Consider the following 72,089-nt stretch of genomic DNA (forward strand, 5'->3'; position numbering starts at 1 on the left):
TTGCAAGAGTTCCAAAAATTTTTAAAAAGTGACATAAATCATGCAGATGAACAAGTTCTAAGTGGTTCAACATGTAATTGGATTAATTCAACATAAGTTCAGCATTAGTTCAACATATGTCAAACTTATTTACAAAAATGTTTTTGGTGATATGAGGCATTCATTGCCACCTCTTTATAGTTTATATTTTATAGACACAAACGTCTACCGCATGTGATTGCCTTAATTGCTAAATTGAAAAACACAAACTAAATGAAAAACACCCTTTAGGACTACAGACACACAATATAAACCTTAAAGATTTATATTGTTGTGTGTCTTTAGTTTAAGAGCAAATCTTTTAAGTCTGAAAATTTTAAAATTTTAACTTATTGTCAACCTAAAAAAAATCTTCATCTCTTAATTAGGGGTTCCAACCATTGCTGCACCATTGGAGCAAGACGCCTAAACTTGAATGATTCGGTCAAGTCGGAACTGAGCAAATTGTATTTTAAACAGTTTAAAATTATAGACAATAAAAATTATAGTTTAAACTTTATGCTTTATTATATCAAACTACCGGTTTGAAAAAGGATTGTATTCAGCATCTTATACTATATCTGAATCTGATTTTATTTAGCTTTGTGTTTTTAAAGATGTCGTTCCGCCAATGGAACTCCATCTCCTTCTTGGAATTGTTATTCATCATTTCAAAAAACATTCAGACTTGTGATCTGCCGCTAAAAAATCGCTTACTTATTTGCGCATTCAACTTCAACTATTTTGTAGTAAACACTTATTGAAATGATATTTAAATAGATATACTAATGATTAACTTAAAAAAAAATGATTGTCATACGCTTTTAAAAAACATGGTCATTTTGCAACAACTGGCTGAACAAGATTGTATCTACAAAGTCTTTGGTTTTATTGAGTCAAAAAGACATTAAAAAAAATGTTTTTTTCATGTTTTGGAATTATACTAGAGAAAATTACTTTAAGGCCAAAGTTAAGAAATTAAAAACATCTTTTCTGCTTATGCTAATATTGGTTACATTAAAGACCAATGCTGTCTCCTATTAGTAGGAAAAAGCATGTTGTTTTTTTTTGAAAATTTTGAAGAATTTGCATTAAAGCATCAATTTTCACTTGGAATCTTTAGTGAATAAGACATGTGACTAGACCGATAGGTCTTTATGGGGGCATTTATAACATAAGTTAATAAAAAAATAAAGAAAATCCTGCAACAGAAACATTGCCATCAAAATTTACAATTCGAAGACCAATGGTCTTGTCGTCGACTACCTCTAAGAAATGTCCGTGTTAAATTTTATAAAATATTTACAAGATAAAAAATAAGTTAACGAAGTAAGAAATTTAAAATATTCCGTTACAAACACAAAATACATTCTTAACATATTACAGTTGTTAATGATACATATATAACTTTTATTATTTAATGGTTAAATAAAGGGTAAAAAGGAAGATCACTAAAATAAATATCAAAAGTATATTGTTACATATTCGATTGTAAAAATGAGTTCTTTAAACTTTCGTTTAAAAGAAAAGTAGTTATTTTGATGAATAAAATCCTCAGTAAAACTTTGTAAAACTATTTAATCCATAAGAATAGTCCGCGATAATCTATACAAAATTTAAAAAGATTTGTTTGAAAAATGGGCTGCTTAATAAAATAATCATTGCGTAAAATGTATTTATTTTTATATTTTGATAAATACAAATTATGGAAAGAAATAGGGAACGAACTGGTTTTACATTTAAACATAAAACAAAGAATATTAAAAATGTTAAGCTCATATATATTAAAAACTTTCATTTCAAATAATAGAGGCTTGTCATGAGTTTGACGGTCTTTAAAATATATGAGACGTTCTAAATGCTTCTGCTGACAATAAAGAGGTTTAAGTTTATTTTTCTTTGTTATACCCCAAGCAATGTTTGCGTAGTTTATGTGACAATGAATAAATGAGTGATATAATTGTACTAAAGTATGTTTATTTAAAATATTTCTTGCTTTGTAGAATATTCTTATACTTTTTGAAATTTTACATGATCAGTTTTTAATTTTCCATGCAAGATTTTCATCTATACAAACACCAAGAAAGTTGGTTACTGTTACTTGTTTAGTTTGTATATTGTTAATAACAAGATGAGGCATGTTAATTGGCAGTTTATGTTTTTTGATAAGAGAATGGAAAAGAATCCATTTAGTTTTATTAATGTTAAGAGATAATTTTTTAGTCTTAAACCAGTCAAGTATTTTGATTAACTCGATGTTCACGCAATGAAATATAGTAGGAATGCTTTTGTGTGACATGAATAAATTAGTGTCATCAGCAAACATAATTGTTATTAAATCCGTAGCTTTGTATAGATCATTATTATAAATAAGGAAAAGAAGAGGTCCTAATATGGATCGTTAAGGAACTCCTCATGTAATATTTAACAAATTGTTTACGATTAGTTAAATAACTTTTTAACAACTTTAAAACATTGTCTGTTATATTATAATATTTTAATTTTTTAGCAAGAATTTTATGAATAAATGTAATAATTTAGAATGTAATGTAATGTAAATTTAGAATTATTGATGTAAATTTAGAATTTAGAACAATGTAAATTTAGAACAATGTAAATTTAGAATTATTAAATGAGTCTGATATACTTCTTGTAAGCTCAATAATAGCATGCTCTGTTGAATTATTTTTTTAAATCCATATTGCATCTTATATAACAGTTTGTTTAATAAAAGGTGATTGTATATATTCTGTTGTACAAAATTCTTCCTAAAACTTTTTCTCCTTCTCTAAATATAAGAATAATTTTTGCTATTTTTAAATCACCTGGAAAAACTTCCTGATTAATAGAGCATTTAAAAATTTGGAAAATTATATCTTTAAAAGCGTCAAAACAGTTTATAATAACATATACATTGACATCATCTGAACCAACTGATTTATTTCTACAAATCCTAAATAACTTGGTTTTTAAGTCTGTTCATTTCGGAAAGAGCAAATGTCAGTCAAATGAAAAATAACTTGGTTTTTAAGTCTGTTCATTTCGGAAAGAGCATATGTCAGTCAAATGAAAAATAACTTGGTTTTTAAGTCTGTTCATTTCGGAAAGAGCATATGTCAGTCAAATGAAAAACTCCTCAAAATATGTAAAGTAATTTTTTTTTTAAATTTCAATACAACTTTGTGTTAGTTAGTAATAAGTATATTTGGTGTTTTTTTGAAAACCATAAAAACTTTTTATGAAAATGTATTTTCTTATTTCCTAAAAGTTGCTTTTTTTGACTTAAGACGTTTCTGAAATGACCCGTTCAATTAATGTTATATATTTTTATTATCGTTTATTTGAATCTGTTTATGCGTATTTGTATTATGAGTAATTATAGCGTTTATTTGAATTTGTTTTAAAACGTTCAAAAAAAAATCACTATTCTGAAAAATTAAAGATAAAACTCACAAAAAATATGGATTATTATTAGAGGTAATGAGAAAATAAAAATCTAGATAAAAATTCTCTACCGGAAAATCTTAAAATTATTAATAATAAAATTGCAAATAAATCATTTATAACAGAAGCACTTAGTAACGTTTTTATTAATGTAGGATCAAACTAAGCATCTGAAATGGGGCCATCTCATAAGTACTTTCATTCATACCTTACACGTTATACCTTACAGTTTAAACATAATGAAACTGTTATACCAGATCATGAGCTTCCAGAAGATGAGTTATTAAATTCTGTCTCTTTACAAAAACTTTATAAAAGTTCAGGTAAAAATAAATCGCCTATACCCAACACGTTTTTTAGTAAACAATTACATTCAGCCTAAAATCTGCTATTCTGCTACTAAATTTTCAATTTTAGTAGTAGGTCCTAATCTATGGAGCAATCTTATGATTAATCTTATCTTAATCTATGGATCACACTTTTGAATACGCTTAATGAGCTAAAAACTTTTAAGCAATTTAAAATTAGACTTGAGCAAATATTTTGATAAATGAATTATACTTCTTAAGCTTTTGATTAGGAGTAATCACGTTTGCTGTATTCAAATTATTTGTTTTATTTATTTTTTATTCAATTTAAAAAAAAGTTTAAACAAGTTTAAAAAAATTAAAACAAATCTTTTATTACACTTTTTAAAAAAAAAGAAAAAAGAAAGTAGTATTAAAATATGATATGTTACGTCATTTGTAACATATTAAATATGCAACATATTTAATTTTTAACTTCTTTTTTTTTTAGCTGATGTTTGCTACTATCTTACAGAACTTAACTCTTATTTATATATATCATATATTTATATACAATATATATTTATAAATTGTATTTACAAATATATATTATGTTTGTAAATACAATTATAATCGGTATATATTATATTTGGTAAATACAACGTATTTACCGAATTTAGGATAACGGCACGCAGGAGAGGGGGGGGGGGGATTGTGTACAAGTCCGCCACCATTTCTATTATTTTTAGAATAAAATTCAATTGAAAATATAACAGGCTTATCCTGCTTCAATAAGTTGTCGAACAAAATGGTTATTCAGGATTTTTAAAATATAAATTTATTATGAGATTTATTTTATCCAAAAACATAGTAGCCATGATAGTTATGCTTCTTAAATGTCTAGAATGTGAAGATATTGTAAATTTACACCAAGTTTTTTAATTAAAGTAAATTAAAAAGTAAGCCTAGGTATTAAACTCAAAACTTGTTGTAATGGTTAGAACTCTAATTCAAAACAAAATGATCTAGCTAAACATAAGTGTGTTCGGCATAAACTTTTTGACATGAACCCTAATGCTTTAGCATTTCGTGAAATGAATAAAAGATTGCCATCTAAAAAAATTCCAAATTGCCAAATTCCCGTCTAAAAAAATAGCTAGAAAAATTACATATAATTGAATTTTTCTATTCTAGCTGTTGGGTACACTATTAAATCAATATTTAAAGTTATTTCTTCTAATAACCTTCCTAAAAAATGTTTGAAGGGAAAAAAAAAACCTTTATGTAAGGACACCAAACAAGTCTCTAAAAGCAGAAAAGAAATGTAACTATTAAATAAAAAATTAAGAAAAAAAATTGTTAATAGTAACAAATAGTTTTTGTAATCAAAACAAAACATTACTCGGTGTGATGTAAAAAAGTAAAGAATTTTAAGCTTAATTTGTTTGTTCTTTTTTTTTTATTTGCACTTTTCTCAAAACCATTTTTGAGCTAGCGACGGAGATATTTTAAAAATTAATCATCAAATTGACTTAAAATACAGGGCCAACGACACCAAGGGGGGGTCAGGGGCCCACTTCTTTTCTAAAGAACTTGTTTTTTTTTTCAATAGAAAATTTTAGATATAGAGAACTTTTTTTAGAAGTTGACGATTGTGCCCCCCACTTTGAAACCCGTGTCGTCGTCCCTGAAATATGGCCCAGTTATTGATTATATCATTATTTACAAAATACACAAGAATAATTTTTACTGCTTTACTCCTACATTAGTTTCTGGTTAATACAAACAGCTTTAAAGACAAAAGTTTTAAAATGGTGGTATTTAAGATAATTATAAAACTGGTTGTAAAACTTGTAATTATAAAAAATTATTCAAGCTATTATTTCCATTTTATTTCTCATGCACAAAATAATTATTTGATAACTAAAGAGAAATTTTCAAGGTGGAGTAAAAGCTAAAAAAAAGGTGAAGTTTAGTTCAAAAACTTAGCAAAATAAAATCCAATATGAATTAGAAAGATTTTTATTTTGACCAGTCGAGTACAATTTTGCGGCCTATAACTGAACCTAGTTTTTAACATTTCTAAATAAAGATGATAACTTCATTATAATTTTATTTACAAAATAAATTTTGTTTTGAGCTGTAGTTCTAATTTTATCCAAGAAATAAGAGCAAAATAACAAACAAGGTAACCTCAACGTTGTTGCAGACTAAATCATCTAACTTTAAAAATGATATGATACAAAATGTCTTTAATTTTAATTTTTCAAGGAAAAACTATTTTTGTATGCAACTTTTATCCTTTACTGGTGATTTAAATTTTAAAAATTTTTGAAAGAGATTTTTTTTATTATTAAGGGACTGCCTATGGTAAAACCCCAAATTGATGTATACACTCATTTGAAGATAAAAAGACAATAATCAGTTAAAAACAAATGAAGCCTCAATAACCCATCTGAGATATATTTATACTTTTTAGTTGATGTTTTTTTGTTGATCAATTTAGTAGGTTCAAGTTTTTGCATCTTACTTTGTGAGCAACCAGAAGATTTTGAGCCTTTCAAATACAACTAGCAGTTAAATGCTTCCCTTTTTTGATTGGGTTAAAAACTATTCTTTTGCCATCATCAAAAAAACAATAGGAAAGCTACTACATTATTTGCAAACTACTATCTAAAGAGTCTTTACATCTTATCTATATCTGAAAAATATTTGATAAAAAAAGTTTAACTAAAAAAAAAAGTATTTAAAGTGATAAGGCAGTAATGCAAAATGATTTTTTGTAGATTAATAACTTTCATGATTTTCTCTTATTTTCTCGCAGAATATTGTTAGCAAAAAATTATTTTATTGCTGAAATTGTATGTATTTATACTGTTTCATTTATCATTTATTACGTATGTAAATTTTAAACACGTTTTAGAGCACTAATGTAACGGGGCTCGGTGATAAGAAAACTTGTCTTCTTCTTGCTCCGGCCAGGATTTTCTATTAATTTAATATCTTTATTTGTAATTTTTAAAACAAGGCAAAATAAATTAATACTTAAAAAATTTTTCACAAAGTATATCAGTAACATTATTTTATTCACTTATATAATGAATAAAAAGGAATAAATATGAGACTATTGGTACCTATAATCAGGTGTCTATGATTTCTCTGTTGGCATCTACGTTGACGTCCTTTAAATAAGGATCATCTTATGGCTTCCACGTTGACGTCCTTTAAATAAGGATGGATAACACTTTTAACCATTCTTTTCTATTATTAAAAATAAAAAAATATTTTACCCTTTATTTCAAGGGTAGGATGTTAATATCACACTTTTAGGATAAGATGTAAATACCAGCACTTTCTATATTGCCAACAAATGCAAAGCTTACAAATAGTATTTTTAAAGTAGAGAAAAATTTCGATTATCATATTTTAAAGATTTTAAGATTTATAAATAGATAAATTTTGAATTTTCAGAAGTTATAAATTATCTTTTTTTTGATAAGGTATTTTTTTTATACTAAAGGTACATATATATATATATATATATATATATATATATATATATATATATATATATATATATATATATATATATATATATATATATATATATATATATATATATATATATATATATATATATATATACACACATAAAGTTAAAATACAATTAACAATACAATAATAAAAGTTATCAAAAAATTACAATTTAATAGTTTAGTCATTTAGTTATAACTGATATTTTTAACTATATAGAATTATCATAGTTTTGTTTAAATGTTATATCTTATTTAATAATAAAAAATATATAATAACTTAGGATGTAATTATAATTGACACTAAAAATTATTAAATTATCGTAATAAAATAGTTAAACAAATCATCAGATTATTTTATTGACTTTTAACTTTATATATTCAACATTTATTCAAGTAAAGCATATGCATAAACTGAAAAATTTTGTTTTGTTGATTTTATCAAAAATCTTTCGCGGAATACTTACACGGATCTTCCGAGGTAGGAGATCATTTGCTCTCTTGTGCGAATATTTTAATTAAATAAAAAACAATTATCTCGTACTTTCATTATAAATTTGTTATTAGCTGATTAATTTAATTAATTAGTTAATTACATTAAGTTACCATCTTTTAAGGAATGATTACTTCATAAACAAATTAGAAAAAATCTTCAATTTATTCATTATTTAAAAGTAATAATTTAGTTTTTGTTTAAACTGACCAAGATTTATAATAATTTTAATTAGTTTTAATCAATAATAAAAACTCAATTTTGATAATAAATTATCTAATCATTATTTTTGCTTTGAAATAGTTTTTAACCATATTAAAGATCGACTTGCTTATACCAAAACTACTTTTATTTCAAATGAAAATTCCTAATATTTATCAATTGAATATTTTTAATATACTTTGTTTTATGTATAAATGTAAAACTAACGCATCTTCTGTTTCCTTTCATAACTTATATACCTTGAAAGAAACTAATAAATATAACTTAAGAAATGATAATCGGCAACCTTTTTCTCTAACTAATTTTGGAAAGTTATGCATCGCATTTCGAGGAGCTTTTCTTTGGAACAAAATAGTTTTGAAAAATTTTGATTTTTCGCATGAATGGAATTACATTTCATTCACAAAAAAACTGAAAGAAATAATTTTATCTTTTGAAGACTTATGTTTATATTTTTAACATTTTATGAAAATATGAAACTTATTATATAATGTAATATATAATAATATCAAATTCACTATTTATGTGTTTATGAAATAAGTACTATTTTATACAAACTTTATATTTATATATAAGAATCAATTATAATTTCTTTACAAATTTATTTATATTCTTACGAAATTTGTGTTTTTCACAAATTATTTCAATGACATTTTCGTTTCATTCTTTATTTAATGTTATTTTAATGCAATTAATATTCACGAGCTGTTCTCGATGATAAGACCTAAAGGTCTTATGCGAGTCTCCGCGTTCTATTTATTATGCTTTTTATTTTTATACTTGTAAATTTTATTATACTTGTTATTGTATAACAATTTTTTAATTGTTACTGTGTAACGATTTTTTAATCTTAACTATATTATTTTAAAAATTTATTTAATATTTAAAAAAAAAAAAAAAAAATATCAGTTATATTTTTTGAAAAATTTTTAAAAAGTTTTATAAAAAAAATTTTAAAATATTTTCAGAATATTTTATTCTTTTTCATTTTTTTCGACCATCTTTGTATATTTTAATTCACGAAACTTGTTTATATTATGTTTATATTATGTTTATATTATGTTTATATTATGTTTATATTATGTTTATATTATGTTTATATTATGTTTATATTATGTTTATATTATGTTTATATTATGTTTATATTATTTTTATATTATGTTTATATTATGTTAACGGCTAAATAAATGAATTAAAAGAAAAAAAAAAAGAAGGAAAATTGAAAATTTAAATAAAATAATGTAAACAATTTTGAAAATGAAAAAATATTCGATAGTTAATGTTTAAAAGTTAATGATTTCCTTGTAAGTAGGCGGGAATACTATTAAGTTTCTGAGTCGACTATTTGTCCTAGTTGTCCTCTGATAGTCGTCCCTTGATATATACGTATGTTTTATGTTATTTGACGTGTTATTTATTAGCCTCTGGTTTTTCAATCATTGAGAAATAATTTTTTACAAACGATTAAACGAATAGATATCTACATTTTCTTTTATAAGGCTCATTTTCAAATTAAATCTGATATCAAATCGATTTCAAGCTAAAATGTTTTCTGCTTTAGACGGTAAAAATAAATTAATTTTATTTGTTCTTTTAAAAAAGATAGCCAAAGATATGTTATGCTTTCTCTCTACGAGCTAGATTTTTGATATGAAAATATTGAGCAAATCAATAGTGATGATTCTATAATAGTGGAAGCGATATTGAAATCAAATATAAAAGTATTGAAAAGATTGTAACAGAGATTGGTCTAATCTTTTTTACATCTGATGCAATCACAAAGTTTTTTCCATGCTTCGAATAAGTATTTTCTAAAATTACTATTCATAACCGAATAAATAATAGGATTTATTACGCAACTTAAACACGCACAAAATATTCCGAACGACATTATTGGAAATCCTTTAAAATTTACATCAAAAGTATACAAAGTTGATCCCAAAGCTACGGGGGTCCAACATATAAAAAAGCCGGATACAAGAATTATTAAAGTTTTTGTAATTTGAACTTGTTTGAAATTCTTTATGATCAAAGTCTTTTCACTTTCTGCTGTTGAAGAATTTTTATATTTAATGCATTTGCTCTCTTTTTTTATGATTGAAGTATAGCTTCTATTTGTCTGATCAAAGACTGACGATACAGGAACTTTTTCCAAAGTTGAGAATTTATCTGTGAATGATGATACAACGCTATTGTCGTTGCTATAGTTACTTCTAGTTTTTTTTTTATGTTTATTTAATGTAAAATATGTGCGCATATATAAGACAATTAAAATATGAAATGGTAACACGTACGCAAATAAACCAATAAAAATGGTATATGATTTTGATTTTTGAACATCAAATGTACAAAAACAACCATCAGGCCTAAATACGCTCCATCCAATAAAAGGTGGAAACGAAATTAGCCCTGAAAATACCCAAACAGCAATGATAATGAAAAATGTTCTTCTTTTTGTGTAGAGTGTCTTTATATCATTTGGTTTAGCTACATTTAAGTACCTATTGATACTGATCATAACAAGAGTCCAAATTGAAGTTAGCATAACTAACAGGTTTAAAAAACCAACAAGTTCACAAACAACATTTCCTAGCAACCATCGTTTTGCAATTGTTGTAACAAAAATAAATGGTATACCATATGCAGAAAACATAAAATCTGTTATTGCAAGGTTTAGAATAAAAAAATTTGTAACCGTTTGTAATTTTGTGTATTTGAATATTGCGATAATTACCAACAAGTTGCCTATTATGCCTAAAAAAAAACATAAAAGCAAGTATAGCGATTTAAGTATGATTATGTACAATGACGTTGTGTACCAATAAACCTGCTGTTGGGACAATGTTGTATGATCATTCATCCTTGCTGGGATTGTACTATTTTCATATGACTCCATTTGAAATCTTTTGATTTTGTGAAGTGAACTAGATTAACGTCACTAAAAAAAAGAAAAAAACAATTATTTGCTTTAAAGAAAATTTGTAATAAGTAAAATATAATTTATAATAATTTATAATAAATAAAGTTTTATAAGTAAATTTTTATTCCATAACAACCCAAAGTCATTTTACAATCTTTAAACTGCATAAATAGTTTAAAATGTTTAGGTTTCTAGTGGCCTAAGTTTTTGACAAAGCAATTGACCAAGTTCAAAAATTTTGAAAATTTAAACAAAAATTAAAAATAGCATATAAGCTAAATTTTTGACCTCTTGTGGTATTTATTTTTATCAAAGAATTTCTTTCTCGAAGCATACACATAAGTCACATAAGAAAGGCGTTTTTAACCTCACTGCTACGTTTACCTCAATTACATACAAAGTTTACATGGTTACATCCAAAGGTTACATGGGTTACACTTTTCCTTTTTTAAAGAGCACATGCATAGATTAAACCTTCATATATAAATATTAGTGTGCCTAAAAACCAGTTTTTAGTCATATGTTTAAGTTAAAGAAGCCACACTCTATTTCGAAAATTCCTGAAATTTTTACATATTATTCCCTAAAGTATTTTGAAAAAAAAAAAGTTATTCAAGCTTTCAAAGTGTTTAAAATGACAGAGGGAAGTTCATTTAACTTTTGAAAACCTAGGTATATTTTCTTATTAAAATGTTTTATTGAACACTGAAAACAGTAATTTTTATGCTCTCTCATTTCTTTCTTTTTTTTTTTCACCGAAAACCCAACAACAGTTATTTAGCCGGCTTTTGTTGCGTAAGAGTGCTCAGTATTTTTAAAAGTATGAAAGCGAGGTTCAGTTCTAGTTGATATTCTAAAAATTTTTGGCGCATAAGCGTATGTAGTTTAAATAAATTTAAAATAAGAAACTTGCCTCTAGTTTTGTTTGGATACCACAGTAATTCGTTTAATAAGATCTTCAGTGATTATCCAGAGTTATGTTTAATACTTGTGTTTTTTGAAATTTATCTAAAGTTTTATTTGTTTCTGATTAAGCGATAAAAGTATTATGATTTCTAAGATTGTGTTATTGATTAAATCATCTAAATACTTTGGTTCATTCATTCAGAAGCTATAAACATATTTGTGTGTATGTATATATATATATATATATATATATATATATATATATATATATATATATATATATATATATATATATATATATATATATATATTTTTTGAACATTTATTATTGCTATATTGCAGCGAGTTTTGATTAAACTATAGTTTTTGAAATCTATTATTTTCATATGTGTAAAATTCAATAGATAAAGATAAGCAAAAATAAAAAAATAAAGAATATACCTGCAAAATTATATAACGCAATGTGACAAAACAGAATTCAATGGAAGTAAAAAAAAGAAATCATACTTTATTCATTATTAATAATTAATTTTATAATTTTATTTTAATAGTTATCTCTACGAGTTTATTACCAAGAACATATTGAAGTTTTTACCGGCTAAATAATCATTGATTTAAATACAAATTAAAGTTTGCTCTCACTCTTAGATGTTTATAACGTTATAAATAAAACATTTCCATAATGAATTATTTAGGTTTTATTGTGACTAAATTTAGTTAACGAAACTTTGATTAAAAATATAGCTGAGCACCTAAGTTACAATTAAATGCTACACAGCTAAATTTAGTAGCTGCATTTCAAATCTAGTAGTTACATTGCAAAGCCACAATCAACGTATTTTTTTAAAACCTACTATAAAAAAAGTTACTTAAAATCAACTTTTACTATTAAGCGTTTTGACAAATTTCTTGTTAATCCAATTTCATATTGGAATGGGGAAAACTTTTTGAAAATTTAGACGCAGATGAATGCTACCAACTTTTTTGTAATATTTACATATTACAGACATGCTGCCAAAATTTCATCCTATTCATTACTTTTAAAAAAACAAAACGCAAATTACCATGATTAACCCGTGAACTGTTATTCTTAATCAAATACAAGAGATAGCTGTGGTTTCTCAACGTTAACAGCAAATAGAAAACCAATTCTCTGGTTAATGAATACAAACAAACTCGAAATCTGGTAAAGAAAGCAACTCGTGGTGCAATCCGTGCCTATAAAATTAATTTATCTAATGACAAGAAAAACTTCTAAAATTTTTTGCTTATATTGATAGCAAACGCTTATATTGATAGCAAACGCACTGTAAGCAACCAGATTGTGTCATTACAATCTATGGCTGGTGAAATTAGCAACAATCAAGTTTTTATTGCCAACACACTAAACAAACAGTTTCAATCTGTCTTTACCATTGAACCTCACAATTAAACTTTACCTCTTTTTACTAAACGAACAGCTGTATCACTTCCTCACATCTTCTCTGATTATGAGTCTGTTCGAAGTCCTATCGTTACTCTTGTTGGTTATAAATCTATAGGTGAAAATCAAATAAGTTCTTACGTACTTAAGGCATGCTCAAGCACAGTAGCAACTCCACTTGCTATGATCTACCAAAAATCAATGGAACAAGGCATGTTACTGAAGGCATGGCTTTTAGCAAATGTGACTCCTTTGTTCAAAGGAGGTTCTAAAATGAATCCAAGTAATTACAAACCCATTTCCATTACTTCTGTGCCATATAAAATAATGGAGAAAATAGTTAAAAATAAGATAATGCAGCATCTACTGTCTCAAAATCTTATATCAAATTGTTAGCATGGTTTCATAAATAAAAAATCTTGTGTTACTAACTTACTTGAGACCATGGATTTTTTGACCTACAATAAATCACGCAAGCTCCAGGTTGACAATGTCTTTCTAGATTTTGCTAAGACGTTTGACAAAGCTCCTCACAATAGACTGCTACAAAAGCTGAAATCCTATAGAATTGAAGGTAAAATTTAGACTGGATTAAAGCGTTTCTTTCAAACTGTACTCAACGTGTCCAACTTGGAAATGTAACATGAGAATGGGAAAAAGCTACAAGTGGCGTTCCTCAAGGCTCAGTTCTTAAGATTTTGGGGAAACACAATAAGACACTCCAGTTACATCAAGAAAAAGTTTTTTGAGACCAAAAACAAAGAACAAGAATGCAAGCACACAATTGGGCCGGAGAACTCAAAATGAGTTTGTTATGAAATCTAAGGAAATAGTGTTTGCTGTTACTGTCGAAGAAATTCACATAGCTATTTATTTTTCCGTTATTGTTAATAGAACTCCGGATGTGTCTCATACGGAACAAATCATTTTTGTTCTTCAATTTGTCCGCCGATCAGACAACTAATGTATAGTAAAAGAACGTTTTCTAAAGGTCAGGAGAAAAAAAGGTCTGGGTTCTGGTATTGCAAAGCTGATTATAGACATTTTAGATCGAAGTCGAATTGACTTAAAAAACTGTTGAAGAAAGGGCTATGATAACTGCGTTAACATGTCCGGTGTATATAAAGGAGTGCAGGTCATCATTCTTGAGAAAGATTCTCAAGCTTTGTACACGCCTTATAGTAGAGCGTATATTCTAAATCTAGCCAGCGTTCATTCTGCAGAATCCTCTACTGTAGTCAAGAACGATTTTGGAAACATTCAATCTTTGTATAAATTTTTTAGATGTTGCCCCACGCGCTAGAAAATTTTGACTGAGGTACCCTTTACAAAACGTCTAAAACAAGGCTGTGCGGTCATTGCCAAAAGACCAAAAGAAATACTGAAGTCATTGCAACTTTTTCAAGTACTTGATTTAGAACATCATCAACTGACTTTAATTCAGACACTTAAAAAATGGATTCAATCATTTGAATTTATTGTATTGACTTCTTTCTGGTTTATAAAGACTCTAACCAATGATCTTGACCGACTATGTTTTTCTTGGACCCGAATCCTCCAAGAAGCAAAACTGGTTTTGTCAATGTTAGCCTCGTTTGGGTTCCAAAAATATTTTTGTTAAGAAGATGACAAGAAAAAGAAAAAAACTTCACAGCGAGTCGATGAACGGAGCCCACTTCCACGAAGACGAATTAAAGGTTTTTGGGGTGAACATATTTAATGTCGCTCTCAACAAGCTACTCCAGCTGATAAGCAGAAGAATGGATACAGTTCAAAAGACAACGGGTATGTTTTTGGTCATTTGGTGGTTTTCATTTCCTTCTAGTGATGAAAATATAGTGATGAAATACTTACTCAGTAGGAAAAATTCTAAGCCTTGGAAAACCTATACGTAAATTATGTAAAAGAAGAGAAGTTAGTCGTAGAAATCCGCAGTTTAGATGTTCTCAAGCAATCAAGTTCATTTGGACAAATGAAATCCTTTTCTTCTATCAAGTTGCTTGAAGGAATCTACCAAAAAGATCTTCAATATTTCCTTCTATCTTGATTTTGGTTCGTAGTCTTAATACAATCCAGTTTCAATAACTGAAGGAGAGCGCTCTTTCAGTAAGCTTGCTCTCATCAAATCCAAATTGCAATCAAGTGTGACTAAAAAAAGCCTTACTAACCTTTATGAACCTTTTGGGTTATTTTGATTGAAAACGACCTCGCCAAGGCTCTATCTTACGAAACGTCATCTCTAGTTTCGCACAGAAGAAAGCCCGCAAAGTGAAACTAGTGTGATCTCACTAGTCTTTATAATTAACATTTTTTTGTTGAAACATATAATTTCAGTCATTTTAATTTGCATATATTGTTTGGTTTCATTATCTATAGCCAAGTTCAAATATCGAGTGTTGTAACGATGTAACGATGCTTAATTCAATATAAACATATTGTTTTTATTAAAATGTAATGCGAAAGTAGAAATAAAAATAATAAACAGTGAAAGTCATGCTTAATTCAATGTAATCCGAAATTTGGGGCACCAACCAAAAATTGACCCAAGCACCACAAAGTTTTTTTGCGGGCTTGAAACACACCTTTGCTTACCTTGATAAAACATTAAATATATTCTTAAGTGTGTCCCTTGTTCTTCCGCACTTTGAATATGCTTTACAAATATAGATGGCATATTTATTTAAAATGATCATAAAAGTTCTGCCCAAAGTGACAAAAAATAAGTTTTCCGAATGCTTCAGGAAAGGATAATAAGTTTGGAAAATATTTCGGATGGTTAGAAAACAGGACAACGTATTAATTGCCACAACATGCTAATTATATTATGAAAAACTAACAAAGGGTAACATTAAAAATTAAAACTAAATTTTTTATAAGTTGTTTACTTTTTTATAATTGAAAAGATGCTGCTGCAACAGTGTATTTAACAATATTTCGCTTAAAAAAACAAGAGGTTTCCAATATGAGCTTTCAAACTTCATTAAGAAAATAGGAGAACAATCATTGTTATGTTAATAAAGACAAAAAATCTTGGAATAGTTTATTGATTCAATTGATCAAAGACTTAATTGACTCTAGTATAAGTTTAAACAATACTCATTCAAATGTAATTGCTAGAATTTGCGAGGAAGTTTTAAACGAAAAGGTAAGGCTGTTAGTAAAGCTGTAGACAATGTCTGGTTAAACAGTCATGATCAGGTTAAGAAAGAATGAAGCAAAAAGATAACAGTCATAGTATTAATGTTTACTTTATAAGACAATGTACCTGAAGTAGTTGCGAACTTTCTGAATTTATCTTCAAAGAAACTGAAAATATTTAGTAAAAAATAAAACTTATTTTCCTCAGAATGACAACTTGCTGATATTATTTTTTCTTCATCCTGGCAACAAAAAAAACCTAACTGTTCATATAAGCAGTGAAATCAACATGAACTTGAAGATAAATCATGATCTTCTGAGTTGTGTGGTGTTATATATTGAAGAAAAAAAGATGTTGTAAGATACAGAACATGGTCAAAATAACCTCTGCTGATGTTATGATTGCGCAGGTTGGATAAGTTTTACAATGCCAAAAAATGTTAAACTGTAAGCAACAATTTTTTTTAAAGAGATATTCTTTGTAGTACTGACGAATCTATTCTAGTATCTTAAAATTGTTTCTTTAAAAAATCGGATCTTTTTAATTCTGTTGTATGTGTTGGTATTAATGACTGACAAGATTACCCAAAAATGAAGGTGTGATCTTGAGGAGACTGCACATTATAAATTCTATTGTACGTATTAGGATTGATTGAGAACTAGGGCATCTAAGGATTGTCATGAATATTTGATTCATTATCATTATTTTCGTTCTCATCATCAATGTGGATCTAAACTCGGTTTTGCAAAGATAATTTTTAACTTTCGTATAGTCACGGTGCGTGAATAAATTTTTTTTATCTAAAATGATTTTTTTATTATTTTATTTTATATTTTTGTTTTATTTTTTTATGATTTTTTTATTTATTTATTCTAGTCATAAACTTTTAAAATTAAACTAATTCACACTTTTTAAATATTGTTTTTGTTTTGCGGGGTATTTCTATTAAGATAAATTTTTAAATAATTTTTTTAAGTCTTTATATTAAACTGGTTGACAAAGGTATTGCCAAATAAGATTTTTTTTAACTTGTTAAGATTTTTTAGTAGGCATCTATTTAATTTTATATGAAATCTCAGAAAATGGTTTAATTTTTATTGTTAAGTAATTTTTTTATCTACCTTATAACGGTAAAATAAGTTTAAGTGTTTATAAGATTTTATAAAAATATAAAAGTTTATAAAATTGAAGTTACCGAATAAAAAAGACACCGTTTAGAAAATAGTTTTGATATTCGCATATTGTTTTCATGTATTAGTTTAACATATATACCCCCATAAGCTAGGTGCTCCTTCCCGCTGGTCACATTACCAATGCTTTTTGCGTAACCCTGGAATACTACTAAGTAGTTGAAGCACTTTGGCCTGACAAATCTTTTAAATTCCTTTAAATCAGTTTTCTGGTTTTATTGCTAAGGTTTGGTTCCGTAAAATCAGAACATTACTGATGAGTCTTAATTAGGACTCATCAGTAATGTTTTTGTTTTTTATTTGTTTTGTTGACCTCTGTAAATACCCTGTGGTTGCTAAGGGTTGATAAACAAATTACAAAAATGTCATTCAGTACACACATATGATAGAAAATTGAATCTCATTTCGTTGCAAATGAAATTACAAATTATTTGTATTTGATATACTATTATTAATAAAGCAATGCACTTTATATTTTATATATACTTTATATATACACTTCATATATACACTTGGTTTTTGGTTTGCGCATTGAACGAGCATGACGTGTTTATTAAGCTACTTACTATTTTCTAAACAAAAATGGAAGTTACGATGAAAAATATAGAAAAACTCATTACGGCCACACTAGAAGAACAAAAAAAAAGTATTCTAAATGAAACTGTAACACTTTTAAAAAATCAAGAAAAAATATTTACTGATATAATGGGTGCGAATTTGAAAATAATAACTTATCGACTTGACAAACTGGAAAACAAATTTAATAAAAACAAAGCAAAGGTTGCAATGATTGAAAAAGATGTTAACGATATAAAGGTAAGTATCAACTTTTAGGAAGAAACCTTTCTAAACAAATTATCACATTCAAACAGTTTGATGGCCAATGAAATAAGCAATTTAAAAAAAACAACAATTGATTTGGAAAATCGTTCACGCCGGAACAACTTAAGGATTGATGGATTACCTAAGCTGCCTAACGAAACTTGGAATGATTGTGGAAATCAATTTAGAGATATATTTAGAAACAAACTGGGAATCTTGGATAACATAACTATTGAAAGAGCTCATCGTGTCGGGAAAATAAAAGATGATAAATCTCCAAGAACAATAACTGTTAAACTATTAGACTTTCAAAATAAAAATAGAGTTTTAACACTAGCGAAAAAACTCAAGGGTACAGAGATATTTATCAACAAAGATTATGGAAATGAAACACTAGAAATACGGAAAAAGCTATGGGAAGAAATTAAAAGATTTCGCAAAGAAGGTAAATACGCTATTATTAAATATGACAAAATATTTGTTAAAGAATTTCGTAAATAAGGAAATCGGCGAGGTGTAAAGCTACAAATTTTTATAATTAAAAAGTTATTAAACTGACATAATGGCTTTCGAATCAGTTGACTTCGAAACCCATTACTCCGATCATTTTAAAGCCACAAATAATATATTACCTCATAACTTTTATCATGCGGATAAAAAAATATTTAAAGAAAAATGTTGTAATACTGAATATTTTGATATTGTTACTTTTAAAACCCAATTTAAATCAAATGAAGATTTTTCGGTCATACACATAAACATAAGAAGTATTAACACAAATATTGACAAATTAAAAAGTTTCCTTTTAGAATTTAATATTTATTCAGCATGACTTGTCTTACTGAAACATGGTGTACTGACAAATTTTCAAAAACAAATTTAAATTTTCATATCGCTAATTACAAAACAATTTCTTTTGAAAGAAAAATACTTGAGAAGAGGAGGAGTTATAGTGTATATTCGGAATGATTTAGAAAAAAAGATTAGAAATGATCTTTCATTTTCTGGTGCAGACTGTGAGGCTCTTACAATTGAAATAATTATTCACAAAAAGCAAAAGATTCTAGTAACTACTTGCAACAGACCACCTGACAGCAATTTTATTAAATTTTCTAACTATTTGAATCAAATTTTTATTAAAACCAACAGCGAAAAAAAAAACTATTTTGTATAGGAGACTTGAACATTGACTGTTTAAAATACAAAGAACACGCCAATACTAAAACCTTCTTTGATAATTTATTTCAGCACGGTATACTCCCATTAATAAACAAACCCACACGAGTCACTTCGACTTCAATTACTGCCATAGATAATATACTAACAAACTCATTTCTAGATGCATCTCAAAAAACAGGAATTTTTCAATAGACATATCAGATCACTCCCGATATTTTATTCACTTGCACAATACTCAACCTCATTAAACAATGCAAAAACTAAAACATATAAAAGACAAAATAACGAGTTTTCTCTTTGCAAATTTAAAGAATCTCTATCAAAAACAAATTGGTTTATTGTTTATGTTCAATGCAACCAAGGGCTTACAAATACTGCCTATAATACATTTATAAACATTTTCCTTGAACAATACAATAAGCATTTTCCACTTACAGAAAAAGAAATAAAAATTAAATATATGAAATGTCCATGGATTACAAAAGGAATAAAAAAATCCTCTGAGAAAAAGCAAAATTTATACAACAAATATTTAAAAAATAGGAATCAAAAAAATCTCATGATCTATAAACAATACAAAAATCTTTTTAAAAAAACTAAAAAAAATCAAAAAAGTTGTAATTCTGCAATCAATTACAAAAACATAGTGATAGTATTAAAAAAACTTGGGATATTATGAACAAAATTATTGGTAAAACTAAATTAAAACCAGAAACTTTACCCTCCAGAATCGAAGTAAATGGATTTGAGTATACAGATAAAGAAACTCCGAAAAATCTCCGAAAAATTTAATAATGTTTTTATTAAGTGGAGTTCGAAGAAGCAATAAAATTACTAAAAAAAAACAAAGCTCCAGGCATTGATGATATTTTTAGCAATGTAGTAATAGGTATCTTACTCTTTATAAAAGATCCTCTTTTTAATATTTTTAACTCATCAATTCGAGCACGAGTTATTCCAGAAAAATTAAAGATAGCGAAAATTTTACCAATATTTAAAACTGCAGACACGGAATCACTAACCAATTACAGACCTATCTCAATTCTTCCAGTATTCTCCAAGCTTCTTGAACGAATAATCTACAATAGACTGTATAAATATTTAACAGAAAACAAAATTTTAAGTGAATATCAGTACGGTTTTCTTACGAATCATTTAACGGAACATGCAATCATAGACCTCATGAACAACATCAGCTCATCTTTTGATAAAGGACAGTTTGTATTGGGAGCCTTTATTGACTTTACAAAAGCTTTCGATACGGTCAACCATAAAATTCTGATTGAAAAAATTAAAAAATATGGTATAAAAAACAAAACTACAAAATGGTTCACCAGTTATTTACATAATAGACAACAATGTGTCATAATTGACGATATTTCTAATTCAAAGCTATTAAAAATAAAATGTGGTGTTCCACAGGAATGAATTCTTGCCCCCTTGTTGTTCCTTATATGCATTAACGACCTTCCTATAGCTACAAATCTTGATTGCATTATGTTTGCAGATGATACAAATCTGTTTTATTCATCTATTTCTATGGATGACCTTTTTGACAAAGTCAACCTTGCCCAGTAAGCACACAAACGTTTATTAAACGTCGAAACAACGTTTAGATTAAGGGTTTAGATTTGGTCGATTATACGTTCAGAATGAAATCCAGATTAACGTTTAGATCAAACCTCCATAAAACGTCGAGATTACAACGTATTTTCGACGTCTATTATAGGGTTAATAAAGGCATATAAAGCGTATATTATACGTATATAAAGCGTTTAGATTTAGTTCAATTAACGTATATAAATTGTTTAGATTTAGTCTAATAAACGTCTAAAACGTGTTTAGATTTAGTCTAATAAATGTATATAAAGCGTTTAGATGTAGTCTAATTGAACGTATATTTAACGTTTAGATTTAGTCAAATAAACGTATGTATATCGTTTAGATTTAAATCTAATTAAATCCAACCTAATATATATATATATATATATATATGAATATATATATATATATATATATATATATATATATATATATATATATATATATATATATATATATATATATATATATATATATATATATATATATACACACACACTTTATATGCTTTTCCCAAATATAAAAATATTTTATATACTTATATATTATTTATAACTTTTTATAATTTACTACTTTTATAATATATATACCCATTATAAACTTATAAAATACGCTATAGTTTGGATTTACCTTACAAATAGCAGAGGGAAGGGGGGGGGGGTCCTTAAACTATATTTGTTTGTTTCAATAACTCTAAAAAATTTATTCGCATTATCCATTATGCCTTCGCACTAGCAATATTACAGTGAAAATTTATAATATCAATTTACGTCTAAAAAAATCCATTTTGCAAGAACGCACCTAAACAAATATTTTTTGTAAATTTAATCTCATTTAGCAAAAAATAAAAGTTTACATTAGTATTAAGTTAAAGATTACTAATAAAATTATTAAACTTATAAAAATGTATTTTGGATCACTGTGTCCTCTGGTTTCTCAAAAATCTTTCTAATATACCGTCCAACGAATGTTCATCAAGCGCCGGTTCTTGTTCATCGTGCGCCAGTTCTTTGTTCATCGGCCTCGGTTCTTGGGCAACATCATCATTCATATTCGTCTCCTGATTGTCTTATTTCGTAACCTGATTTGTAACCGCAAAAAACTATTTTAATTAAAATAATTTTAATGCACATTCATAAAATAAAATTAGAATTACACAGAACAACTTTACATATAGAGGATTTTCTGAATGGAAGTTTCCAAAATTTCCTGTACCATCCATGTTTATTTTTGACAAAAATAAACATGGAAAATTTCGAAAGTCGCGCCATATCATATGCAGTGGCTTTTACCAGCTCTGTTCAACCAAATTTCTTTAGCAAATGTAACTAAATTAAGCTAATATGCATCTAAATTAAAAAAATTAAAAAATTTATTTATTAAACCTTAATTAATGCAAAGATGAATACCTACTGCTACACTATCCAACTAACGCTTACAAAATGAATTTAAACTGTTTATAAAACTTACGAAAAAAGTTCTTGCAGCAGGACTTTCATAACGAGAGACCAGCAACTCATATTTTTTAACTGTGTCAATGTTGCAATCAATAATTTCTAAAACATCTGAGTCCATTAAGTTGTTGGCATTTTGGAAGGTAGATTGTCGCGATAAGAGTTTTTAACTTTTTAGCTTCCGACACTCTTTTATTATTTATTAATCAGTCGTTTTGCTTTCAGTTGTTGCAAGGAAGTGAATCTTGTAAACGCATTTAAATTAATTATTTAGCCAATAAAAAGTAATTTTTTAATAATTTTTTTTATTTCGTTTTAATTATGCCTATTTAAACCGCGTGATATAAGCTGTTATGTGAGTCTTCTGACCAATGGCTATATTGCTATATTATAATATAATAAACGTTTATTAAACGTCGATCAAACGTTTAGAATAACAACTTATATTAGTCAATATTGTAAACGTTTGATTGACGTTTAATAAACGTATAAATTAAAAGATTTAAAGCGTAGATTTTAAATCTATAAATGTTTACGTTTAATTAAGGTCGATTAAAGGTTTACAATATTGACTAATGTAAGTCGATATTCTAAACGTTAAATCGACGTTTAGTAAACGTATATATAAAAAGTTTGAAATATACATTTCAAATCAAGCGTCAATTTTTAGTCAATAATAGGTCGCTAAACGTTTTATCTATTTTTCGACCGATTTCGATTAAATATTGACCAATTCTAAACCATTCTGTGTTTACTGGGTGAGCTTCAACAACTTAAAACATGGTTTTAAATTAAAACAGTGCTAATAAATTATCAATAAACGTACAAAAAACTAAACATTTTTTATTTCATTCAAAGCAACAAAAAAAGGCACTTCCATCAATTCTTCCCTCTCTAATTATCGATTTCAACAATATTGAAAGAACCCTAACAACTAAATTTCTTGGAGTGGTTATAGACAAAAATGTTACATGGACAGCCCTAATAAAGGCCATCAACACTCAAATATCTAAAAATCTTGGTTTACTTTTCAAAGCTAGACCATTTTTATCACAAAAAAACTTCAAAATTCTTTACTTTTCATTTATACATGGTCATCTTACATACGCTAACATGCTTGGGGAAACACACACAAGACAAAATTAATGTCTCTTTATCGACGGCAGAAACATGCTTCTAGAATTATATATTATAAAAACAAACATACACATGCTAAACCTCTATTAAAAGAAATAAAAGCGCTAAACATTTATCAAATCAATATCAAAATAATATAAAATATAAAATGGGATTAGTTTCTTAACGTTTAACAAGAAACTTCTTTTATTCAATTACCAATAAGTTTAATACCAGAGCAAGTGGTAACTTTATCGTACCCCGAAAAAAAAAAAAAAAAAAACTCTTAAAAAATTCTCTACCTTTTATTGCGGCCCCTATTTATACAACAAATCAATTCCGAAATACACCTTAATTAATCTTCCATGACAATATTTTTTCTTTAAAGTCAAAGCTTAAAAATTTTGTTCTTAATATAGATAATTACATAGAATTGTTCTAGTTCACATGATAAATCAAAATTTGAACTAAAACAATCTACAATGTGAGAAAAGTCTGCTTTATATATATATATATTTCTAAAAAACATTAAAAAAACAAATAAAATAAATAAAGCACAAAAAATAAAATAAAATACACACACACAAATCATAATTCAACTAGATAAAAAACAAAATTTTATCACAATGTTTAAAATATTTGTGCATAAGAATAACAATGTTTATGTGTATCTTGCATAATACCCAAGGTTCTCGATAATAAGACTTAATCAGTTTTCTACGAGTTCCCTAAAACAAAATAATTTATCTAAACAATTCCTTCATAATATTTTCAACTAAAGCTTCCTAAATTTATTTACATTTTCAATTGTTTCTTCTTTTTTAACTGAGTATTATTTTTTCTGTTAAATGTATTTTAAGTATATTTTACTTATATTACGATGTGAAAAATTTGTAACTAATATGTCGTTATGAAAATGTAAATAAAAAAAAAAAAAATATTTGTCTCACTTTCAACCTTTTGCAGAGCTCTTGGAATTGCCTTAAAGGAAATAAACTAGTGCGAAAAGCAAATAAACGCGGCGGTGGTGTACTTATTTATATAAAAGAAAACATGTGTTTCATTATTAGGCCTGATATGAGTATCTCTGACGACAATATTGAGGTTTTAACGATAGAAATTACAACCGGTAATTCTAAAAATATACTTTTAAGTTGCTGTTATCGCCCGCCATCTGGTAAAACCGAAAGCTTCGCATCATTTTTGTGTAACGACATTTTAAAAAAAGGTTTAAAGGAAAAAAAGTTTCACTATTTAATAGGTGACGTAAATTTAAACTGATTTGAATACCACACTAATAACAACATAAAAAAATTTTATGATAATTTATTTCAAAACGGCGCGGTTCCATTAATTAGCAGACCAACAAGAGTGACAGCTACGTCAGCTTCTATAATTGATAACATTTTAACTACTAATATTTTCAATAAATTTCTTAAAATTGGTATTATAAAAAATGACATTGTTGACCATTTCCCGATTTTCTTCTCAATAAATATTGTCCCTAAATTACTACCACAACAAAAACAAATTTTTACCAAACGTTTTTTTAATGAAACAAGTTTGAAATCATTTAATGAACAGTTATCCTTAATTAGATGGACAAATATCGACTTTAAAAGTGACGCAAACATAGTCTATGACACATTCTACAAAACCTTTTTTGATATCTACGACGCAAATTTTCCAAAAAAACAAATATGTAAATCTAATAAAAGTTTAAAGTCACCGTGGATAAATAAGGACATAAGGAAGTCTTCTAAAATAAAACAAAAACTGTATGTAAAATACTTAAAAACAAAAACAGATGAAAGCAAAATTTTATACAAAAAATACGCTAAACAATTCGAAAGTCAAAAAAAAAAGCTGCAAAAAAAAAATATTATTTAAATATGTTAGAAAAGCATAAGTTTAATTCAAAACGCACGTGGCAAATTTTAGCAGAAATTACAGGTAATCGCAAATTAAAATCGTGTTCTTTGCCTAAAAGTTTAAAAATTAATGGTAATAATGTTGATGACCCAAAAGAAATAGCTAGTGAGTTAAATAAATTTTTTGTATCTGTTGGCCCAAATTTATCTAAAAACATTCCAGACATGCTAAATCCTATAAATAATTGTGTTTTTCCACTTAAAACAAATTTAAATGCTTTTGAAGTATCATTTTCAGAATTTGAAAGTGCCTTTAAAATGCTAAAATCTAATAAAGCAGTAGGTCCAGACGACATCAGTGGAAACATAGTCATTAGATCATATAACAACATAAAAGATATTTTATTTAAGGTTTTTAAATGTTCAATAAATCAGGGAATTTTTCCTGAACAACTGAAAGTAGCTAAAGTTACTCCTATATTCTAAGGAGGTGAACTAAAAAATGTAAATAATTATCGTCCAATCTCAGTTCTTTCTGTTTTTTCTAAAATATTTGAAAGAATTTTATTTAACAAAATATTTAATCATCTCTCTGCTAATAATATACTTTATAACAATCAGTGTGGTTTTAAAAAGAATAACTCAACTGAACACGCAGTAATTCAACTCACTCGATGCATCAAAAATTCCTTTGAAAAATCACAGTTTAATTTAGGCGTTTTTATAGACTTATCTAAAGCCTTTGATACGATCAATCACGTCATTCTCATAAAAAAACTGAAACAATATGGTATCACCGGTGAAGTCTTGATATTATTAAAAAACTACTTAAAAAATCGTAATCAATTTGTTTACATTGATGAATCTACCCCTTCAAATGTTTTAGAAATAGCCTGTGGAGTTCCACAGGGTTCCATACTTGGACCACTATTATTTCTTATGTATATAAATGATCTATATAGAGCCTCTAACTTAATGACAATAATGTTTGCGGATGATACCAATCTTTTTCTATCCAACAAAAGCATCAATCATTTGTTTCATGATATGAATATTAAACTGAAAAAAATTTCAGACTGGTTCAAATCAAATAAACTTTCGCTAAACATTGAAAAAACCAAATATATTCTTTTTCATCCAGTTTCAAAAAAGCATATTCTACTATGCAAAATGCCTGTGCTTATTCTTGATAACATTCCTATAAAAAGAATCACGTACACAAATTTTTTAGGTATCATTATAGATAAAAATCTTTCGTGGAAGTACCATATCGATAACTTATGCCATAAAATATCCAAAAGTATTGGAATTCTTTATAAATCAAGAAGTATTTTAATGAGACATACTTTAATTAAGTTATATTACTCTTTGATACACTGTCATATTAGTTATGGCAATGTCGCGTGGGGGAGTACCCACAAAAGTAAGTTAAAACCTCTCCATTGTCAACAGAAGCATGTAGCACGTCTTATAAATTTAAAAGATCGTTTTACTCATGCAAAGCCTCTTTTATTTAACATGAACATTCTTAATATTTATGAGGTTAATATTTTCAACGTTCTTTGTTTTATGTTTAAATGTAAAATTAATGTATGTCCTGTTTCTTTTAGTGATTTATATTCATGTAAAGAAAAAAACAAATATATACTCCGAAATAATAATTTTATACGACAACCAAAATGTAAAACAAATACGGGCAAATCCTGCATTCCATTCCGTGGAGCATTTTTATGGAACAAAATAGTCTTAAAAAATTTTGATTTTACTCATGAATGGAGTTATCCAGTATTTAAAAAAAACTAAAAGAAATAATTTTTAAAATTGATGACATATTTCTTTATTTTTGAATGCTTGGTTTTGATGGCTTCATAAGATAGATAGCTTTATATTTTAGTTTTGAATAAATTTGACCACTAACGATATTTATATTTGTGTCAAGTCAAGAGTTTTTATCTTGTAACTTTATTTTATTGTATTTAACGTTCTAGCGGTTCTTGATGACAAGACCTAGTAGTCTTCTGCGAGTCTCCGCGTTCTTTATATTAAAAAAAGTATATATATTTTAGTATTTATATAATATATTTTAACGATTTATTTTAACATGTAACACGAGTTTTATTCAGATTGTAATAAAAAGAACAAAAAAAAAAAAAAAATAAGTTTTTCAAAACATTGTATACTATTGCTCGGCAATTGAGATTTCATAATACAATTTTTTGGAATTCATTTAACTTATTGAAGCTGGCCATTTTTGTCTCAACCATTCACGTAGTATTATGGAAACGTACTATCTATATAGCTTGCTAAATGGTGACCAGCAGAACATAGACACTTTAAATAAATTCTTCTAAATACTATTTAAACTACGTTTTGATGACAAATTTTAATACTGATTACAACTTCAAATGAAATATTAAAGCAACTTCAAATAAACTGATCAGCTTCAAACAGAAGGCAATCAACTCTTTACAGTGTAAATTACAAAAAATTATTTTTTATATTTAAACCTATATTTTAATAGTTATTTCAAATAAAGCATTTTAACTCATACGCTATTAAACATGCAGCGCCATTTTTACGTAAAAATCCACTCACGTAAAATTAGAAGTACTTCCTTTAATCTCACTCCCTTAAAACTATAAAGAAAACAGTTTACAAGTAAATGATCTGTGGCTGCTCTCACTCAAGCTAACTTAATTGACCTGGATCAGCTTTAGTAGCTGAAACTGATCACTATAAGTTGAAAAATCAGCAATCCTTATTTTAACAGAAATATTATCATAACTTATTGTTATTAATATTTGTAAACATTCATTTTCTAAGAGAAACATTTATAAAATTATATTTATAAATTGTTATTATATTTATAAATGGTTATTGTGTTTATAAATTATTATTATACTTATAAATTATTATTTGAAAGCTATTTAAATTATAGATAAAGTTAAGAAAAGAGTCATGGAGCGAATTCACCAACTATATTTACTAATTAGCGATCATCAATTTAACAAAAAATATCTATTTTAAAACAAACATGTCTCATTATCAAATCATCGTCATCATTATCATCATCATCATCATTATCATCATCATCATCATCATCATCATCATCATCATCATCATCATCATCATCATCATCATCATCATCATCATCATCATCATCATCATCATCATCATCATCATCATCATCATCATCATCATCATCATCATCATCATCATCATCATCATCATCATCATCATCATCATCATCATTATCATCATCATCATCATAATCACATTATAGTATACATCTTAAGATAATATATATTTCCACATAGAAAAAAACATAGGCATAGTACAGTTAACGACATATATATATATATATATATATATATATATATATATATATATATATATATATATATATATATATATATGAATTGATGTCTTTCTAACCATATATAGCTTCACTATATATATATATATATATATATATATATATATATATATATATATATATATATATATATATATATATATATATATATATATATATATATATATATATATATATATATATATATTGTTCTTTATTACAATATTTATTCAAATATACACAAGAAATGAAATTACAGGTAAAAAATTCGTTAAAAAAAGTAAAACTTTAACAGTATTTAAAAAAAACAAAAAACAACAACATTAAAGATCACAAAAGACACTCGAAGAAGAAACGGCACTCGAGGAAGGCAGTTAGGTCTTGTCACCAAGAAGCGCTAAAAAAAATAAATTACATTACATTACCGTACAAAAAAAAATACATTACGTTACAGTACAAGCAAGTAAAACAAAGTCAACTTATAAATATGATCAAAAAACAGTAAAGTTTATATTGTAACATATTTATGTAAATACGCATTTACATAAAGTTTATGTATCATATTATAATAAGCTTCCCGTAAAAAAATAAAAATAGAAAAATACACATACACTTACACACAAAAATTGAGATTTGTCTAAGTTTTAAAAGTATATAAATATATATTTAGTGGAAAAAATGAGTTTTTTTAATTATTTTTTAAAAGAATAAAACTTAGGTCCTTGAGAAATGTCTTTTGTAGTATTTAAAACTTTATTATTGCATAAAAATGGGCCGCGAAATGAAATAAAAAAACTTCCAAAATTTGTTTGAGAAAATGATTGTCTAATGATTGATAATGAGAGAAAATGATTGTCAAATGATTGATAATGAGAGAAAATGATTATCTAATGATTGTCTAGGTACGTTTGCTACGCTTCTTGTTTTGTATAAAATACCTATATTCTTTGAAATTTTACCGCGCAAGTTAGCAACGTGGTTTTTCCATGTTAAATTTTCATCGATATAGACATCTAAAAATTTTGTCACTAAAACTTTTTTTATATTATTATTATATCCGTATGAAGAAAAGGTAGAAAAGGTAGGTTAGAAGTTTCAGATCATTAATATATAATAAAAATAGGAGAGGTCCTAAAATGGATCTTTGAGGAACTCCACACTCCACATTCAATAAATTAGATGATGTATCCTTGTCCGCATAAACAAATTGCTTTCAATTACTTAGGTAGCTTTTTAGCCAAATTAAAATATTTCCAGTATTTCCGTACCATTCTAACTTTCTTAAAAGAATTTTGTGATCAATAGTATCAAACGCTCTAGCCCAATCAACTAAAATACCCAAATTAAAAAAGATGTAAATTTTTTCAAATGAATATTTCTAGTAAATTGAAGAATTGCATGTTCAGTAAAATTGTTTTTTCTGAATCCATAATGATTACTGTATAATATTTTGTTAATAGTAAGATGATCATAAATTTTGTTGCACAAAATTCCTTCTAAAACTTTAGAGAATACTGAAAGTATTGAAATCAGACAACAGTTACTAATGTTTTCAATGTCATCACCTTTTAATATTGGTATTACATTTGCTTATTTTAAAACTTGTGGAAAAATTTCCTGTTTAATTGAAATTGAAAATATCTTAAAGAGTTTATCTTTTATAACATCAAATGAACTCATTATAATGTTGCCATTAACATCATCCGAACCTACTACTTTGTTACACTTTAACATTTTAAAGGCATTTTCAAACTCCTCAAAAGATAATTCGAAAGAGTCGAGGTAAAAGTTTATTGGGAAACTTATGTCTTTTATTAGAGTGTAACATTAAGGAATTAGTTTGGCAAGATTTGGTCCTACAGACACAAAGTATTTATTGAATTCATCCGCAATCTCTCTTTTATCATAAAAAAAATCATTATTAAGTTTATCTGTATTAGGCAGAGACCGTGATGAGAACTTTTTCCTACCAGCAACTTCTCTTATTATAAACCACGTGCGCTTAGAATTTAGTTTATATTTATCAAGTAAATTTATGTCAGTTTTTTTTTTGTTTTTCTTGAGACGATCAAAAAGGTTAGCGTAATTTTTGTATATAATTTTATTTTCATTTGTTTTATTTTTTAAGTATTTAATGTATAATTTTTGTTTGATTTTAGAAGACCATTTAATACTTTTTATGACGATTTAATACTTTTAGCTTTGAGATTTGAACTAACTTCATGGAAATTAGTATTGTAAATATCATAAGATATTTTTTAAAAGGAGTTGTAAACTAAGTCTGCATCATCAGAAGAATTAATACTGTTCCATTGAATTAGAGAAAATTGCTTTTTAAAAGATTCAAGGATATTATTTGAAAAATTGCGCTTTTTAAAAACTCGTGTGACGGTGGATAGTAAATTTGTATCAACATTTATAAAAAATAAAATAAAAAAGTGATCAGATATGTCATTTTTAGTTATCCCATTTTTTAAAAATTCATAAAAAATATCAATGTTTAAAATATTATCAATTAAAGAGGAAGTTGATTGAGTAATTCTGGTAAGTTTGTTAATCAAAGGAATTTTCGAATATGTCATTATAAAACCTTTTAATGTTATTATTGACGTGATATTGAAAACAATTTAAATTTAGATCACTCAATGAATAGATAAGTTTTTTCTCGTGGTTACTTTTTTTAAATAAGATCATTACATAAAAATAAATTAAAACTTTTAATTTCACCTGAAGGATGGCGATAACAACAACTTAGAATAATTTTTTTTGTTTTATTAGTTGAAATTTGTATCGTTAAAACCTCGAACTGCATTTCGAATTGAAATCAGAAATGCTTATATCATGCCTGGTAATATATATTAAACTATTTCTAACATAAATAAGAACGGCTTCACACGCTTGTTTGTTTTTCGTGGTAATAAAACTAAATTGAGACTCGGCATGCCGGGTTTTGAACTGCCGCGGCTGTTCGAAGTTTGTAAATAAATTTACGTCATCCGAACTGCACCAAGTTTCTGTTAAGCAAAATTAAATTAAAAATATTACAAGTTTCTTCAATAAAATTATAAAAAATTTCTAAGTATTTTCTTAAACTTCGTATATTAATGTGAATTGCATTAATTTTATTTTGGTCAAGAAATCCTTTAATTTCATGTGAATAAAAGTAGTTGCATGTATTTTGCAAAGCATTAGATTCATTTAGATCAGGGTCAGATTCATTGTCTAATAAAAAATCATTAGTTTGAAAAAAGGTTATAAAAACTAGACTCATAATTCGGGTGGAGTTTATTTTAGCGAAAAATTTTTTTTTTAATTTTGATGGTCCTACCCTTTTAAGTTGTTCCTTTCAAGTAAAAAACGCTCACATAAAAATTTCAGCAAAAGATATTTATATTTAGGGGTAGCTCAAGTGCTCCAAAGTTAGAAAAGTTTTGAAAAATTTGACAGATTAAGAATAAATCAACGATTATTTTTCATTTCTTGTTACATCACAGTTAATCATTAAATGTTGTAATTTTTGACAATCATTGATTAAACATAAACAAATTTAATAAGTTTATTAATTTCACAAACTATATTTTTGAGATTATACAACTAATAAGTCCACTATACTCCTGGATAAGTGCAACTCCTCGTTCTGCATGATCTTTTACCACTTTCAACAATTTTACCATCTCTGTTGCTTGTTTGAAATCGTCACGTTCATGCCATAATTCAGGATCAACATTTAAAAATCTATCTGGTAATTCCATAATTGAAAAGAATTTCATAGATTTGGCAGTTACAAAATCTTCCAAATTCTTGTTTTTTAATACATCCATTGGAACACTAAGCCTTTTGGTGTGATCTTGCTCCAAATCTTCGTTCTGCATGGCACTCACCATAGGTCGTTTTGTGGTTGACCTGACCTGATCATCAGAGAATGCTAAACCCACAAGTTCAGACAACAAATACCATAAACGATTGGATAGCTTTATTGATGTAGCTTTCGCAATTGCTGGATGGATGGTCGAGTACTTCAGCAAAAATTTCATCAACATTAAATTGCAGTATGGAGCCTTTGCAGCTAGTGGGGCTGTGATCCATATTTTCAGGTAGACACGAAACGTAAATACACAAACATTACGTAATCCCAGTTGTTCTGTCAGTGTTAATTTGAATTGATGTCTGAACATCCATATTTTCAAACTGTAAATCACCTTCAGCATCCAATGTGCATGATACTTGGCTCCGGGGCTCATAAGTTGAATTCCTCTTTTAGGTACGGCACCGAGAAAGATAATGACGAGTTCCAAAATCACCCTATAGCATCTCTAGGTTGACTTTGTTGAAGATTCTTGTTACAAAATTCGATTGTGTTCTCTCGAATATCTTCCACCAGATCAGCTACATCACTTACCATTCCAGTTTCATATCTATCGGTGTCCATTAATTCCCATTTCTCTTGAAATATCTTAAAGAGAAGAACCTCTGGAGCAGATGTTGACCTAATGCATACTTGGATTACGGCACCAATGATGAGTTCGATAATATGACGTAGACATGCAAAGCACAGAAGCTCCTTGCCAAGCTTTTGCTCAAGAAGAACACATGCACCAGCAATTCTGCCTGTGTTGGAACTTGTCATATCAAAACACATTGCTCGGATGCTATTGGTTATATTCCAATCTTCAATTGCCTCAAAAACAGCAAAAGCTTAAGCCTTACCAGTTCCAGATAACAGCTTGGCAACAGTCAAAAGTTGAGAAACACCTTTGCCAGAAACCAATACTGGCAGACAATCCACCTTTTCTTAGCCAGTCAAATGAGGAATGAGTTTGCCGTCCCAATGAACAACCAAAGGAATTTGAACACAAGACTCTGCTTTTAAACTTGCTGATCTCTGGGCTCAATGCTCCTGCCTTTGTTGACGTATTGAATCTCAATGTTTAGCAAGATTGTCAATATTTTGACCCAAACTTCAAGCTGTTTCAGCAATAACAAATGCAGCTTTGCGGTGAGATAATTTGGTTCTGTCTAGAGCAGACTTAATGTAACAACAGATTTTGTACCTCTCTTTCTTTTTGCTGGAGTACAAAACGTTGTGCCTCCAACTGTTTCTTCGGCACTCTCGCCTTCAGTTTCCACCTTTGAACTATCTTCTTCGGATGATGAGCACCTTTCAGTTGCAGTCTGAATGTGCTGCATATCCTGATCCTCCATTTATTGACGCCTGAAATCAAATAAATCATCTAATCTGGAGATAAAAGAATCCTCTATTGCTTGCTGAGTTGCAGATTTTCTTCCTTTGTTTTTTTTTAGCGAACGCCATTCTTCAAACGATTGTTCCAGTTTTGTATGGCAATTTCGATGTTCTCTCATTGGAATTCGAGCTTTCTGCCAAAACTTAGCAATCTCATTAACTGTAACAGACGATGATTGTCGAACAGTTTTTTTCAGGTCTATGTGGTGATACAAAAACAAACCAAGAAACATACACAAAGATGGAAGCTTACTTTCTGTGAGTTCAGCCACCGAATTTCTAACTAGATACACCTGCGTTTTAGTGCATTACCATTTAATAAAATACCATTTAAGTTGGTTTAACCAACCAATAAATAGGAAGGAATAAACAGGCCAGAAAGATCAACAAGGGAAAACAAGCAAAAAAGTGCATAAAGGATCACGCAGGGTTGTAAAGAGAAAAGGGTTACACATACCCGGTAAAAGTAAACGCCTTCTACAGTATGCCTCGCTTCTGAAGGCAGCTAAGGAGAGTTGAGCTAACTCTAAATTTTGTCTAAATAAGCCCATATTTGGTAGTAAATATTTGTATATATAAAGGAATGAAATGGAAGGGTAGGACAATCATAATTTGAAACTTAAAAAATAAGCTCAACCCTACTCATAACTTATGATTTCGTTAGATCCCATTTTAATTATGTTATAGTAATAATAAACTTTTCAGAGTTTCCTAATGTTTTGAAAAGAAATATTTCAAACGGAGATATCCAATACACTAGTTTTGTATGCATGAATTTAATCTTTATAGTTTAGGGATCGTCCATAATTTATGCAATGCTAAATTTCACCAATAAGCAAAAAAAAAAGAGTTACAAGTTTTTCCTTAAAAAGCCTAATGTTATATAAAAAATCAAAACATCAAAACGTAAAAGAGCTTAGCATCTCCTACTCTTTTTTAGAAATAAATCTAGCGTAATTTATGGACAATCCCTTATATGTTATATATTAATACAATATTTTTTAAAATTATCATGAACATTTTCAATGTTTATTGCATTGTTTTTTTAGGTAAAACAGTTATTATTAATTGACGGTAAAAATCCAGGCGATGCAATTAAAAAATCCAGGTGATGCAATTAAAAAAACCAGGTGATGCAATTAAAAAATCTAGGTGATGCAATTAAAAAATCCAGGTAATGCATTTAAAAAATCCAGGGAATGCAACTAAAAATGTTTTGCTAATCATAACAAATACTGTAATTTTTTATAATAAAAAAAAAAAGTTTGAATTTTAATATTTATGTTTGACAGTATGACAATTATTACCTTTTTCATATATGTAAGCTGACAACAGACACTATTTTGTCAGAATACAGCATGAATGGTCTAGAAAAAAGAAGAAAAAAAGTTGAAAGGGTTGACAAGTTTATGTAACGCTATCACTGGTATTCTCATTAGTTTATTTTTGTGTATTAATGTAATTTTTTAGATTAAAAACGATGTTTTAACAAAAAAAAAATTTTTTAACAAAATTTTTTTAAAATTTTCTTTGGCTATGGAACATGACATGTATTTATGTATATTTTATTTTATCATCTTTTTGAACTATGTGTAGTTGTTTTTATTAGAAGCTGCTTTAAGGTCAAATAAAAACTTAACCAAAATGGATGCCATGCAACTTATTGGGAGCGTAATTAGGCGTTTTTCTGACCGATTAAAGAAAACATCCATTTATATTGATATGGATCAGTGATGACTTAATTAACTATTATCAACTGTTGTTTTTTTTATTTATTTTGCATTTTTCATTAATTTTTTTTATTTATAATATACTATCAATTATACTCTACGCAATATTTTTGTAAAATTAATTTTTTATTTAAACATATCAAATTACACTTTATTTTCATTGCTTTATCTTTTTACTTTCCCTTGCCTAGATTAAATCGAATCTAAGGTGTGTTATGTAAATCATTGCATGTTTATAAAATTTTTAAAAGCAAGTCTTGGTAAAATTAGACGTCCATAAGTCTTTTACATGACGCCACCCAGAGACATCCATAGGACGGCTGAAAAAACGTCACTAGGACGACTGCAAAAAACGTCTCTAAGACGTCTTGCAAAGACATCTTTAAAACGTCTGAAATAGACGTCCTGAAGTCTTTCATTTGAGACCAACTAAGGACGTCTTATAGACGTCCTTAGGACGTCAAAATCCCGCTGTGCAAGATTCGAAACTGAACACGCTACTGAAAGAAAGCGTTAGCTAAAGCGCTTTTACGATAAAGTATCAAACACAGCCTATTTCCACGACAGCCAAACGAAAGAATTTGAAGTCTGACCTAACAGATTGATTCAAGATTTGAGGCAAACAGGGCGTTTGATAATATGTATTCATTCATCTAGTAGGATAAATGAAAATACATTGTATATGTTTTCTTTCATCCAACCAGATGATCAACATATTGATGATCTTTCCGTTCAAAATAAAGCTTGAAAAATTACACGGTTTTATCCGAGAGATGTGAACAAAGAGAAATGCATTCACGAAGTTCGCCGTTTTAACAATGCCCGCAAAGTTTTTTTCAAGTTGTATCGTATTCAGGAAAAAATTAAATGTTACACTTTTTTTAAAAGTATTTAATATTATCTTACTGAGGTTGTAATATTTTTTTATATATGGTAGCTTATTATTTTCTAAACATATAAATAATACAACGGGGGTAGATGAAAAGACTTTTGTCTTCTGCCTGCTTTTGCCACACCTTAACTAAAAAATATAGTAAATAATTTCATATAAAGATGACAAAATATATTCAAAAAAATAGCAACAACAACAACAATAAAAAAAATTGTTATATCGACATCGTCATACGTCGTTGATAAAAAAACAACGTAAATCGGATTGCGTCAGGTGCCCACCGGAAATGTTTAAATCAAAACATAGTTTATTTTCTAATATCTTTTGCTCTTACTTTACCGAAATTTCTCATAAATACCCCATAAAATTTTTAAATGATAATTTTGTTAATCCAAGATCTTCTTAAAAACTTATTTTTTTCAAACTCAATATCGTGGATCATTTCTACGGAAAAAAATAATTTTAAAGTATTATTAAAAAAACTTCGCTTCAAAAAAATTTAAAAGAGAATGTAAACGTTTCTTATGAGAAAAAACTTTGAACTTAAATATCTCATTTGAACTTTGAATATCTCATTTAAAACAAGAGCAAAAACTAAAATAACTAAACTAAAAAGTCATTACTTTTTTTTGTCTCACCTATTTTTGTCTTGATCATCTGACTACTGTTTCGTATTAAAATAAAAAATTTATTCTATTGTTTATTTTAAATATCTTATTATACCTTTGTATTATCTGCGTGGAATTGTAATTTAATGAATTTCATTTAAACTTTTTGACTGTTAATTTTTAAATAGTAATATTGGGCCAGGTGAATAAAAAAAAGCAATTGCTTTTACTCAGTAAATAGTCAGCTTTACGTCAATAAAAACTTTATTATATTTGCTCAAATTTTTGTTCACTTAAAGCTAAGCAATTACTCAGCGTTTATGAAGCGATTTGCTTAACGAAATAAAAATTTGAGCGATTTGCTCAATTTTTTATTCACGTAAAGCTGAACAATTACTTCAAAAACGGTAAGTAAAAATAATTGCTTTTTTTATTCATCTGGGCTATTAATCAACTGCGATAACGTAAACGGAGCTTGGCGATAAGACAGTATATTGTCTTCTTTTTGTTCTGGCTATATATTTTATAGCGCCCTAACCACTGCGTTACGGCGGCTAATTGCCTTTGATATGTTACTCTGAAAATTTCTTTCTCATAATGACTCCACTTTTCATATTAAAATACTAATAATTAGTAAGATCATGCAGATAACTAGTAGTTGTTTTAATTATTCCCCGAGCAGCACAACTTTGTAGGTCCAACGTTAGCCCTACGTATTTGTGATTGTTGGCCCACCAAAGTGCTTTGGTTAGCCGTAAAATGGCGTCGTGTCGGCATATGATCGGCTGCCTTTCGTCCCTACGTTAGCATCGTATATTCTCAGTGTTATTGGCAAAACGTCGGTCGACTCTTGGCTTTAAATTGTTGGCGCAACGTTGGTCCAAACAAATTGCTACAGTTGGCGATACATAGACATAATGCATTTTATACTACGTTGACCTTACATTGGCGCATCGTTGGTGTAAGTTTGAAGGGACGATGTTGTCCTAACAAAATGTTTAGGTTGTTCTAACAAAGTGGGTTAGTTGGATACAGTTAGCGACGCATTTGAATGATGTTTTACTTAGATGGTCTTACATTGACGCAACGTTGGTAAAAGGCTGTTGGCGCTAAAATGCCTCCTCATCAAGCAAACGATGCAATTGTGCATTTTATCTCTTTTCAACGTTGGCGTAATGTAGTGTGTAGGCTAGGATGATTTGATACTTATCAAATTGACGTTGGTATCATAATAGGTTTTAAAGGTTAGCGCCACGTTTTGATTTAATAAAGTTCTAATAAATTTTTGGATTTCTAATAAAAAGTTATTTATTATTGAAATGATAATATTTAAACATTTTAAAACGCTACTTCTCTTCTCCTCCTCCCTCCATCATGATCTTTTTCAAGGCGAAGCAATGCTTTGACTGTACTTGCAACGTCGGTATCCGTACCACGGCATTTTGACTGATTACGTTGAACAGCATCGAAATAAAATCAAATATTGGTTAGGTGATATTAAATTGATTTACTTTCATTTCATTTCATATTAATTTGATTTAATTTTTCAAACAACTTCTAATCTTCCTATCTAAAAAAGAATTAAAGTTTTACATTTATATTAAAAGTATCAATAAGGGTAAGAGCAAATCTACTGTAAGAATAAATAATAATCGTTTAACACAGGGGTCGGCAACCTGTTTCAAATTGAGAGCCATTTTACTTAAAATAATTTTAAAAAATTTAACTAAAGAGTCGTAAGGATGATGAATGTAGGAACTATTATTCAATGGTATTCAATATCATCTAAATATAAAACTCGGGCAGGTTGAAGAGCCACACAGTTTGGATAAAAAAACTGCATGCAGCTCGCGAGCCGAAGGTTGTCGATTCCTGGTTATAAAAGGGATTTCCCCCCTTTTCCTTTCCAATTGCAAGTAACTGCAATGCTATCTGTCGTCAATCGCTTCATTATATTTCTTGTCGATTCAAAAACAGCTGTTCCACCACACTGACCCAATAATCGTGCCTAAATTAAAAATAAAAAACTCTTTTAAAGGATATAGGGTTGTTTCCACACCTTCCGTGAGTCGACACTTATCGTAGGTTTTAAATACTAACATAAATTATGCAAAAAGTAGTAATTATTTTTTTATTTTTATATTTTGTGTATCAACAACGTTGTCATGCACTTCTATTACAATACATAGAAACCGCAATACATAGTTACTTAAATGAACTCAGTGGGTTTATTACGTCAGTCTATGAAAATTCTTTTTTTTAAGTACCAGCTGTTAAAAGCGTTTAAAATAAAACAAGGAAATTTAAGAAGATAACATAAAATTTTATTTCTAAATTGACTTAATCAGGTAAATAAAACATGAACTATTATTAATATTATTAAAACAACTCATCATTACAGTATAAATGTAGTATTTTTGAATGTACGACAAGTATGAACTAAAAAAAATGTCATTCCATACATATCGTATGTCCAATGAATAATCAATTTGTTTCTTTTTTACTATAAAAATAAATAATATTTTACTAAGATTATTTTACAATGGCACGACAAAAATATAAGACAAAAGTCGTAGTTCAAAACGAAGACTTCAATATACAGATAGTCAATTACGTGATGCTATTAATGCTGTTAAAAAAGGTATGGTTGTCTACAAAGCAAGCAAGACGTTTGGAATTCCTTATCAAACGCTTCGTGATAAAATATCTGGAAGAACTTCTTTGAAAATACAACACTGCGGGAATGAATCAGTTCTAGGTGGAAAAATTGAAAACAAGTTAGTCAAGTGGTTACTAATATGCACCAGAATGGGATTTGCCATGTCTGTAGTACAGCTATTAGATAGTGTGCAAAAATAATTGAATTCCAACAATATAAATACACAATTTACTAACAACCGTCCTGCAAAAGGTTTTTTTTTATGCATTTTTTTGCCTTCACAAACAGCTATCTCAAAAACGAGGTGAATACTTAAACTGAGCTAGAGGAGGAGTAACTGAAAAAGCCATAAGAGATTGGTTTACTGAAATTCCGAAGCTTTTAGAAGAAAACGCTCAATATTTAAATGGTTCGATGCGCGTTTTTAATATGGATGAGAGTGGTTTTCAGTTGTCACCAAATACTAATTAATTATTTGCTGAACGAGGAAAAAGTACATATGAAGAAAGTGCTCGAAGTAATAAAAAAAGCATCACCACTTTATTTGCAGTAAATGCCAGCGGAACTTTTGCTCCATCATTAACAATTTTTAAATATGTTCGTCTTCCAAATAGAATTATAAATACTGCTCCATCAGGATGGGGTATTGGAAAAAGTGAAAATGGTTGGATGACCGCAGAATGTTTTTTGAGTATATAACAAACGTTTTTCATCCATTTTTGATAAAATAAGAAATTCCTTTACCAGTTATAATTTTTTTTGATGGTCATGCGTCACATGTTTTTATCGAACTTTGTGAGTTTTGCTCTAAAAATGGAATAACTCTTTTTGCTTTGTTCCCAAATGCAACACATATTTTGCAGCCGCTTGACGCGGCAGTTTTCGGGCCAATGAAAGCAAAGTGAAAATAGTTTTGCCGACAATGGCGCATTGACCACGAAGGACAAGAAATAAACAATGAAAATGTACCAGAAGCATTAAATTCGTTTATAATCAATCCTTCTATGGCAAATAATATTAAAAGTAGTTTTAAAATTACCGGAATTTTTCCATTTAATGCTAATAGAGTTGACTACAAAAAAATTGTTCAAAAATTATCTGAGTCAACTGTTGCTCCGGCTCCTTACTTATAAGAAAACCATTCAAGTATGACTTTATCAACTTTCTCTCCCATAACCTTTATCGAAAAGTGCATTGATTTTAGTATTTTAGAGCAATTTAAATTGGCTGACGAACATTTAGATTGGAAAGGTGATCTTGAATACCTCCTGTTGCATCATTTTTGGAAAAGAGCCTTATCTGAAACATATAAGACCATAATTTTACCTGATGAAATACAACAGGGTAATAAAAATCTATCAACAACTGGTAATTTAGAAAATGTGCAAGGTATAGCCGATATGGAAATGCCTGATTGCAATAATGCAGCTGTAATAGAACCAAAACCAGCTTGTTTCAGTTTAAAAATAGCAGCAGAAATAATGAATCCAATCGAAAGTGTTTTAATATCGCCAAATTAACCAGTCCAATCGTCCAAGCGCAAAGTAGAACGTTTACCATCGGTTGTAACATCTGAAACATGGCAGCTAATTCAGAAGACAAAAGTGCAAGAAAAGTCAAAAAAAAGGATGAAAAATTAAAAAAGAAACAATTAGCTGCAGATAAAAAGTCAAAAGTAGAGGAAGAAAGATTAAGAAAGAAACAATTGGCTATGGAGAAATAGTTATTAAATGAAAAAACTAAAAAAGAAAGAGAAAACATGAAAATTAAAAAAAAAAAAAGTTGCAAAAGAGTCAGAAAACGAGTTCCATTTAAATGTTGATGATAATGATAAAATAAGACTTAGATAGTTATGATGAAACTCTATCCTTTCCAGTTTAGGAACTTAAAGGATAAGTATACTAAAGTAATGGAAATGCTTTAAAATCTTTAATTTTAATTCATAATAATGTTTTTATTACTATATAATTAGTGTTTATTTGATAATAAACATTAAATTTATTTAATAGTCTTAATTTTTAATTTTATACCTAAAAACGTTTTATCAAATGTTACCAATGCATTAAATTTTCATTGAAACCGCGAGCGCATTTTAAAACAGACACTAAAGTAAATTTTAAGATATACGATAAGTGTCGACAATATATACGATAAGTGTGAAACACTTACGATAAGTATGGAAAACTGCGCTTTAAAAGATTGATCATAGTAAGTACATTATTGATTTAAATTTCAGAGTGAGAATAATTTTAAACTAACCCTTATCGTATTAGATTGACGGCTGCAAAAGTTTATTTCTAATGCATTTCTACTTTTTGAGTAATCTAATATATTATAATAACTTTTGTTAAACTTACGGTAAGTGTGGAAACGACCCTAATTTATTATGTATTAAATTTAAAGTAACTTGAATCAAAATATTTAATGAACCAAACAATTACAACAATATATAATAAAAATATTTGGTGAACCAAACAATTACAACAAATACATTATCTTACAAGCTTTCCTTGCATTTAATTGTCGAGATAATCTGTTTTAATTTTTTTTAACTGTTCCTTTTATGAATCAGGCAGCCCAAAATCGTTGAAACTTTTTTCTATAATGCCACGCTGCTGTTGAGATAATAACTGTTGCAGAAGCAAAATTATAGTTTGGTTGCCCTGTTTGATCTCCTGTTATAATATTAGTTGTTGACGATCATTTACTAAATGTAAAGAAAAATAAAACAGGTATATTTTTTAAAAAAATACATTAAATAATACTTTAATAAAAATAATAATATATAGAAACAAAAGATTTTTTTTATATCTTAAATCACATTAACTTACAACAAACAAATAAGTTCATCATTTTTTTAAAATATAAATAAACTAAACGCACCTCCAATACAGTGATTAACTTGAACATAATATTTTTGTTTTTTAGAAAATGATAAACATGTTAAAAATAAATATCACTTAAGTTATTACATTAAGTATCAATTTTTTTTCAATTAAAAATCAATTTTTTTGTTTAAATCATAGGTTTTGATACGCGTAATTTTAGCCTTACTTTATATTATTTTGACCATATCTATTGTAGGGGAGACCGGGGCTAGTTGGCTTGGTTTTTAATCTATAAGCTCTGTAGCCCTAACAGTACATTTTTTTGAAAATATTAAAGTGTAGTCTCAAAGAGTATGAATTTGGGTATATTTGGGTCTTAAAGAGTATGAATTTGGGTATCAGGTCAGGTCAGGTTATCCTGCTAATGGTAACATGTAACCCAGTACAATCTGCTTCATGTCCAGCTGCCTTGTAGGATATGCCATTTTAGGCAAAGGCTAGGAGATGCTAACTCCGACTTAAAACACCCTCTGCTTTGGGGCTCTTGGTTGAATAAAGACTAGAGATGGTGTCTCGATAAAAATACTCATCTTGGGCAGATGTTAAATGCATCCCGCTACTGTCTTGTAGAAGGCTTCCTAGGCAAAGACTTAAGGGGTAAAAAGATTCTATCTGTTGACCAGCCTCACACCCCTTCTTCATCTATTAGACTAACGCAGATGTATTTTTAATACATTATTTTCAGTTTAGGATGTTGAATGCTGGATCTTCGTGACTAAATGCATGGGTTTCGCTTGTGTCTCTGTTTTTATGACTAGGCAACTCATTCTATTATCTCCTAATGAGGGTACAGCTCTAAAACTCAGTTTTATGGTTCTGAGGCCGGCTGGTAGTCAGGCTTCCCGAACTCTGTGGTGGCTCTCAGAGAGGCTGATTCCATCAACAGCTGAAAAATATCAAAGTATTAACAGTGCCATGTTGCGCATGGATGGTGTCCCTGTTTTTACTTTTGGTGTGCATTGCGGAGGCCACATTTGGAGCCCTTTGTTACGGCTTAGGGTTTATTAGAAGTAATGAGGCAATTGCCTTGGCTATTAAACAGTAAACTGAGTTTTAACTATGTTTTGAGTCAAGTTCTTCAATCTAATTTTAAAATGAATAAAGTACCAAAAACTTTAAAACACAAAAAACAATCATCATCACCAAGTTCTCTAAACCAACCATTCACTAATATTCGTGGTCTTTAAAGTAACTATTCTTCAGTCTTATCTCTTGCAAAGTTCACCAGACCTACTTGCTCTTTGTAAGACTAATTTGAGTTTAGCTGTCTCATCTTGCGATCTTAGTGTTGATGGTTATCTTCCTTTAATTTGTAAAGACTCCAATAGTCACATGCTTGGCCTGCGCATTTACATTCGTAAGAATTCACCCATTTGTCGTGAAACTAGGTTTGAATCCATAGAATATTCTTTTATGTGCTTTCATTTAGCACCACTTCACTCTATTGCCTTTCTCTTTGTTCTATATCGCTCTCCTTCATCTCAAGACTGCACTCTTTTAGATGTTATTTCTGATCATATTGACCAAACCCTCTCTCTTTATCCATCAGCTAATATAGTTGTTGTCGGTGACTTTAATGCTCACCACTCTGAATGGCTTGGCTCTAGTGTCAGTGATTCTGCAGGCATTAAAGCCCACAACTTTTGCCTTTCTCAATCCCTAACTCAAATAGTCAACTTTCCAACTCGCTTTCCAGACAACCCGAATTATTTAACTTCTCTACTCGACTTATGTCTTGTTTCTGATCCTAGTCAGTGCTTAGTTTCTCCACATTTACCCTTAGGTGCTTCTGATCACAGTTTGATCTCTCTAAAACTAACATCTCATTCTTCTTCATCACCTGAATCCCCCTATTATTGTACCTCTTACAGCTACAGTAAAGCTGACTGGGATTCTTTTTGTGATTTTCTTCGTGATGGCCCTTGGGTAGAAATCTTTTATCTTCCTGTCGACAAATGTGCTTCTTACATAACTTCGTGGATTCAGGCCGGCATGGAATCTTTTGTTCCTTCTCGACGATTCCAGGTCAAGCCTCACTCTCCTCCACGGTTTTCCTCACACTGTGCTGCTGTGATTGCCAATCGAAACCGTTACTTCCATATTTATCAGCAAAACAATTCTCCAGAAAACAGACATCTGTTTATTACTGCTAGAAACCATTGTAAAAAACTTTTGTCTAACGCCAAAACCCGCTATTCCTCAGGTCATGAAATCTCGTATCTCATCTCAAAAATTAGGCTCTCATGACTTCCGGAGAATCTTTAATAGTATTAATAATAAGGGCAAATCTTTAATTCCACCTCTCTTGCATGGTTCAGACTTTGTCACATCACCTAAAGACAAAGCTAAACTGTTTGCTAAAAACTTTTCATCAATATCATCTTTTGATTCCACTAGTTGTGTTCTACCTGATATTGCCAACAAACAGGTTTCATACATTGCTTGACATTCGTATCACTCCAGCTTCTGTATCTAAAGTAATTTCCTGCCTAGATTCTTATACAGCTTATGACCCGGACAACATACCTATCATTGTCTTGCAGAAGTGTTCTCCGGAGCTTTCGTCTATACTCTAAAAACTTTTCAGCAAGTGTTTATCAGAGTCTTTTTTTCCAGCCTGCAGGAAATCGGTATCTGATATCCTTATCTTCAAAAATTCTGGAGAGCGATCTGATTTGTCTAACTACCGTCCCATTAGTCTTCTTCCTATCATAATTTCTCATCTTGAATCTAATAACTTACTTTCTGACCATCAATATGGATTTCGATCTTCCCGTTCTACAGCTGATTTGCTAACAGTAATAACTGACAGGTTTTATCGTGCATTAGATAAAGGTGGAGAGGTTAAGGCCATCGCTCTTGACATTTCAAAAGCTTTTGATAAAGTTTGGCATGCTGGTATTCTCCATAAGCTTTCTTCTTACGGCGTATCTTGCAACACCTTTAAGATTATTGAATCCTTCCTTTCTAATCGTAGTATAAAAGTTGTCCTCGATGGACAGCACTCTTCTTCTTATTCTGTAACTTCAGGGTTTCCTCAAGGTTCTATCCTTGACCCTTTGCGTTCAAAAATTATGACCATATAAAGTTTAAACCCCCTCAACTTGAGGGGGTTGCAAATTTTATATGGTAATAATTTTTAAATGCTAATAGATAATACTATGAAACTTAAAATTTATCGATGAATATAACACGGCTGTTTCAAACCGAGCTTAACGGCTTCTTGTTGTTTTTTGAAAATATTGGCTTAAGGGGTGTTACTAAAACTTCTATAACTTTTAAAATATTAAAGATAATTTTGTTTTGTAAAAAGAATAGAAACACCAATAAAATGTTTCATCTTACGACATTTAATGCATTAGTAAAAAACTTCTTTAAGTTTAAAAAAAACGCGACAAATGATGAAGTTGGCTGAATTCAAGTAATTTGATGTTATTTTTTATCAAAAAAAAATCAGAAAAATTTATTTCTGATAGTTATTCTCAAATATACCCATTGTTTGACCATTATAAAAACAAAAAAATCTTACTTAATTGTTTAAGGATAGCTAAAACAGACTTAATTGAGGTCTGAAAGCAAACCGCACTTTTCGCAAAGTTATGAAAAATGTAGTTAAAATAGTTAAAAGGGGGATTAGCTGTTAAAAGAGTACATTTTTAAACCTAGGAGTTCTTGTTTTAGAAACTTATTTTCCTAAGCCAAAAAATTCATTGCATTGCAAAATAAAGCCAGATTTCGATTTTGGAATATTTAGTCAAAACATTTAAAGCTTAAGCATTTATTTTTTTCTGTGCATACAGTTCTAATAATATGGTATTAAGTTGTTAATAAATAAACACTCACCAAGTCTAATAAAATAATTCATGACCAAATTTGAGTTTAAGTTTTTGAATTAACCTCGCTTTTGGTAGTAGAAATATTTTATAGCACTTGATAGTCTCTTCTCTCAGTTTCAATTATTTTATAGCACTTATAGTCTCTTCTCTCAGTAAATAAAGTGTTTGAATTTAAAAATAGCTAATTGAAATCTTTTGAAAACTTGTTTTTATTCCCATTAAAAACTATTTTATAATCAGTTGGTTTACTGATAGGTTCTTTAAGTAGTAAACTATCTTTGTACATCCAATTGATATCAGATTCATACTCATGCTAAACCAGAAAAACAATTGCTCCACTCAAAATTTTGATAACGTTTACAAATTCTTAATTTATTGAACTAAATTTTTACACCAACTTAATATGAGATTTATATTCCATTCTTTAACCAGCGAGGAGGTATGTAGAGCAGAGGTACTGCAAAGGTAGAACTAACTTCTGGTGATAAACATCGAATGGATATGTAATATATCTATAAAAAAATGTTACATTTAATGAAGGACAATACATTTTTTAAATTAAATACACAAACATACAAGATCATACCCAACCAACATACCAGTTGCTCGGATCACAAGTTAATATATAAAAGCTAGATTTTTACATACATTTGATGCAAGACTAGTATTCCATTCTTTAACCTGAGTGAAGGTATTGCATAGGTATAAATAACTTCTGAAGATAGGAACAGAATGGGCACCTACCTAATATATAAAATCAATATATTAAAAAATAAAATTTTAAACTAACATTACACAAATATTAGAACAGAATAAAATTATCTTATATATAAATTAAAGATCTCATATAATTTATCTTGTAAATAGTTTTTTTTTGTTGTTGCTGTTTTTAATTTTTTAAATATTTTAACTAAATTTGATGACTACAAACAAGACAAAGACCTTGTCTATAAAATGAATTTTCGCCACGCTCAGAACACACAACACACTTTCTCACCTTAGAGGCTTGAAGCTTCCTATCAGCTTTGCTGTGCAATTCAAAGCGTTTTAAAATAAGATGCAGCTTCTGCTCTTGATTTCTTACTGAATGCAACTGTCTTAATTCCATATTTACGCTATTATGCAAACACTCTCCCTCCTCTTCACTTAGCAACCCAATAGTTTTATGGAATTTTACTAACTAAATCCTTATTGCTACTAGCAAAACATTTGCAAATTTGGCAACTGTTCTGGCTTAAATCACTAATTTTTGCAATTTTTTTTTCAATATTAATTTTTTTTAGCAATCTTACATTTTTGGCACGAGCAGATGCAAATTTACGCTGTGCTGTTTTAATTTTTTTTTTTTTTAAAGTTGGAACTGCTCCTCCTGTTTTAGCCTAATGCTCATAGTCTCTAATTGAGAACTTAATGAGTTACAATGTGTGTTTAGAGCCTTATTTTTAGAATTTAAATCTGTAATTTCAGCTTCCAACTTAAATACTTGCATTTTAAATTTTTCTATTTGCTCCATATTTGTTTTATTTTCAGAAGTTAATTGATCAATTTGATTCAGTAGCTCCTGACTGTTATTTAAAGTGAAAAAGTCGTCTGCATCTGCTGATTTTTTTTTTTTTGGGTGGAGCTTGCGACAGTTGCATTTTAAAAAATTCTTTGTTTTTTATAGCTTTAAAATTTTTTTATATTTCTTTTTTTGGCGTGTTAACTTTAGGCACATTTTATCAAACTCGTCATTACTAGGCATATCAAAATCAATTGGCAAAAGAAAACTCATAAAACTAAATAAATCACCTCTTATTTTAAAGACTGTCATTAAGGTGGTACATACCCTTAATTTATTGAAATTTTGAAAAAAATTATTATTATCAAAGTAGACGTAAAATTTTACGAGGAATGCATTTTTAAAGTTATTTTTTTAACATTTTAAACATAAATAGTGAAATAAGCACCTTTTTTAAGACAAGTTATTTTTTCTGACATAGCAACGCCCTTAGCAACCATCCTCTGACTTGGTTTTAAAGTTATATTAATGATCAGTTTTTGACGATGATAAATTCTTTAGCTGCTTGTTAAGTTAAAGCTATTAGTCATACTTTGAAATTACAATTTAGTTTAGTTTTAGACTTGTAAAGCGTGCAAATCCATACTCTGTTTATATGTTATTATTACACTTTTATTGACAACGTTGAATAAACAATATGCCAAGAACACATTCTAGAAATAAAAAGAGATCATTTGCTTGTAACCAGTACACACAAAAAAGAGAAGATCATTTAACAAATAAACAAAACTTTGTACCTGGTTCTTTACAATCAGCAAGTAACTCTAGTTCAGGAAAAATAAAATTCAACCCAATAATTCTTGAAGACAAAGATGATTATAACATTATTATTAATTTTGGTTTATTGAAATCTTTAGTTGAAGAGATAGCTAGTTGCTCTGACTGTGGAAATAATATTAAAGTTGAAAATAATGAAATTAAGCGACAAGGATTTTGTTTAGAACTAAAACTATCATGTGCCTCAAGTTCTTGTCGATGGCATCAAACTTTTAAAACTTCAAAGAGTATCTCTTATGTTCAAAACAAAAACAATGTCACTAAATATAGTAGCAATAAATTATTTGCAACCAATGTTCAAATGGTGATAGCATTTAGAGAAATTGGTAGAGGACATAGAGCCATTAAATCTTTTACATCATTATTAAATATGCCACCACCTATTTCTTTAAAAGCCTATAATAGTATTATTAATGTTTTGCATGCTATATATACTAGTGTTTGTAAAGCATCTATGACTAAAGCAGCCATGGAAACAGCAAAACTAAGAGAACAGAAAAGTGATGAAACAATGACCTGTACAGTTTCTGTTGACGGTTCATGGCAGAAGAGAGGACACACCTCGCTAAACGGTATTGTCTCTATCATTTCAACTAATAACGGAAAGTGTTTAGACTATGACGTCCTTTCAAAAAAGTGTCATAGTTGTGCGATGTGGAAACATAAAAAACAATCTCCTCAATATGTAAACTGGAAACTCAATCATGTTTGCCAAACAAATCATGCAGGTAGCTCTGGTTCCATGGAAGCTATTGGGGCTGTTAAAATGTTTTCTCGTTCCATATCTGAAAATAATCTTATGTATACCGAATACATTGGTGATGGCGACACTACATCATTTAATCAAGTACAATTATCTAAACCTTATGGAGAGATTTTAATTACCAAGCTGGAATGTATTGGACACATTCAAAAACGTGTAGGTACTCGTTGCAGAAATATTCGTATAACTCATAAAAATAAAAAGTTATCTGATGGAAAAGGTGTCTCAGGATTAGGTAGACTCAGTGAAAAAGCTATCAATACTCTTCAAAATTATTTTGGTAGGGCTGTTAGGCAAAATATTGGTAACATTTATTTAATGAAAAAATCTATATGGGCAACATTGTTTCACAATACAAACTTTTTTGATGAAAATGTTCGTCATCAGTTTTGTCCACGCAACAAAGATAGCTGGTGTTTATGGCAGGCTGACAAAATAACAGGTAACAAAACCTATAAAAAAAACTTGAGCCTTCCAATTGCAATTAAAGATTTATTAATTCCAGTTTGGCATGACTTAACAACAGATTTGTTGTTGTTAAAATGTTTGCATGGCCAAACTCAAAATAGAAACGAATGCTTAAACAGTATGGTGTGGAAAAAATGTCCTAAGGAGATTTTTGTATCTAGAAAACTTCTTGAAATAGGTATTTGCTCTGCTGTTATTGAATTTAATGATGGTAAATCTGGTTTAACACCAATAATACAAGTACTTGGATTGCCAGTTTCAAAGTTTATGCTAAATGCGTTTAGAAAAAGTGATACAGACCGCATAAAGAACATTCAGAAAAAGTCATCAACCAAAGGCATAAAGATGAGAAAAAAATTAAGAGCTATCAGAAAAGGATTCTTGGATAAAGAGAAGGAAAATGACATAATCCCAGCTTATTCAGCAGGCTCATATTAATAAAATCATAATGTTTTTGTTAGTTTAATTTTATTTTTGTGTTTTTCTCAGTATTTAATTTTTAGCGATTTTGTTAACTTTAAAACATGATATTTCAAGATCCACATAAGCTTTTAGGTTGAAATTTTCACAGTACATTCTTTAGTTTTAATAGCAGGAGGTGAACCAAAACTAATGTTTGATACAAAAAAATAAAAATGTTATGGCACTTTTTATGAGCAATTACTATACAAAATAATGTCAATCAGTAACAAATATCAATATCTTTTGAAATATTTTATATTATGACTTAGTTTTGGTTCAACTCCTGCATTTCTATACAATAAAGAACTGGTAAAAATTTGAAATCTCAAACTCTTTTAGTTTTCCAGATTTTATGTTTACAAAATGTCATAAAATAACCCTTTTTTTAGTATTAATCAAGGCAAAAAGGCTCGATCAACTATTTTTTTAATAAAATTTTTTCAAATTATTTTGTTTTGAATAAAATAAAAAATAGTAAATTGTTGTGCATTTTGTTATTCTTATTTTTTGATTTTATGGGTATGTACCACCTTAAAATGGAAATGACATTGTTACTGATCTTATCTGTCCTAATTAATCGCTTAACAAAAGGAAAGTTACACCTATCTTCCCAACCATTTTTCCATCCAATAAGTTGTTTTAGAATTTCCCTCTCAGTTGATTACATTGTTATCAAAATAATATTGACTTATTAATAAATATAATAAAAACAAATAAAATAATATTAATTAACAAATATATGCACTAGATAAAAGTGGATTTAACAACTTATCTGATATTAGTTTGATAATCCAAAGAGAAAAATTCCGCGTAACTTTGTTTACTTTTATACTTCAAAAATTGACTCGCCGAAACAGTTGTTTGGAGAATATTGGTTAATAAATAGTTTGGGACGTAATGCATAAAGGTTACGTCATCGCAAAAAAACGTCAACACAAATGTACGCCTAAAACTAACAAGATTAGTTGTAAAACATGACATTTTTGAAAACATATTTCATAACATAGCTGAAGGCACGTAAAATAATTTTTTTATTTTCATTTGCATAAAAGGTTGAAATTTCATTAACTTACGTCATCCATCAAAAAAGTTACGTTTTGCATTTAAAAACGATCAGTTAAAAAATATAAACGCTTTAAAAACTTTTGTCTTTTTGTAAAAAATTCTCTAGAATGACGCAGGAATCTGATAGAATGGGCATTTAGGGTTAAGTGTTCCAAATTTTAAATATCAAGCACAAAGCTATGTTATGAAATCTTAGTTGGCCCAACTCATGTTTTCCGGAAAACATGCGAAAATTAGAAAAGTGGTTCTAAATTATTAAAAATATTTTGGCAATATTTATTTTTATACCAATTAATGTAAATATTTATTTCACAAGGAAAGATAGATCTTTTGTATTTTTTTAATTGCAAGATGAAAACATTTATATAAAAAAGTTACTATTAATTTAAAGTTTGTGAATTTTTATACTTTTTATGAGGAAATACTTTTTTTTTTTGATAAGCTCATGACGTCACGCTCGTTTTTATATTGAGTGACACAGCCGTGATAAGTCTAGTTAAGAATAATACAAAAAATACTTCATCAGCTTGTTGCTCTCACGTTTGGGGCAGGGGGGGGGAGCAAAGATTTTGGGGCTTTTTTGTTCCCAGCCTCCAATCATCGCAATTTTTTGCAAACCCTCATTATTTGACATAAGTATAAATATATAAATGTTTGGAGTTTGCTCCATGTCTGGAAGTTACCTATCTCGAACACCAAAAAATTCTTTCTACGCCTCTGGTGGTAATAAACTTCTCCTCAGAATCGCGTTTATTATTACCGACGTTTCGAAAAGACTCAACACCAGTACTAAGCTTATCCCGTCAGATAAAAATCATCGCCATTCATGCTTTACCACCTATGATAAATTTTAAAAACAAGGTTAAATGAAATGGAATCTTCATAATTTTTATTTTTCCGGCGTGGAAGCAACTTAATAATAAAATAACTTAGTAAGGCTGAAGAAAAAGTCTAATATGTTTTTATTACTTAAAATTATTTTTTTTAGTTTTGATTAAAAATTGTTTAGAGTTACAAGTATTTTAATTTTATTATTAATGTTTTTGTTTGTTAAATTTTTTTTCTCTTTTGTTTTATTGGTGCTGCACCAAGCAATGAAACATAGTTAAAAAAACAGTAAATGAGAAATAGATATATATTTCAATCGTGTTTGATTTAGGTCAGGTTTTGCTCTTTAAGTATTCTGATATTTTTAGAATCTTTATTTTCAATTAAGTTGATGTGATTTTTCTACGAGACATTTTAGTTGAGGCGAATACCTTAAAACTTTGTTGTGGTTTTTCTTTTAATTTTATGATTCCTAATGCTAATGCTTATGAGTTTTATTATTATAATAAATAGAATAACAATCTATATAACTTTGTCATTTTGAGTGTAAAAAAGAGTTATATATCCTAAAGATTTATATTCACAAATATAAATATTTATAAGTATACCTTGCATATACTTATTTTTATCAAATGACTAAAAAATGTCAGGAACAAGATTAGAATGACCAGTAGAATGAGCTTTCTTGAGTTCAAATGTTTTTTATAAAAAATATTATTTGTTTTTAAAAACAAAAATAATTTATTCTACATTATTTGTTCTAGTATTTTAGAAAGGCAAAGTAGAATAGATATTCTGGTCTAATAAATAAAAATATTAGAATCATCTTCCAAAAACTGGTAAGACTCTTTCAATTTTAAGATTTTCCGGAAACATTTCTTGATCTAAGTAAAGATGACCCTTTTTTTTTGCTTACACGAGTAAGTTCATTTTTATGAAAAAGTAAATTGCAAAGATAATGTTAAATGTTCAAATTGAATTTACATTTCAGTATAAGAAATTAAATTTTTGAAATGACTTTTACTTTATAATATATCAGTTTTTTTACTTTCAAAAGTAAGTTATGTAAAAGTAGATTACATCATTTAAAATCACGCGTCAATTCGACCTGTCAGTTTTTTTGTCCCTTAAAAACTTTCAAACAGTAAAGCTAAGTATATTTTGTAGTAAGTAAAGCCAAGTATATTTTGAGGGCGTCCTATGATTCAACCCAATCGTAAATTTCAATTAAGAACCGAATATGAGAAATTGATTACACAACCGAAAATATTCACGAAAAAAATTAGAACCGAAATAATTTTCTTGCTTCTGTGTATTTTTTTCGTCAGCATAGAGGGGTCTGGTGTAGTACCTCTTCATCAAACTATAAACAGATTTGTTGTAGTTTTTTTATTTTTTTTTGATCAATGAATAATATTAAATAATAAAAAAATAAAAAAATAAAAAAGGAATTTGCTTTTACAAGTAAAAGAAAATCACATGAAAAAGCTGTTTACTTTTACATGTAAATATTGATTACTTTTTAAAATTGCATTACATAATAGGGCGGGTGAAAAAAAAAAGCAATTGCCTTTACTCATTAATTGGCCGGTTTTACGTACATAAAAACTTCAGCAGTTTTGCACAAATTTTTATTTACGTAAAGTTAAGCAATTTACTCAGTAATTGCTAAGCTTTACGTAAATAAAAACTTGAGCAAAATTGTTGAAATTTTTATTCACGTAAAGCTGACCAATTACTGATTTAAAGCAAAAGCTTTTCTTTATTCACCCGGCCTAATTAAATAGTTCTTCAAACTGTAGTTTACATTTACGTATAACAACCTAGCAAGCAAACGACGTCGTGTCAACGTTTAAATTTCAAGGTTGAAATTTAAACGTCGGAACTTTCAACGTCGCCCCCACGTTTAAGTGTTGTAGAAATTTTAAACATCAGTTTCGCGTTGATTTATAGTTGATTTTTCGTTATTAATAACTAATTAATGACTAATTTAAAAAAAATTATGTTACCATAATTGTAAAAAAAAAACTTGCATATGAAAATGTATTACATAAAAGTAATAAGTAAATTATGACACTAATGTAAATTAAATTTATTAATAAAATGACATTTTTTAAGTAAGCATTTTTTATTTTTTTTAATTAAATTGAAAAAGTAGTTTAAAAAATACGATTGACTGAAAAAATACTTTTTCGTTATTCTTAGACAAATTTTAACGATGATGTCCGCGTCATTTAATTTTATTTACAAAAAAAGGGTTAAAATGTTTTTTGCACCAATCTTTCGAATTAGGTACAAAATTTGGTTGTCAGACGAACTTATAACTTAGGATAGATTAGGGTAATATGAGCATACTTAAAGATTTCTTAGATGTAAGCAGTGAAGTTAAAGTTCCTATGTATTTTTTGAATCGACTTTATATGGTGATCAGGAATCAGTACAATTAGCGTAAATCTATATGCAGTAATTAGCGGGTATCATCTAATTAAAACGCTGTTAAATATTTTGCGTTTTTAAAATAATATCATCACGCATGAATAAATCTGTGGCGCGAAATTTTGGTGCTAAAATAATGAAATTAATTTTTTCATAAAGAAAAATATGTTAGCTAAAAATCCAATCCTTTTTGGCTTGAAAAACAATGCATAGAACTATTTAGTTTTGATTTTATTTAAAGATGCCATTTTTGTATAATATGAGCATGCTCAAATTACCCAGTGATTTTCATTGAAATTACCTAGTTTAAAGTCCTAAAAAAGCAGTGGTTTTAATTGGTTTTTTGAATAAAAATAAAATATAGCAAAACTTTTTATCATTTTAACAATACTAAAATTTTTTCTCTAATTTAAATTCAAATTGAAATTTTATGGTTCAAAGGTTTGAGTTGATAAAATTGAAAAAATAACGAACTAATTTTTTTTTCTTTACTTGCGGAAAACCTTGTAGTATTGTTTCAACAAAAAGTGGCTTAAAATTTGATCTTTTAATGATAAGTTTTGTTAATAACAAATCATTATATTCCGAAAATTAGTTCTAATTGTCAGGTTGGTATTTTTTTTACAAAATTAATGTTTTTTTGTAAGCTAATTTAAAGAGCTCATATTATCAAGTGGTTTGGGTAATATGAGCATTTTTGTGACCAAATATCTAAGTGGATTATGAGAAGGTATCCCAAAATATTGTTTATTTGCAAAAATTTGGATCCAGTTTTATTATTTTTGAAATTATTCCAATTTTTGCTTACGGTGCTCATATTACCCTTGTCTACCCTAATTAAAGATATTATTTTAAATCCCAAAAGTAATATAAAAGTGTATTTTTTTGAACCACCCTACTGCATTCGCTATATTGCGTTAAACTAAGCGGCTGTTGCTGTTATCAAGTTTTCCTTTTTTTTTTTAAGTTAATTTTTTTGCTTTTCTAACTTTAATTTTTTTTTTTCGAAAAAAAAAAATTTGACCTTGATATTATCACCAGTTATTTAAAAGTGTGAAAATTTAATATTTAATTTGTTTTAAATGACTGTCTGGTTTATTGTTCTTGCTTTAAAAATGGCTCTGGATTTTGCAGCTTTATTCTCAGTTTTGAATTATTGCTTCTTTTATTCAGCTTGGTTGTTAAAAACTAATCTAAACAAAATGAAAGTTAATTTTGGAAATGAATAACTGAAATTGTTGTCTGAAATGGACCAATTGAAATTAGTTCATGCCAGACAGCTGTTTATGAATAGTTATTAATAAATAAACAAAGAAAAAATTAATTTTCATTTTGGTAAGAGTGTAAATAATAAAACTTACATTTTACTACTTACAAAGAAAACTATACAATTTCAAAGACAAAACTTACAATGATTTTTATTTATAAATAATATTTTTTTTCAAATTACTTTCATGTAAGTTGTCTTTGCTAACTATTTAAATATGGCTCAACGTTAAATTTACCTGGTTTTAGTTTTAAAGTTAAGTTTGACCCTGCGCTAATAAAAGCATGATTAAATGTTTTGCAATTGTTCATTCACTAGTTATGGAAGGCAATTTGCTATTAATGCTGTGATCAAAACTGAAAATCGTAACTAACTAAACTAAAGATATCGTAACTAAAATTAGTCGACTAATTCTTTAGTCTAACTAAAATTAGCCAATTAACTTTTTAATTAGACTAAAAAGTTAGTTGACTAAAATTACTTAGATTAAAAAGTTAATCGGGTTATTTTTCTAATGATGATTTAAATCTAATCTATCATTATAATATTAATTTAATTTAAATCTAATAAATTTAATAATTTAAATTTATGTTATTATTTAATTTAAATATATTAATATAAATTTAATACATTAAAATTTAATAAAATTATTCTAAACAATAAACTGAAATAAATTCGCGACACTCAGAAAACCTGGAATGTTATTAAAGATTAAGTTTAAATATTTAACGACATTCCTGTTAATGATTTCCTGTTAATGATTTTTTATCATTTTATAAAATTAAAAAAAATTTAATATAATATATGGTAATATTTTTTTCTTACTTTTTAATTTGTTTATCAGTTATAAAGTGATTTTATAAAGTCATTTAATTGGCAGGTTTCTTTCTTGTGTTTTTAAAAAAAATTATGTATATTGATTTTTATGTATGTTTAATGAGAGTATTTTAGCTTTGGACCGAATATTTACTTTCATCAGCTCTATATTCATAATTCCATATAGCCAATTAATATCGGATATAAACAGATTAGTATCATCAGCATAGATAATTAAATTTAATTTTGAAGATACATTACAGTCAAAGGTATAAAGTCGTTCAGATAGGCTAGAACTTTGTAGTAGGATAGAAGTAGGATGCCTTGAATAGAACTTTGTGGTACTCCATAGACAATTGTTAATTTACAGAATATCCAGATACGTATTTTCTTTGGTCAGTAAAGAAAATCCAGATACGTATTTTCTTTGGTCAGTAAAGTAGCTTTTTATTCAATAAAATGTTTTTTTATTTATTTGTTATGCTATTCTTTTGCCTAGAGGCCAAAGAATAGAGCCGAGAGGCCACACAGAGGATACTTTTTTTATTTACTTGTATTGTGATTACAACCCTCTCTCAAATCATTAACTCCAAAACACGAAATTTTGCCAAACAAGGCCTCTGTGTAGAGAAACAAGTTGGGCGTGGTATTATTAGAGACGTGGTAGAACTTGGAACATCTCGCTTACAAAAAGAGCGCTCGACTACTACACTATTGCCTCATTGAGACCGCACCAATAACGTTTCATTTGTTACACCATAAAAATTTATTTTTTCTAAAGGTACGGACTGATTACTGAGTCAAAAGTATTCTTTTTTTAACCCGATGTTTATTTAGTCAATTAAATTAAAATCTTGAAATAGTCAACGGCACATGGTCCGTTGAAAATTTTTTTCGGAAATCAAACTGTTTAGGATAAAATAGTCTCTTTTTTTGCAATATGGCCGTAAATTCTTTTATACATGACAAATATTTTTTGAGAAAACGGATAAAACAGATATAGATCTACTATTGAAGATATCGGAACTATTATTTCCTTTATAGATTTTAAGTTGTCAGAAAAATAGACCTATTATAATATATTAAAAGTTTCAAATTATCAAACAAAGGTTTGCTGATCCTTTTTAGATTAAAATAACTATATTGCTTGACATTCTTATACTATATTGATATGAATTTGAATAGTGACGGATCCAGAGGGGGAGAAGGGGTATGCACCCCCTCCTCCTCTCCCTCACCAGAATTTAAAGGTCCTAAAACAACATAAGGATTTGAGGACCTTTTTTTTTTTAGGAGACGCAAATGTGATACATAATACAAAAAAATTTCAACATCACTAACCCCTTCCCTCACCACCACCACCATTACCATCAAAAATATTTGGATCTGTCACTGAGTTTGAACTATTTTTATTATGTTCTTTTCAAAAGAGACTTTTTATTATTTATTTTTTTTAACGAAAACTCAACTTTTAAAGCTCAACTATTTTTTGGGCATTTAAATGAAAACAAAAAAACTTCTGAAGATTCAAAAAGTTTGATAAATAGATGAAGTTTGGGGTTTTCGAACAGTTTAGTGAACATTTGTTGAAAACATTCTAGAATCAGAGAAAATGGCTTCCAGAAGAACAAGGAAGTGAATTTGGTCAGCTTATTATATTTACAAAATAGAAATTTTTTTTTTTTCTTAAATTTTTTGTTCTTTCTTTAAATGTTTTATAGTATTAGTCGTTTTACAGTTATAATAATTTCAATAATATAATAGAATTATTACAAGATTAATAAAGTTTGTAAGAGGAAAAACCCGTAATCCCGTAGAAGACCTTGAGGTCTTATCGTCAAGAACCGCTACTACATCGTTACATTTATTGTGTTAAATATGTATATTCTCGTCGAAAGAAAAATAAATAAACGTAAAAGATATATAACATTTATATATGTAACTACTAAGAATTGGATTTTAAAACTTACCTAGTTTTAAAGAGAGATTAACAACATGTAAAAGAGGGATTGTTAAGTATTTTATCGATTTGTTAATTACATTACTACTAATATTATCAAACCCCACTATAAAATTAAAAAAAGAGAGACCTTAAAAAGAGATAAACTTATCAATATCAATAAAAACTTTATTTTAACTTTGCTTTTAAGTAATTGTTTAATAAAGTATTTCATAATTTAGGATCACAAGTGGCAATATTCAATATTGCTAGTGGCAATACTCGGTGGCCAATTTGATAAATAAAACCAATTAAATAAATCTCAATTGGTTTTTTTTTTTTTTTTTAAAAAGTCACGCACCATGTCTTTTACTTAATAGGTTTACTCGCTATAAACTCGAGCCATTGTTCTTACTTATTAGGTCTTCTTGTTATATACTTGCACCATGAACCTTAAATCACTATCACTTAATACTATTAAAATACTCTTATCTTTATACTATATAAAACATTATATTTACTTAGTAAGATTACTTGCTAGGCCTTATACAGTGGGTGCAAAAAGTATCCGACACAAAGGAAAAACTTTATTTAATTAAAGACCATTCAAAAAATAACATAAACAAACACTATTCTAATGTAATTTTACATGGGAAATACAAATATCATATCAAACAACAATATCATTAAATGTTGACTTGATAATTGCAATTTTGCAAAAGTTAAGGTTCATAAAGTATCCAACATATCGTAAAAAAAGAATTTGATTTGCCAATAATTTGTCATCCGTTATGTTCGAGAGAATATTCTAAAATCAGAAAACGTTGGAACATTCTAGAATGCAAAAGAACGTCATAGAATCTTTCTAACTGCAGTCATTCAGTGATACTGTTCGGAGGTGGAAATCCTTCCATCTTTCGACTAGTCTGCCTCGTTCAGGGCGTCCTACAAAAATTTCTTACCGTACAGCTAGGAATTTAGTTCGAAAAGTACAGAATAATCCTCGTCTGACTCGTTCTGAACTGCAAAAGGACTTGCAATCATCTGGGACAAATGTTTGCAAAAATACAATTAGGGCAGTTCTTCTTCGAGAGAGGATTTCACTCTTGGTCACCAAAAAAAACCCTTCTCTTAAAGGAAATTCACGTAAAGAAACGCCGGAACTTTGCTGAAGAGCACTTGAGTAAACCTTCAAGCTTATGGGATAAGATATTATGGTCAGATGAGACTAAACAGAGTTGTTTGGTCGGAACTGTGTCAGTCGTGTTTGGAGACAAAAGAACTCTGCGTTTCACCCGAAGAACACCGTCCCAACAGTGAAGTTTGGAGGTGGCAGCATAATGCTTTGGGGTTGTTTCTCTTCTACAGGCCCTGGGGAATTGGAAATCATAGAAGGAAGGATGAACTCAGAAATGTATCGGGGCATTCTTGAGAGATGTTGGATATTCCAACAAAACAATGACCCTAAGTACACGGCTAGGGCAACTCGTGCATGGTTTCAGGAGAAGAAAATTGACTTATTGGAATGGCCAAGCCAATCACCTGACCTCAATCCAATTGAAAATTTGTGGCGGGAATTGAAATTGAGAGTACAGGAGAGAGATTCAAGATATCTTATCCAATTGAAAGAAATATGCAAAGAAGAGTGGGCTAAAATTCCTATTAGCATATGTGCTAATCTTGTGAACAAGTATTCCAATCGTTTAGAAGCAGTTTTGGCTGCTAAAGGTCACATGACGAAGTATTGAGTAAATTTTTTACAATGTGTTGGATACTTTTTGAACCTTAACTTTTGCAAAATTGCAATTATCAAGTCTACATTTAATGATATTGTTGTTTTGATATGATATTTGTATTTTCCATGTAAAATTACATTAGAATAGTGTTTGTTTTTGTTATGTTGTTGAATGGTCTTTAATTAAATAACATTTTTTCTTTGTGTCGGATACTTTTTGCACCCACTGTATATTAGTGAAGGTTTTTTTTCCGAAACCACATCAACCTGATTCTCATCATAACTTAATAGAGGTTTCAAAAATCGGTAATTCAAATTGATCTCCAAAAAAAGGACATCTTTGACATTTTTTAGCAATGATTTTTGTTTACCATGTTTTTAATGAAAAAGATTTTAATTTTCAAAATATTAATAAAATTTGGTTTTTTGGAAACCAGCTTAGTATTTTTTAGTTAATTTCAAACAAAAATTTACCTCTTTTTTTAAAGTATAATGACTCGTAAATATTACAGACATAATATTGGAGATCGTAAATTCAATACTTTTTCGAACACCATTCTTTTGAAAAAATGTATGGAAGCAATTCATGAAGGAAAGCCCTGATTGTAAAACTTCAAAAATGTTTAATATACAAAGAACAAAATGAGTTCAAAGCACGAATAGTGCATTGAATTGTATTTATTTGACAATATTTTCTCCCATTTGAACGACTTAATGTTTTTAAAAAATATAAATGGAAGTGGTGATGTGAAAAAATGGCTCAAAATTGAACCAGGAAACAGAAACAGCATTTGAAAGATAAAGTGAAGTTGGCCTAATGTAAGACTAGAGAGTGTTTGCTATTTATATTAATTTTTAAAGTTTTTTTTATTTCTTAAAAACTAATTTTTATTGTTTGTATCTATATTCTTATATTTATCAAAATATTACATGCCTTATCAAAATCGGTACAAAATTATTTATATCTTATTTATATATTTTTATATTTATTCTATCTTTGTTCTCATACAACTTTTTTTATTCAAGGATATAATAAACGGAAAGCCACAAAATATTGAACTTCAGAACAATACAAATTAAGAGAAAAAGCTGTTTCTATTTAGTTATCGGGTGTCAGCATAATTTCAAGTAAACGAAAAAGTAACTTTACTTAAAAGTTTTTTTTTTTTTGGTGATGTTAAATTTCATTCAAAAATTTATGTTTCTTTTTAGAAAATCGTTCATCATGCTTCGCGCAGTGGATATATTTGTTTTAACAATTTATTCCAACTTCGTTAGTCAGCACGACAATATGTTTAATTGTAAAAAAACTGGTAAATTCGTAAGCAGCACTAACAATTTATTAGCAATTGTATAAATTTTTAAAGTTACAAAATACAAAACAATAAAAATTTGTATCGCAATTTTATTTCAAATACTTAATGCGTTTTTAGCTTACGATATTTGTTATAGCATAACATTTACTTGATTATTTCGTCACCTCAAAGCAAAGCATCGAGGTTTTTTGCTTAGTGGAGAAAAATTTTCTCCACTAAGCAAAACCAGTTAAAATTGAACTAAGTGTTTTATGCTCTAACATGAAAGCTGACAAAAAACATAGTTGGTGTGTTCTTGCTTTGAGGTGACGACTTATAGTCTGAATGTGTATATAATACAAAATTTATATTAAAAAGTTGCTTTTTAAAATATATGTGTGTTCTTGGAACAGTCCTTTAAAAATTTAGGTTTTTTTTTTAATCTTTTTCCGTAGCAGTGCATATAAAGATTCTTAAATTGATCACACTATAACTTTTTAATTAAATAATTTTTTTCCTAAAATACAACTTTCTGTTTGCAGTTTATGGATTAAGAAGTCATGTGGTTATTCAAGGAAATTAATAGCTACTGTCAACGGAAAACAAATGAGTTCTATTTATATACTTGAATGTATAAAAAATACTTCTTTTTTCTCAGAACAAAGTTTCAAAAATCACTACCATTAACTGCTTCCGCAAAGCATGATATAATAAAGTATCGAACAAAGATGAAAACTCTGAATTAAAAAATTTAATCAAAAAGTCGCAACGACTTAATAACGATCTTGTTCCAAATTTCTATACTTGAAGACATGTTAACAATTGACAACAATCTTTGAGTTATGGAAAGTGTAATGTGAGTAAATATTAACGATTGACAACGATGTTTCGGTTATGGAAAATGAGAGTAAGTCTTAAGGTAGTTAAAAAAAAGTCTTGAGGTAGTTAAAAAAAAGTCTTGAGGTAGTTAAAAAAAAGTCTTGAGGTAGTTGAAAAAAAGTCTTGAGATAGTTAAAAAAAAGTCTTGAGGTAGTTAAAAAAAAGTCTTGAGGTAGTTAAAAAAAAGTCTTGAGGTAGTTAAAAAAAAGTCTTGAGGTAGTTAAAAAAAAGTCTTGAGGTAGCTAAAAAAAAGTCTTAAGGTAATTAAAAAGAAGGTTGAAAAGCCAAAATAAAATATGAATAAAAACAGTAAAAAAAAACAACAACTATCAAATGAATAAATTTTTAAATAAAAATTAATTTTTTAATGTTTAATAGAATAGTAAAATTGGAAGAGTATCTTTAAATATATCTAACATTTTTATATGAGTAAATAAAACAAGCATAAATTTTTCCATATATAAAAAATATTCTCTACTTTATATAAAAAGAATCGTATGGTTTGTAAATTACTTATATATTAAAAAATATTGTTTATCACTAATATATTAAAAAACATTAGATAAGCCTTGAAATTTTGATAATTTGAACATTTTCAAAAGGTTCGACGTACAGAAAGCATCGTTTAAATAAGATATTTATTGTGTTTGCCAATAAATCTATTTCTGTTCTTTTAAGCAAGATGTTTAATTATTGAAGCTTCGTTTTATTATTATCATAAAAAATCGATTTTTGTTTTTATTATGATAAAATATTTCTTTAAAACAAAAAGATTTCTTATTTTTATATAGAAAATTAAAATCAATTATATGAAATCAGCATATTTAAAAAACCTTTTTTAACAAAACGAACATACGGAGCATACGGTTCTAAGACACGTTTCAAATAATATTAGAAGCTTTAGATTAGAATCTTACTTTTTAAATTATAAACTTTTTGCTATTTTTATTTTATTAATAGATTAATTGAGCAACTGTTGTAATGAATAATTTATTTATTGTAAAAAAAATAAGAAACCATTTATAAAAAAAAAGATAACCATCAAATAATAAAATTGGTTTTCAAAGTAAATTTGAAAGAAGATTAATAAAAGCAAACAAATTAAACTCATTTTTAAAAAAGACGGTTCGTTAAGTAAGTTAGTGGTATTCTCTAGTGAGTTCCAACTATCCTTGTTTAACCGACAAGACTACGAGACTCTTTTACCACGAGAGATTCTTTTTTTATTATCAGTTTAACATAGCTGTACATGTTTTTGAAATCTCTTTGTGAGTTATTTCTTTTTATTTAGGAAAAATTAAAAGATTTTACCTTGACAACGGTCCCTAGCAACACTAATTTTGGTTTATAATTGCTTTCTCTCTTTGCCCTGATTTAGGTTTTTTGTCAAACTTTGTTAATCACGTCTTATTTTAATAACATGTAGCCTAACGTTTATATAATATAATGTAATATAATATAAGGGTGTCTAATTTACTCAACTTGAATGGTTCATCAGATATTATCACATGAAAATTTCTTGAGGTTTAAGCAAAGCTTTGTACTTTTTACAATGCCCAAAAAAGCATTTTTGTCTGCAAAGCTCAAGTTAAGAGTAAACTCAGCTGCGTTGTATTTTAATGAGGAAATTGCTGATGTTCTGAGAGTAATGAGTCACTTCAACCTTGAAAGTGTTTTAAATCGCAATGTTCGTATCTTTTAAGGATCAAAAACGCAATATGAGCAAAAAAGACAATTTAGAAAGAAAATTGCAATTAAAAGCCATTAATAAAAGAATTGACAAAGTGAAGAACAACAACTAGAAACTTATAAACTCATTTGGAAGTTTTTCATCTTTTTTTAATTATAAAATGTTTATTGCTGTTTTTTAGCTTCTGCTTTTTTGTGCAATTTGTAATTTTTGAAGATTCATAGCTTATAAATGACAGGAGATTTTTCCTTCAACTTTCAGTGTTTATTCTACATATAATGATAAAGGGCCTGAAGCAAAACTGATTTCAAAAACAAAGTACTTCATAATATACTTTTTCTGTTTTGTTTCATCAGCTTACCATCCAATTTTTGGTGTTTTTGCAAAAAAAATTGATTATTACAACTTTTATTACGGGTTTTGGCAATAATTTTGGTACAAATAAGTGTTTTGTTCAATTTGGTTTCATTTTAAGCATATAAAACGTTTCACTACATATGAAGCTCTAGTTTGTAATGGTTTTTGAGTTATCATTTTCAAAATTAGGTTTAAAAGGACTCATTTTACAACCTTTTTAACAAATTTTTGCAGTTTTTGGAAGAAGTCATTGCAAAATAAAACTTTTCCCCCTTCTTTTTACTCATAATATACCCTAATACCTTATTTAATTAAAAATAATACAATTTTAAAGAGTTTTTATTTTTAGTATTGAACCCCCTAAGTCTAGAAAACAACTCTTCAAGCACAAGAGGAGCTCGAAGAGACACACTCCTCTACCTAATTAAGATTACTCAAATTATTCTTTTCATATTGAACTAGTTCAAATGACATGACCAAGATTCAAGACCTAAAATCTTTATTTTGACGGTTTTTAGTTTTTTCAAAATTTAAAGATATAGCAAAAGTTAAATCAAGAATTGCGTAATGAATTTAACTTTGGACTAAACGGCTTAAATACTCAAATTTAATAATCAAATATCTTAAAATGTTTTGCCACCAGATCCTGTTTGTCTCATAATTTTAGTTTACAATTACACCATGATATTAGGTTATGCAAGTATTTTTTTATACTTTTATACTATTATATGTTATGCAATCTTGCCTTAAAAAATAGTAGTAATATGTTTGTTTAATTGTGTGTTTAATTATTTAGAACTGTAATATAACCTAATTTTACTTCTGCAAACATTATAAATAGAATTGAAAAAAAAAAAAAAATTAAATATTTTTTGAACATAATAAAGAAATATATTTTTTGAATATAACGTAGTAAAAAGCTAAGGAAAGGTTGTGATATCACAAAAAGAATTTGCATTCATTTTTAATAAAACCCTAATTTTTTCACCATTAGCAGAAAATAGTCTTAAAAAACTCACTGAGGAATTTATTTTCAACCAATCATTTTTAATTTAGTTTTGTTTTAGACAAACTAAATTATTTAGTGGGGAAAAAAGATAAAAAAAATTAGCTTAGTATATGAAACATGAACAAATGAGTTTTATATGAAACTTTAGATTAAATTTTGAGCTAAAATATTATTAGATATAAATATAAATATAAAGTTTGAGTTAGCGAGTTTTTAAGATACAGTAAATGGTTTATAAAATTATGGTTTGAAATGAATGGAAAAAAGCTAAAAGTACACTTTATATTACGTCTTCACATTTTAGAAAAAGTTAGCTCTTTCCTTTTCCACTCCTTTAAAAGGTGCAAGTTGCTTTTATAAATACACATTAAATATAAAGAATAAATCGATAGGTATTATACAATTAACTAAAGTTTCTAATTTATATAAATAAATTAAGTTTCTCATGTTTTATTATTTTTTATTAAATATTGAGCAATAAGGTTTCTCCTTTTCCTTGTCGCCGATCTTTAACAAGTTTTTTCTAAGCTAAAAAAACTTAGTCATGCCACTGCATTCTGGTTAAACATTATAAATACTTTTTTATAAACTCTTCAAACTATATTATTTTAAAGTTAATTTACTTATTTCGATTAATTAAAGTAAAGAATTTATAATACTTTTGTATTTTCCTTTTATTTTGTTCACATACCTATTTAAAATGATCGAAGATGCAACTGATTTAAAATTATTGTTTTCTTAATTTAGGGACTCATACTCCTGTATAACAAAAAATGGCAACACTTGAAACCGGCTCAAAACATCTGAATTTCGCAACATCTAAAATTTATCCCATCAATAACTAAGTTGTTTAAAATGGCGCTCATTGACAACAGTGAAACACAGAGTTCTGAAAGTATTATTGCTGTTAAATTGATATATTTATTCGTATGTTTTTTGCTTGGTGTAGTAGGCAACTTGTTTGTTATCATTGCAATAAGAAAATATAAAAAATTGCAAACAATTACAAACTATTTTGTTTTAAACCTTGCGATTTCGGATCTATTATTTTCTTTATGCGGAATACCTGTTATCTTTATTACCACCGTTGCAAAAAAGTGGCTGCTGGGAAACTTCCTGTGTGATGCAATTGGATTTTTGAACACACTTTTATTAACGACATCAACTTGGACTCTTGTTATGATTAGCATTAACCGATATTTAAATGTTGCAAAACCAAACGAAGTAAAAAACCTTTACACAAATAAAAGAACAACTTTAATCATAATTGGTGTGTGGATATTTTCAGCGTTAATTTCCATTCCACCTCTGATTGGTTGGAGTGAGTTTAAGTCAGGTTCTAACTTTTGTACAATTAATGGAAAAAAGTCAAAGTCTTATTCGTTTTTTCTAATTCTACTTGTTTACCTAGTGCCATTGGGTTTTTTAGGAGGTTTATATTTGCGAATATTTTTTCTGTTAAATAAGCATAAAAAAATACAAATAAGGAGCAACCTCAAACCTATTTTTAGTTCTGAGCATCTAGAAAAGCAACTAACATTTGAAAATGTTGTTTTTTCATCAATACCTAATCCGATGCAAACAGTACATAGCTCAAACAATAAAAGTGCAAAGATGTATTTATTGCCTGAAGCCTCTCCGCCCATAAAAAATAAAAAAACTTTAAACAGAAAAAATTGTTTAATTTTACAAAATAGAAATGCAAAAGAGAATCAACAAAAACATGCAATCAAAAAGCATTTTAAACAAGTTCGAATTACAAAAATGCTTATGGTTCTCGTACTTAGCTTTTTTTTATGTTGGACGCCCCTCATTTTAGCATCATTGTTATATTCTTTTACTATAAACTTGAAAGGTTTTCAAATGATGACTTTTGGAATAATGTGTTGCACTTTAAACTGTATACTCAACCCGTTTATTTACTCTGCAATGAATAGCAGCTTTAGAAAATGTTTTTTTCAAATGTGGAGTACCATTTTTAAACATGTAAAATGTAAATAAGACAAATATCTAGAAATAAATAAAAACATTGATAAATGATAAAAACTTGATAATTTGATCATAAAATTGAATTTGAAAATCTATTTATCAGGCCTACTTATCAATTATGTTTATCAGGCCTGAATTAAATTTCAACCAACAATAGTTATACATTCCTTTTACATGTTTTAGGGTTTTTATGCTTTTGCCTTATTGAAGGTTAATAAGCCGGCGCACAGTTGTGGAATATACAAACAATAACCTGCATGCAGTTGTGGAGAATACCGACAATTTTTTATACAGGTACTGGAAGCTCCAAAACATATTACACATGAAAGAACTAGAAGCAGTATAGTTTCTAATTTAGATTTTTAAATTTAGTATCTGCTTCATAATTCGTTTGCTTTATAGTTTATTTAAAAATTTTAATTTATTCAAAAGTTTTAATTTATTTAAAAATTTTAATTAATTTAAAGATTTTAATTTATCTTAAAATTTTAATTTATCTTAAAATTTTAATTCATTTAACAATATTAATTTATTTAAAAATTTTAATTTATTTAAAAATTATAGTTTTCATTAAAACAATATTTACATGTCTATAGTTTATATTATATATGTACATTAGACTGCTTTATTTTGAGGTCATGAAAAAATTTAAAGTATCTTTATTTGCTGGGTAGATCCATATTCTATTAGTAAACTTTTTTTTATTTTAAATTTAGACCGCATTTAGAGGTTGCTGCTTTTGAGTGCCACAAAAGTCATAATTTAGTCTTTTAAACCTTTATAGCCTACTTTTGGCACGTTTGTACAAGTTCTAAAACTCAAAAAAATTAATTTTTTTTTCCGGAGTAAAATTGTCGTATTAAAACATAAAAACTTCCAGATTGTTCAATTTGTTCATCCCCAGAGTTTATTGTAAACACTAATCTTCTTCCATTAGCAACTCTGGGCATGGATTGAGTATATTTTAAAGACTTATTGATTCTTTATTATAGACCCATGAGTTGAACGTTTCAGAGTACCCATACCACTTTACTAATGACTTGTTTTTGAGTTTGCTAAAAACTTTTTCAATACTAAATACTTTTTGATCTGTTTTTTGCATTCACTTATATCGCCAGTTATTTTATAGGTTGGTGGATCTGTGAACTGATCTCCTCAGTGCAATTCGGTGTGTATCCTTTTTCAAACGCTGTCTTCTTTTTAGTTATCCTGACGCTATCACTAATTGAAAACGTTGGTTTAACGGGCTCTGATTGTGTCTTTCCATTTAGTCAAGCAAACAATATTCTCATTCTTTTTATCGCCAGCTGCAACTGGTGTCATTTTAATTGAAGAATGCCTTGTATTGTTGTATTTATTTATCATTTCATCTAAAAGGTCGATACGTTTTCTAGTAGAATTAGCTGAAAAGTACTTAAAAATTTTCTATTTCATTGTTATATTCCAACGTTCAACCATACAACTTTTTTCTTCATTTTCAGTTGAATGCAACTGAACACCCAGCGCTTTAACAAGCTTATTATAAAATTCTAAGCTTTTATCCACTTATATTTTATTGCACTTTAATTCTTTAAAGAATTTATTTAATGCATCAGCAACATCAACTCCAGTTTTACTTTTCAATAGAACGATCCATCCGTACTTTAAAAAAACGTCTATCACCATTAATAAATATTTTATACCGTCATTGAATTTGGAAAAAGATTGCATATTGACTAAATCAATAGCCCATATTTCATCAATTCCGTTTACAGTAATTTTTCTTTTTCTAAAATATTTTACAACTGGACAATGAAGTTCATTTGCAAATTTGTCAGTCCGTTTTAATTCTTTATCCTTGTCTTTTTCACAGATCTTTGGTAGTTTTTTTGAACACACAACCCAAACTTTGCTTTAGCTAGTATAATAGGTTTTATAATTTCTCTTTCAATTCTATCACGTATTGTTGGATTTTTTATAGCATCCATTTCTTCGAGCATAATTTTATCAGCTTCATTTCTTTTTGTTGTATATGTAAAGTATTTATAAGCAAAATTAAGATGGTAAGCTGCATTATCAACTCTTTCTACAGGCTTACTCCATTCTTTATATGCGTCAGTAGAAGTTAATCGTTCACCTAATTTAGTACCAGGACCTGTAAAGTTCATACCAGGTAAATACATTTCACCTGAGAACTTTGACTATGGTAGCTTTATTTTACTTGTTGCTGAATTAATTGAACTAACAAAATCACCTCCTGTTTTTGCTGATGCGAATTTAGTTTTTGGTTTTCCGCAAATAGCGCAAGTTCCACGTAGCATATTTCTTTTGTTTTTACTTACAACATTTTGTAAGTTTAGTGTATTTGTTTTATTTTTGCATTTAACACAGTACATTTTTTTTATATAGAGTAAATAAAAAAAAAATGGATATTATAGATTTGTAATGGAGTGTAAATAACAATAAGAGAAATAATAATAAGTTGTTACCTTAAAGTATAAGAGGAATCATTGTTAAGAAGTCACGTTGCGGAAAAACCACTTTATTATTGAATTTACTTTTAACACCTGGTTGGTTAGATTATAATAATTTACAAGTTTATAGAAAATCACTTTTTCAACCAAAATACAAAATATATAAAATGTCTTTTGAAAAAAAATTACAAAAAGAAGTTATTCTTGAGCTATTTAAGTTAAAGATAAAATAGGAAAATTAAATGCGAACCCTGAGTTTATGATTGAAAACATTTCAAAAAATTTAAATGAAAAAACATATATGGAGTGTAAGTTGTTTGTAACAGCTGAGGATGTAGATCCTGATCCTGATCAAACCTGAACCAGATCCTGAAGATCTTGATATTAACAAGAGTAATTTGATGATATTTGATGATTTACAATTAACAAAGCAAAATAAGAGTGAAAAATATTATATAAGAGGAAGGCATAGTAATGTAGATTGTTTTTATTTTTCACAAAAATATTTTATTTTACCGAGATACACTATAAAAGAAAATACAAATTTTATTTACTTATTTCCATAAGATTCAAAGAACTTAAATCGTATTTATAAAAATAATGTTTCAAGTGATATGACAAAAGACAAGTTTATAAGATTTTGTAAGGATGCCTGGTAAGAACATCATGGATTTTTTATTATAGATCTATCTTCTTAAAGAGATTATGGAACATATAGAAGTGAATTAGATAATTTTTATATGCCAACTTGTGAATTTTAAAATTTTTGTATATAAAAACAAAATGTCTTTCTATTTATTATCAATTGGAAATAGCAATAACATAAAAACTAATTTGCGAGTGTATAGGCGCAGGAGTTGCAGGCAGGGTTGTCAGGGTCAAATATGTCTGAGACATATTTTCTGCCGACATAAAATATGTCCCACATATTTTCTATTGACATATTTTGACATAATTTTATGTCTGAATTATTTTCTGCTGACATAAAATATGTCAGACATATTTTCCATTGACATATTTTGACATATTTTTATGTTTGAATTATTTTCTGCTGACATAAAATATGTCAAACATATTTTCTATCGACATATTTTGACATATTTTTATGTTTGAATTATTTTCTGCTGACATAAAATATGTCAAACATATTTTCTATCGACATATTTTGACATATTTTTATGTCTGAATTATTTTCTGCTGACATAAAATATGTCAGACATATTTTCTATTCTTGAAGAAAAAATCAATCTAACAAATTTATTGCGCATTTCAACAAATTTATTGCGCATTTCAACTTAGTTTAACAAATTTGTTGCTTTTTTGCAATCAATTATGCTTCATAAAACTTTTGCTTTAAACCCTATAAGCAAACATCAGTTGTTTCATAAAGGTCTTTTTCTGCCCTTTTTAGCGATGTATCATTTGATAGTATTGACTAATATTGGCATTTATTGACTTATTTATTGATTAT

The 72,089-nt window shown here is 28.0% G+C and overlaps 1 protein-coding gene, 1 long non-coding RNA gene and 1 other non-coding gene across 4 annotated transcripts; all 3 read right to left on the minus strand.

Annotated features, from left to right (window-relative positions):
* Nucleotides 1-9,187: 9,187 nt before the first annotated feature.
* LOC105843955 (alpha-1A adrenergic receptor) lies at nucleotides 9,188-12,390 on the minus strand. Its single transcript, XM_065796416.1, has 2 exons — nucleotides 12,265-12,390; nucleotides 9,188-10,935 (listed from the first exon to the last, which is right to left on the minus strand). The coding sequence occupies exon 2, from the start codon at nucleotides 10,891-10,893 to the stop codon at nucleotides 9,748-9,750; it is 1,146 nt and encodes a 381-aa protein (XP_065652488.1). The 5' UTR covers nucleotides 10,894-10,935; nucleotides 12,265-12,390; the 3' UTR covers nucleotides 9,188-9,747.
* A 9,598-nt stretch (nucleotides 12,391-21,988) lies between these two features.
* Nucleotides 21,989-23,672, minus strand: LOC136079825 (uncharacterized). Its single transcript, XR_010638254.1, has 3 exons — nucleotides 22,649-23,672; nucleotides 22,350-22,527; nucleotides 21,989-22,259 (listed from the first exon to the last, which is right to left on the minus strand). It is a non-coding gene; the product is annotated as an uncharacterized LOC136079825 (long non-coding RNA).
* Nucleotides 23,673-47,016: 23,344 nt separating this feature from the next.
* On the minus strand, nucleotides 47,017-48,802 carry LOC124818528 (uncharacterized). 2 transcript variants are annotated; one of them, XR_010638253.1, is made up of 3 exons: nucleotides 48,779-48,802; nucleotides 47,478-47,573; nucleotides 47,017-47,341 (listed from the first exon to the last, which is right to left on the minus strand). It is a non-coding gene; the product is annotated as an uncharacterized LOC124818528 (transcript). The 2 variants fall into 2 exon arrangements; XR_010638251.1 differs by lacking the exon at nucleotides 48,779-48,802 and having other exon boundaries at nucleotides 47,478-47,615.
* Nucleotides 48,803-72,089: the final 23,287 nt, after the last annotated feature.

This window comes from Hydra vulgaris, chromosome 04 (assembly GCF_038396675.1).
Source record: "Hydra vulgaris chromosome 04, alternate assembly HydraT2T_AEP".
NCBI classification, from domain to species: Eukaryota; Metazoa; Cnidaria; class Hydrozoa; order Anthoathecata; family Hydridae; genus Hydra; species Hydra vulgaris.

What these genes read in the sequence shown, in the direction of transcription:
- LOC105843955 (XM_065796416.1), bottom strand. Translation starts at nt 10,893, where the DNA reads ATGGAGTCATATGAAAATAGTACAATCCCAGCAAGGATGAATGATCAT.